This window comes from Trachymyrmex cornetzi, unplaced genomic scaffold (genome assembly GCF_001594075.2).
Source record: "Trachymyrmex cornetzi isolate Tcor2-1 unplaced genomic scaffold, Tcor1.1 scaffold75, whole genome shotgun sequence".
Lineage (NCBI taxonomy): Eukaryota > Metazoa > Arthropoda > Insecta > Hymenoptera > Formicidae > Trachymyrmex > Trachymyrmex cornetzi.
The window spans coordinates 669,009-741,097 of record NW_017300081.1 but is presented as its reverse complement, the minus strand read 5'-3'; the positions used below and the strand labels follow the sequence as shown (position 1 = coordinate 741,097).

The following is a 72,089-nucleotide window of genomic DNA, read 5'->3' as shown; positions in this document are numbered from 1 at the left end:
CCAAAATTGATTTGTTTCAAAGGGAAATACTTTAATCAAAGTATTATTAATAAAGTATTATTAATTAGTAATAAAGTAGAAAATGGAGGAAATTACTTTGATTAAGGTATTCATTCATCTTCCCTTCGAAACAAATCAATTTTGGAGACGAAAAACGGCTGGAATTAAGTTTAACACCTAATAATATTGCAATAAAATAATGTATCAGAATTTAAATTTGTTTGGTCCACTTTCTTTCCATCTCTCAATACGTATGCAATAAAATGTGTACGAGATGCACGCGAAATGTACTTACCTTGAAGTAACCAGCGCAGCAGCTAGAAATAATTCATGTCCCTCGGGCCATCTTTGCTAAAATTACCACGCTAGCCAAAGTATTAAAGTTGTTAAGATATTTAGGGCTCTACGGAGATTCGTTCTGACTTATGGTAGCGAAAACACGCAAGTAGTTATACGTATAAAACTTTAAGGTATCATATGAAATTAGTAGATATTATGATATACATTGTCATTATAATAAAACGTGCTAGCTAAAGAAATGGCAGTTGATATTGAAAGCTTTTACGTATACTTGAAGTAAATTGTTACATATTTTGTTAATTATACTACAACCATGGCTGATTTTCTTACTAATATTTTTTATATTATTATTTTAATATTATTATTTATGTGGAAACGATTTTAAATTACTAAGTAACTGATATCTGACTGAATTTTTGCTAAAAGAAGTTCAGCTTTTTACACTAGTCGTAAAATTGGTAGATAAATTATGATAACGGCAAATGTGGGATTTTTTTGCATAGTAGAACAATTTAACTTCCAAGAGATAATTTTTCCCGACATTTTGGGTCACTATCGATCTATCCAATAAATTATACCTTCAACTCTTTTGTTTCTTCAAAGTAATAGAACCATTAAAATTCCATCAGTTAATTTAGACCATTAAATATCTCTTGCGTCTATTTTCTCTTTTCTGAATAATTGTAGTATCTTACTTGTAACGTTTTCCCAAGTTACTCAGCTGAATAACATTAAGAAATAGCATCGGTAAAATAACGCGAACCTGAGTTGCAAAGAGACTCTTGGGTAGGCAAGGAATTTCGACAAAAGCGCAAAAGAAAAGAACATTCATCCCCCGATTTAACGATTTCGCCCCTTTAAGGGGAGAATGCATCATCCACGCATGGTGTGCACTAGCACTCGACGAACCGGAAACATTTTTCAGACGCATTCCATAGGCGCCGTTATCACCTTGTCGCTATCCACTGCATGCACACGTGGTGTGCACGTCTGACGAATGGGGCACCTCCGGCTGGTGCAGTCGCGCGCGTACATCCGCTCGCATTTTAATCAATTCTGCTCGTAACGACATATTCGCGAACTTAAATCTTGTATGCACGCGATGGAGAACCGTTCGTTTCCCACCGCCGGGGATTCCAGCGATATTCGGGGCGATATTTTCTGGCTATCGGGAGGGCACGAATGCACCTCGTGGTTCTCCCACGAGTTTTTGTCATGACCTCACCTTAGATATCGTCGCTGTTCTAACGAGTGGGTCGATTAATTGAATTTATCGGATATTGACACACCGTCAGCAGAAAAAAAATCGGTATTCATCTGCAATTCATTTTGATTCGTTTATTCGGCTGCTGATTCTTGGCGTGAGACGTCGAATTCTCCCTACTATATATCAATCTATTGTAAGCTTTTATTGCTCGTGGCTATTATATATGAGATATAAATTTTGCAAGCAAAGTATAAATCTGGTGCTACACGTATTTTACGAAATTAAGAAACGATTAAACCACTTGAGCGTGATTTCGAATACAATATAACAATATATGTACACAGTAAAAAATCGTGCGTCCATATATGTAGAATTTTTCTTGTGTTACCACATTTTGATTATTACTTCAGTGTGTAAAATAAACATATAACTGATATGTTATTATTTTTGTAACATTTTGATGTGTTAGATTCATGTCACCTTTCTAACTTAACAATTGCGTATGTCAATTGAAAATGGAATATTATTTTGTGTTTTTAACACAATTGTTTCAATTAATCTATATATCTCAAAGTTAATTTAACATCTAAGAATTTTTTCATTCACATTATATATACGAACAAAAATGTTTTATTAACATTTTCTTACGAGTTACCGCAACTACTCTTCTATGTACTCTACTTATTTTATATATTAGTCTTAAATCACCCTTAAAGTCAAAATAACAAATATAAATGTAAAGTATTGTGTCAATTATTTAACAGTACTAGTTTGTTAACACAAGATGAATGAGTTACTTTAACTTAAAATTTAGAGTGGATCTCCTGGGACATGTAAAAAATGTTAAAATTAACATTTTCTTTTTTACTGTATATGTATTGAAATATAAACACAGATAAGTTTTCTTAATTATTTAAATATGGTTTGGGAAATTTGATAAATAATGATACTTGATTTCTATATTTTTATATTTTATTAAGACACAATATTTTACTGAGTTCACGTAGTTTCTATACAATCAATAATCTATAACATACGCACTTAAATCTAAATTCACATTAGGCTTGATTATTGTATATTTTTGTATAAGAATTTTGAAATACAAATAAAGTAACATTTGCACTTGGTTTATTTGAAAATTACAACTAAGTTTTGACTCGAGAACTATTATTACCGTCGACTCACCGCCATTCAGGGCGATTCGTCGAGATCCGCGTTTCTTATGCGAAGATTTATTAGCCCAACCGTGTGACGACAAATGCAGCAAACAGAGAAAGTCAGTTAAGCTGCCAAAATATTATTCCGCGGTATCTCCGGCACCGGTTCTCGAGTTTACGACGTCTATGTTTAAGCGGCCTCACTTATCTAAAACCTCAACTAGACTACGGCGTATAAAAGCGGTGTGTTTTTGCTATTCACATTCATTTTTACTGTCATTTCCATAATATAAACTATATCAACATGAAGTATCGGTATGAAAAGTAGGTACGGAAGAATTTTACTCCATTTTTCTTAATCGGTCATCCCGCGCTTTATTCTGTAACGCGCCAAATCACTTTTTCACAATAACTGATGATGAAATATCGTGACAGAGAATTACATTTCGGTTGAATACCAGAACATTCTCCAGTAATCTTACTTAGATTCTTACAAAAATAAGATTAATTGCGACATTTGACACATTGAAGAATTGCGTGAGTCGGACATTGAAGCTTCAGCTCTGAGCACGCAAAAGAAGCGATCCATCAAGTCAAACATAGCCTCGACTCTGACGCCGCACGAATTAAGCACCGCCCTTCATGCCTTAAGACCAACTAATTTAACCATCGCCAAGTTTTTTGGCATATCTATTTGCTTCTCTGACTCAACGAAATCAACTTGATCTGTATTAAGTCTTGTAATTTACCAAGTTGCTCTTCACCATCGCAATTGTTCATCGTGATAAATTCAGCCTCTTAGTTCATTATCCTTCCGTGGTGGTGAAAACCGAGATCGACTAAATTGAAGTTTGTTTAATCCCCCGGATTGAGATTATTAACGGCATCTTCAGCACTTTCCCTTTCTCTGTCTACCGAAAGATGGAAAGCGATATTCATGACTAATTTTGCTTGATATAATTACGATTTAAGTATCTTCTCTTTTTCTCTCTCTCTCTCTCTCTCAGTAAAGACCTTCGTATACATAGGTTCGGTAGACTTCACAGACAAGTTAAAGTACAGGATCAAAGTGAGTCCTGTCTGCATGGCTCTCTCGCCGCTCCTCGTGATCGTGTCGCCGGAAAACACGGCGGATGTAACCGAGGCGACGGACGGTTCCGGCATTGGGCGCGAAGGTTAATCAATTCCAGTCGCGACGGTGTTTCCGCAGACTTAATTCGTGCCTCGGGTGCAGCGGGGCGCGAGACCGTTCTTCCTCTTTCTCTTCTCTTCTTTCTCTCTCTCTCTCTCTCTCTCTAGGCTGACTTTCCCATTATTATCCGGCATATACGGAGGGTAGACGCGTACCACAGGGGAGTCTGGTGCCGCGAGGAATCTTCCAAGGATGAGACGGTAGCCCCCGTCCGCCGAGCGTCTCCTTCCTCATTCTCTTCTCCTCCCTCACCTCCTCGTCATTCCCGCCGTCTCTACCGCACACCCCCGCGGTTCCTCCGTCCTTCCGTCACGGCCCTCGTCGTAGCAACTTTGTTCTCCGGAGAAATTCCCCGAAGCGCTATCTACATATTTGATGTCGCCTCGTCCACTCCGCTAATGCTTCTCGTTAGAAACTTACCGCTTACCTGCGTCCCGCGCTGCTCATTCGCCCTTCGCTTTCCTCCTCCCTCTTACATCCCTTTCGCCATCCGGTGGCAGCTCCTTTGCTCCTTCTCTCGCAACGTGACTGCGCCACACGTTTGGAGAACAGCGTGATACCGCTCGATCTAGTTAACCACCGAAATATCGCGACTTCGAGACTGTTAGTCGGAAACGCGCAGGTGCAGCGAATAAATATGCGAGATATTAGGTAGAAACAAAGATCGGAAATATTATGTCGCGAGTTATTGCTTATGAAAAAGTAAACGCGAATCTTTTTATTTGGAGGAGTTTGCTTCCTTTGTAATATTTGATACTAGATAAATATGTTCTAATAAGTATATTAAATTACGATTTTGGCTAAAAGTATAAAACATTCCCACAAATTGACGTAAACATCTAATAAATTTGAAAAATAAATTTAAAAACTATTTATTTTTATAACAATTTTAATATTTTGTTAATTTTTCTTTGGATTTTATTACTGTTTTTGTTAAGTATACATTGAAAGTACTTTATACTCTCTTTCTTATAGCTAAGGCTGTATTTTTCTTCATATTGACATATTCAGCAAAAAATTATCATATCAAGTTCCGCAAAAGCGCATTTTGAAGAGAAGACTTCAAACTTTCATGCGCTTTTTATGCCATTGAACTACGTCAACTACTTTACTCCATGCAACTCCAGAAACTGGACTTCCTATTTATTAATTTTGCAAGTCTTCACTCTATCATCCGCCATTGGAAAATTCATCCTACTTAATCAGCATTAAAAGTTTCTCAAAATACTTCAAGCTTTATTTATATTTTTTAAGTTTTAAGTCGTAACTATTTATCGCGTTATAAACATTTAGAATTTCTTAAGAAAATACAATAAAATTGAGTTGCTTGTTTATATTTATGGTCAAAGCTATAATTTAATATTTATAAATTTGCTTTTATAATAGCTTTAATATAATATTTGTTCATGACTTGACCCATTTAGACAAACCTCTAGATACGTCTCTTAAAAAACGTTGAAATGATTTCCTCTTTACGATGAAACGCAACAATATTTTTAAGTCTTTGACATTTCTCTAATGTTAGGTTCAACACATACCTTGTTACTAAGTTTGTTAATTAGATACATTCGTCAATTAAAAAAGTAAATGAGCGAGGAAAACGGTTCTCTGGAAAAGGAATGTTTTGCCGGGAATGTTTTAATCCTGCTTCAACCGCAATGGCTCTTCGCTAGTTAGTAACGTAGATTACCGATACATTCCGACACCCTTTACAATCAGTCTCGAACCGCGCGCCGCGCACATCGCATTACGCGGTATTACTAACCGGGGAATGGTCTAATTCAAACTTCCTACCGAATGGTGGAATTAGTTAATATGTAAAGCAGCCACAGCCGCGAATCCCAGGAATTCTCTGTCGTCGCGAGATCTACGTTTACATCTTACTTATACTTCAAACTTTCCCGAGACCCCCTACCGTGCTCTGACATAACTCTTGCATATTACTTACGTCTACTAAAGAATAATAAATATACTTTCCTGACAAGTTATTCCGGAACGGAGATTGCGCTTTAATCCTTTTACCACCTAGTCTCTATTATGACGAATGTACTTTCTTCTCATTTTGTGCAAATATCTGGATGTGAAATCATTCATTCTTATAAGGAGTATACCATGAAAGTATATTAGATAATAAATACACTGAAAGCGTATTAATTTTTAATAAGTATTTGTTTAATAGTACTAGCTGAAGATTTACTATATGTAAACATATTTATATTTTTGATACGAGAACTATTAATTGGATCAATTATCATTTCTTTATTTAGTAAGTATTTATATACTATAAAGTAAATGTTAAGTTAGTACTATTCAAATAAATATTTATTAAAATTTAGTACATTTTTTTAGTGTATTTATGTCAAAAATTACATAACGTTAAATATTACGCATTTCTAGCAAAATAATACAAAAATTTTAATTAATGCCATTACTTGGTTTGATGGCAATAATTGATGTGCTTTCATCAATTTATTTCCTGCAATATTCATTATAATCCATAAATTAAAAAGTTTATATATAGATCATAAAGTAATCCATTTGATAAATAAATAGCGCAAACGAAAATGTCGAAATAATTTAATAAATAAAATAGTATGATGCGCAGGCAAACATTGGAAATTGTTTATAACCAAACAGAAACAATTTGTAAAAATAAATATCTTTCGGTAAATAACAATTCTGCAGGATTGAAAACACGTAAATAATATGTTTAATTTTTCTCTCTAATGTTTCAATCCAGATTTTGTATATTTTTCACTGACACATCAATTAAAAGCTGAATATACAATTATTTCTCACTTAAATCACAATTATAGGAAATGATTATTATTAATAAATTGGAAAAAGGTATAATTACATTAATTGAAATTTTCTGATTGAAAATGGACAAATCAGAATTTTCTGATTGAATCTATTGTAATCTATTATAATTCCAATAATATCAGAATTCTGAATGATATGATCAGAATCTTTTTTTTAGTTTATTCACTTTTTTTTAATATACAAAATTAACAGCTATCGAAATCGATTGACATCACGAGAAAATGTCACGCGAGAAAAAGAGTGTACTTTGAGACTGTTGAAATTAGACGATCGATGAAACTGAGCCACACACCGAGAGTGTCACCTTGGTAACGCGCAGGTCAAAATTAGTGAAAATTCGTACCAGCAAACGCAAAAAGTATTCTCCGTGAGGGAGAGAGAGGGGGAGGGATTGTAAAATAAAAGCGACGAGAATATAGAGCTGGCTGACTGGTACCACGTGCTGAATCAAACTAAGCGTAACGTATTGGGGTGAACATTGAGGGGGCGAAGTGTAACGAGAGTAAAGACTGTGGAGCACTGAGGGAAAGGAGAGAAACGATAGAACGATGGGTGTAAGGTGAAAGGGACGAAAAGGGATAGAATGGCAGATAGCGGGAGAGGTAGGGTGGATGATCGGAATCGGTGAAGTATGGGAGCCAGAAAAGGGATGCTCCTCTCAGTAGCTTCCCCCGTAAGACGGAGTTTGTGGAGAAGGAAAGGGCGTAAAGGGGTTACGCGGGTAAGCGAAGTATGTAAGGAGAAAGAGAGAAGGGGGGAGGAAGAGAGAGAGAGAGCAAGAGGCAACGAGAGAGACGTAGCCGGATTGTCGTCGAGCGATGGAGAACTTCGGTATACCTCACCACGTCGTCAGCTCCTCCTTGCCGAATGGAACGCGTCTGCGGAACGAGCTAGCGAAACCCGACACGTCAGACGCGCCTCCACTTAACGGAATGGAATTTGTCAACGCTTGCCTCAACGTCAAATAAAATTCAAATAAGACAAGGGTCAACCGGCGACCCGCTCGCCGCTGTGCTTTTACTCAACCAATTTAAGTCGCACGGCGTTAAGCATCTTCGCATTTTAGATTCGTCTCTTTTACGAAAAGAAAGACGGGTATCAATTGGCTGAAATGTCGAATCAATCTTGAATAAGGCCAGCGTGTAATAAGGTATCGAAAACGAAATTGCTATGTATTCTGCATCATAAGGAGGAGCTGCTTTACTGTAAAATAATGCGACATTGTTTGATAAACAATATAACCAGCGTGTCGGATATAGTTTGTATAAGCTTTCATGGGACTATGAATACACGCTATTTCAAGCAATTAAACGGTGCATCGTGATGATTAGCCGTCTACCGTAGAGCCTTTTCTCTTTGTAGGATAATCACTTTGGGGTGCGGAGCGTCCTGTTATTTGTCGGCGGCTTCTAACCCGCTTCCAGGAGCAGAAATTTTAATTAGCAAGTAGACATCTTAACATCGAAACAGGCGGGCAGACTATTAATTTCCTCTTCGTCGTCTATAGATGTTTAACTTTCTCTGCTCGACAAACAACGACGTTTTCTTAAGGATTTCCGTCGTTTTATTCTACCGCATTTGAGCTCTTTAACTAAACTAAATGAAAATGACCGTTTAGCTGTAAATTATTTGTTTGTAAATACTGAAATTAGAACAGCGTAATTATACCGAAACGAAATTTATTTGCCAAATAATTAAGATTAAATTAGATAGAATTAGATATAATTAAATATAAAAGTAATATATAAACTTAATTGATGAAAGAGGGAATAAAGTAAAATATTTATAACATGTGTGTCATTATACTATATGACATATATAATTATTATCCATTTTATATTAAAACGTACTCTCTTTTTCGTATTCGCATTCTTTACATAATTGCTCCAGGGAAATTACATTACTTCATCATGTCTCGCTTGAGATATAAAAGCCTTACCTTTAAACGAGAGGGACGGTTGACCCGAGTGCGTTTATGTTTAATATTCGGCGATTTCGTCCACTTCAGAGAAAATTTCAGCCCTCCTTACGAGAAGATTAAAAAGGAGATAAAAGGAGCACGCGGTGGTCCTTTATATCTAAAAAATTCCACCCTGTTACAGAGATACCGTAATCATTAACTTAAATATTCTCTGCACGCTGTTAATAAAGAAACCAATATGCCCGGCGAGATTCATTAAAAATCCATCGGGAGGAATTAAGGAACTTGGTCGTGGGATGATGGCGCGCAAGTAATATTTTTCAAGACGGTTTTGCGTTCTTTGTCCGCCGTTTGCGCGTTCCCCCGTGAAGAAGATACTAGATCGCAATATTCCGCAGTATCGCCCTGAGCCTGTGGACGGTAAACGGCTCCCTTTTTGCGACGTTGAAAGAAGAAACGGGAGTAGAGCCGCGAGACGGGAGTTCCGTTGAGGAGGGTTGCATTCAGACCCTCTCGGAGTATATATCCCGCGGCTTTGGCATCAGGAGAACTAACGAGAGGGCATTCCGAGGCCCAGTTTATTTTCTTAATGCCATCCGCGACATCAGTCTTCCGGTCCGCGAAATCACGAATTCTGTATTCAGAGACTTCATTAGGGCAACCGCATTCGGATTTATTATTTGAGTTTCGTGTAATGCACAATCTTATTCTCCACTTTCAAAACCTGAAAATGAAACTTCCAAGATCCCGAAATACGTACTTTTGTAACGGTTTTTTAAATAAAAAATTCATTTTAGTAATTTATTTTAGTAATTTTCTCATTCCTTTCAGTTACGTAATCTGACTTATAATTTGCTTATGTCAATCAAATGTCAGAGAGAAATAAATATTTAGGATGGACTTAATTCTCCATCAGCCAATTTTGCTTTTTCTATTAACAACCTGGATCTTTAAACTTTAGTGCAGATTTTTATATTGTTTCGGACTATATAAAAATCTGAAAACGTTCTTGCATACTTGTGAAAGCTTTAACAATGAGATTACCATAGAAGTCGAATTGTGTGTGTATATTTTACTTATTTTTTGCATATTTAAATTTATCTACCTAACTTTACAATCAAAATATGTACTTTTAAAATCCAATTTGACTAATGGAGAGATATTAATAAAGGAGAGATTAACAAATAATGTGTGCAGTAAGCTTGAGATTTTTCTTTTATAGTAATTTGATAATATTACGTGAAAATTCTGGAAAAGAATAAATGTTAAATCACGGAAAATAAATCTTTATTCAAGAAAATAAAATAACGTTCATTAACGATGTTCCGCATGATCGCTGTTGAAAATGAGGTATTTGAAAAGAAGTGAAACCACAGAAATGAAGTAAAAATTGAATGAAAGGTGGCGAGGAGAAAAAGAAATCGTCGAAAGAAAACACACGTACAATGCCTGAATCTTAAAATATAATACACTCGTTTATTTTATATATTCTTTTACATATATAAAGCAGACCAAAATTACGTTAAATTGTTCGGATAATTATTATCTCGTTGTTGTAAACTCATTGTTGTGATCTTTGTTAATTCGCAGCTTAACGTTAATGCGAATCCCAAATGCATATACGACTATGCACGCCAATAATAAAGACAAATAGAACCAGCTTAGGCCGTTAACCTCCTCATTTGCAGAGCTTTGATCTACCCTTACTTTCCGGATAGACAGCAGCAGCAACAGCCGATGGTTGTTCCCCTCGGTGTTGGCTCATCATCTCCCGACGATCCAATCGATTTCGAAACACCCCTTCATTTGATGCTAACTAATGTCCCCGCCTCTCTCCCTCTATACCCCGCAATGAGATACAAAACGGATCCGACGATAACCGGATTGGTTTGCATAAATAATTGCGTACATATTACCAAGGACGCGCGCGCGCTAATCAGTACGCGCAAGGCGTAAACGCACGTATAGCACGTAAACCGTAACCCGGTGATTACATGGCGGCTCTATAAAATTGTTTTTAGAGCACAAATTCAGCTTGTGGCATATTTAAATCTCCATAAATTCATCGTGGCAAATATTTGAAATTCCTTCGTCGTCACATCCATCAACTTTTATATTAGATAAATACATTTTCATACGAGAACACAAGCTCCTATATAATACACGTATATAAATATATCTATGACGAAGATGATGAATTCTTAGACTAATTTGGAATTAATCTTTTTAATTATTAATTACTGAAAATGATGAGTTTCTCTTTTGAACTAAGCTTTTTTAAGATAATTAAATGAAAGAACCTTATATTGTTCACTTTAATTTGTGTTTATCTTATTTTCTCAGAATTTTAATTTAAAATAATATAAGTATCGCGATGTTAATATACTAGATATATTAAAAAGTTAGCTAGAAATAATTGCTTCTTTCGAGAGTTTTGCCTAAATGAAGTTGATCGCAAATTAAAATATGTGTATATTGTATTGAAATATTTTATATTATTAACGATTATACGTGTAGTAAATAATGTGAAGAAAGAATGTGTCTCTCGACAAAAATAAAACTGTTAGAAAGAAAGTTTATGCATTGAAAAATTTGACATGATTATTATCTCACGATTTTCAATATTTATACAAGATAGAAAATTAATTCGCGCGAGCATAAAGTATATAAAACAAACGCCACGCGGCTGCGAGCAATTAACATTAATGCAGAAATAACCATTTAAAAAGTACATAGTAAAGTAAAGTAACGTCGAGCGCTCGTGAGTGGCAGCGCCATTATTTTCCTGTTTTTAAAAGGCACTCTTTATATAATGCGAATAAAATGATAAAATTATTCAAATTTACATCCTACAATTAGTATAGTTATTACTATAGTTCCTTACATAGTTTTCGTTAAGGCGCTTTTTGAAATATTCGACAAGAAGGAAGGACAAGTCTCACAGAAATAACAAGCATAGGATACGTCGGGGTAAGATGCCATTTGTTAATATTTTCCATATTTATCCTTAGATAGGATTAGTGGCGCGCTCGGTTTGTTTATTTGTAAGCCAGCGACAATATAACACTCGCTGTTCGTGTTTATTTTCAAAGATTGTTAATTTAAAAAAAATAATTCTTTATTTTTGGAATAACTAGTCTCTATTGTTGAGAAGAATAGTTATTGAGATAAAAATTTTTATTTTGTAAGCCAGCGACAATATAACACTCGCTGTTCGTGTTTATTTTCAAAGATTGTTAATTTAAAAACAAATAATCCTTTATTTTTGGAATAACTAGTCTCTATTGTTGAGATAAAAATTTTTATTCTTACAGATCATATATTGTGTTTTATTTAGTTGCGATGTTAGGGCATCTCACCCCAGGTCTTGCGGCATGATATAACCAATAGGTTGCTACTTTATAAGGTTTTTATTTTTTTACTGCGACGTAAAAGTCTTATGAGATACATGTATGTAACTAAACCATAATAAATAAAACTAATCAAACTTTTCATTGGTTCTATATTCTTTTATGTATCGATTACGGTTAAAAATATATCGCGATCCAAAGTTAACTATGGCATCTTCACCCGACTTACCCTACATCTCGTGCCTATATCTTTGATACCTATTGTTATAGAAACAGCTTTAGCATTTTGATTAAAAAAACAAGAGAAATTGATTAAACGTCGAAGACCGTGATAATTCAGCTAAAATGAAATCGCAGAACAGCGACAAGCGTAGTGAGATAAAAGATACGACATTCGCATCCGGGAAACGCATTCGAGAAAAAAGGCGGAAAGAAAAAAGGAAAGAGAGAGAGAGAGAGAGAGAGAGAGAGAGAGAGAGAGAGAGACTCATTTATCGCTCGAACAACCGGCCGAATGCGTCGACCACTGACAATGCCGCGACTACTGACAATGCGAGCTCGAATGCGAGGAGCACCGAATCCACCCGGGCGGAATTGCGCGAGAGCGCGCGACGATTCGTTTTAACGATCGTTAACGCGAGGAATGGAGAACGCGATGTTACACTTGACGATCGTTAGAACTTAACGAAATCTCGCCGCCCCTTTCGCGAGGACGTATGGGGGCAGTATGTTACACGGCGGGCGAGCTTCCCCCCGCGTATACACGCCTCCGGATCAGCACCGGGCCCCAGATCGACGAGGGGTAGAGACGCGACGGTAATTGCGTTCTCACTTAACGCAACTGCCGCGCAGCTGCCGGACGAATTGAGTCCTCCCCCTGTTTTCCAATTTTCGCACGAGCTATAACGTAGCAAGCCTGACTAGCCATGTCAATCATGGGAAAGGTTCGCGGGGAGCCTCGAAATCGTCAGCGTGACCCCGAGAATGTATTTCGCATTCATACGGAAATTTCTGGTATTGTGTTTGAGTTTCCGAGGGCAATTTCGATAACTTCGACTGTCACGAGAGTGCCTTCCTAAAAAGAGTGTTTCCTATTCGTTGAACGTTGAAAATAAGATTAAAGTCGCAGTTAATATGTTTCGCATCACCGTCAAATGCGGCAGGCAAATAATGAAATTATCTTGGTATTATTATCTTTATTATTATCAATTATCTAATTTTATAATTTTTGTTGTTAATGTATAGCTTGTTTACTTGAACAAATAATTTATTACATGCATATGATTCAAAGGAGTAGAGAATTTGTTATTTGGTGTTCGTTTCTCTAATTTCTCTTTGTTGAGCTTTTAATTAATTGAAATTTAAACTAAAAATTTAATCAAGATTTAAGGCTTTAATGTGACGTTGTGTTTGATAATCATAATAAAAAATTTTTTATTTAAATGTTTTCTTTACCATTATTATTATAAGTATTTAGTTGATAATTTTAGAAATATATCTCTAGGTATATTTTGAAGCTCGATGAAGATCATTTAAAATTTTATCTAAAACTATATTTCATTAACGAAACCAATTATTTCTATAATGAGATTTTGTTTTTTTTTATAGCGTTTTCTCACTTCCTGATAGTCTAGGAAGTTTTTCATTATTTGAATTGAAATATCAAAACTCTAGAAATTTAATAGGAATTTAAATTTTTCGTTATCTTTTTTCTCCAAAATAAAACAGTTAAAATAATTGTTAAATCGTGACTTCGAAGTTGTTCGAATCGTACCGAGTACCGCAACACGTGACAGTGTGAATTTTACGAAGTACGTTTTACAAGATATTGGACGTATAATTTTTGTCATTTTAACGCGTGACGTGTGTGTGAGACATTCGTGTAAGTACATTAGAAACGCATTCGCGTTCGCGATGGAATAGAAATTCGAGAATAGAAGGTAACCGAAGTATGGGAAAGAATCTACCGAGATGAAAAGCATCAAAGCGGTAATACCGCAAAATCTGCTTGTCAGAAATTGACAAAGCGTATTCGAAGCAAAGCAGACGAATCGATATCTACCGTCGAGAAAATTAATATACGCTTGTTGTAACGGTGTAGTAACGGCAGTAATGATCGTGGCCGAACGTACAATAGGCTCTCGATAGCTATCGTAAATTAGTTCACCTAAAGTGCCATGCATAATTAAGCGACTGGCATAAATGACTAACGCGTTCCGATCGGATAAATTAACCGCGTATAACAAAGTCATGCGTGAATCATTATGAAATTCGCATCTTGATGGTCGCGATTGTATTTTGATTCCTCAAACAGATAATTTTCTAATTGAAGCACTATTTTACAGATTTTACGAAATCGAATGCATTTTGTATGTTCAAATGGTTAGCGTAAAAATACATGCTAAAATGTTCGAAATCTTTTAATACTTTATTTTCACATCTTATTACATTTAAACATTTTTATCTCCTTCAATAGAAATTAAATATTTGAAATGAAAATTTTTATGTTAATGTATGTTTTCTAAAAATTAACTCTTTATTTTTATAATAGAAATTAAGCTTTTAAAATGAAAATTTTAGGTTTCTATGTGACTTCTAAATTTACTCTTAAGCTAATAAATTATATTCCTCGTATGTCATCGTACCCTGCTAGGGAAAATGCATCCCCCCAGTTTCAGGCCAATGACCTAAACCAGAGGCGGGTCTAGGGTCAATCAGGGTAATTGTGACTTGAGGACAAAAGTGTCACAAGAATATCTTTCAGTGACAAAGCTAATAATAATTATTAAATTGATGGCTTATTTAATAAAACAGGCGACATTAAATTGCAATAACATTCAACTGAATTATTCTAAAGAACGACGTCGCGCTTTTTTCCAACATTAAAATTATTCTGATAGATTCTTGTATCAAAACTAATAAAATTACAGTCCGCCAACTGGCGAGAAACCCGCAGAATAAATTCGTCCACAAATAATATCTATCGATCTTTAGGAGAGTATAAAAGGGGAACAACCCTCTTTTTAATATTTTCTTATATTTAATCATAGTATTACGTTCTCTCCTGCTGAAAAATTCCTAAAAATTATTAGTTTTTTGCTCCAGTATACTATTACTTTTGATTTAAATATTTATAATAATACTTTATTATTATTCTATAATTTTTCTTTCTTTCGCGATACGAGTCAAAGAAATATAAATAATAGATTTTTACAAATTGTAATAAAAAATATATAAATTACTACTTAAATGAGTATTTATAAATTACATGATTTCTATTTTATATAATAATTCAACGATTACTTTATTTTAACTTAACATCGCTGTGCACCACTGAATAATTAAATAGTAAATAGAATCACACTGTATAAAATTATACTGCATTAAAAAGTTGTGTCGCAACAGAAAAGCTAAAGGTAGATCGTTTTCATCTAACAGACAGAGGTCGGAACGAAGAGTGAAAAGAACCGTGTACGCTTCTCTCGAAAGCTTGAAATGCGAGCGCGCGAATTCAGAGTAAAACAATTTTTTTCTCTTTTTTTCTGTCGTGCTTGTCCGACGTGGTCCTTCAACATTGCGTGCGCAAAATTATTAACAGCCAGGCGAGCGAAACGTAAAAAGCGACGTTAAGACTGCCATTTAATTATCCCCGACAGAGCGGGCACGCACATTTGCGAGCTCGCGTAAAACCCGGAACCATCCACGCACCGTGTATTTACGCTCTATTTGCGGGCGGAGTGAGAGAAAAGGATTCTGACGGAAACGATGCGGCACATCAAACCGCCGCCGACGCCACTGCCGTCCACCAGTGAGAGATTCATTCCATTTGAAGGTCCGTTACTGAGCAAAGAGATACGTAGGGACGACCCGCGATAAATCCCGTAATCCACCGTGTCGCGTTAGGAATACGAATCTCTCGTAGCGGCGATGGCGACGGTGATGCTGTGTGCTACGGTGCGAGGGAGAACGGTGACGGGGCGCCGGGCGCCGGGCGTAACGTAACGCTGGAGGAGAAAGATTGCACTTTTTTATTAGGACGCTGGCGGGAAAGACGTAGAGGAGGGTAAGGCACCCGGCGGAGGGACGGTCTCGATCTTCCACGCAACGTAACGCGAACAAATTACACGTCCCGCGTACTCCCCGGGCGCGCGTACACACGCGACCTCGCATACGATGTGCTCGTAAGTATGTGTGTATATAAACGTGCACCCTCAAAAGCGACGGCAAACTTACGCACACTTCGGCGTAAGTCTCTCCCTTTCCACACACGGTAAGGCTCTTCTCCGTCACGTGTATAGTAATACACTTTTACGTCGTGCTTGCGAAGGGACCGCGACCCCTATCCCGCCTCGTCAACCCCCGGCCGTTCCGTTCCGTCCCGCCGGACGATCCCGCCGATTCGATACGCCCCGACCTTCGAAATCGTCGAATCGCTCCTTCGAAACCAGCGGGTTGTCCTCTCCCTTCGTCCCCTCGCTCGATCCACACGATCGACGGCTTCCTCACGAGGATTCCTTTTCACAGTTAGGTTTGCAAAACCCAACGCGACTGAAGAATTTACGACTGATTCAGGATCGCTTTACCCCTGCGACCCTCGGTACACGAATACTCGGTCGGGTGAATAAATCGCCAATCTTTTAAATACAAAACGATCCCTTTTTGAAAGTTCCGTTGTACAACTTATTCTGGTGAGATGTAATCTTATCGTAACAATGTGGGGTACTTGATAACGGACTGTGCCGAAGGGATTTCTTAACAAAAAGCGAGAAAAAGGATTTTTTTTATTAAAATCTCGTTTGACAAATCTCATTTTTATAAAATTATAGGTTTTCTTATAATTATAACATTGAACGTAACAAATTTAAGAATTAGTTGTCAAGTAAACATGAAGTTTATGATGGAACTCACTTAAATGAAGAAAATTAATTATCTAATGTATTTCGTACAATATTAATTTGTCTGCCGTTCGTGATGTCTTCTAAATTAAAAATTTCTGGAATGGCGTGGATGCAATAATGGTTAAGTAAAAATTACTCTGGAAGTTATACTTACTCTTACACGCAGGATGAGATTGTTTTACATTTATAACATTTGATAAAATGTCGTATAAAATGGGTTTCTCTTCTATGGTAAATTCTGTGTATTCGTATTCATACCAGATCTCGACGCGATCACATTTAGCTCCCCATGTAGATCGCCGGATGGTAGAAAATCAGAGATACCGCTGTTCATTTATGCAAACCGCTCATTACTCGATTAGTAAAATTATCATAGCCGATACGATGGATAATGATACAATTGGGAAAAACAAAATAACACGGGTGTACAGACAATTTATACGCTCTTATTTAATATACAGTAGCAAATGGCAATGTGGAATCATTTCGCTCTTTATCGAATTTGATCCTTCAGAATAATACGGGAAAGTTGGAAATTGTATATTGCGCAAAGTAGTGGTTTAATCGTTTGAGTAATTCCGAGAGATCGTGAACTAGATATTTTCCCTTATTCTCAGTGATCATCGAACGAATCTAGAAGAAAATTGGAAATCGAAATTAATGAAATGTTAATATCAACGTAACTTTATTTTGTACATTCATGTTATAGAAAACTTGTGAATCTAATAGGGTTTGTTTGTGAGATACTGCAGTGAAAAAAATATTAAATTTTACTAAATATTTATTTGAATAATGCTAATTATTTACAGAGTAAATAAATATTTACTCAATTTAATTAAATTAATGTGTAAATAAACATATCTTTATATTTAGTAAATATATTTACTATTTAAACAAATAATTTATTAAAGTTCAGAGTATTGTTTTACGATACATAAATTGATCTGCTCGCAGGTTTAACTGTTACAGATTAGAATCAACAACATTCAAATTATCGCGGAGTATTCACAGTCCAACAAAAATTCGAGGCGTAAGCGAGATTGTTCACTACTAATTCATATGTGTTGTTTCATACATGTATGTGATTTAGTTTTCCATAAAAAAGTAATAGTATATTACATATTTAACTCTTCGGTGCCATTTTTGATATAGCATACCAGATTTTCTTTTTCTAATGCTTTTCTAATTCTTTTTTCATTGTTTATAACTTTTCTAATTTATTTAATTACTAAATTATTATTTAATTATTAAGTTAATATTTAATTGTACTAAATTAATAAAGATACATTTGCTTGATATCATTATGTTCCTTTATCTTGCATTTCGATTAAACAAAATTTTCATTTTTACAAAAGTTATAAACAATTGAATTGGATTGAGTATACAATACCTATAATAGCGAATTCGATTGATCGCACTCAATTTACTGGTGCATATTAAAGCCGTACACAAATTGCAGTAAAGATGTATGTTTAATAGAAATGTAGAAACCATGAAGTATATTTTATTATACAAAGTAAAATATGTATTTTATAATTCGAAATATTTGCATTTCACTTTCACACTTGGATTAAATCAGTATGTAACGGCTTTAATGTGCATCAGTGTGTACCAGTACATTCAACCGAATTCGCTGTAAATGTATCGTTCGCATAATGTGACACCAAAGAGTAAAATATGTAAATTTATTTTTTCTATGCGGTACAGTACATTATTTTATCACGGAAATCGTACATGTATATATATGCGAAGGTATGTACTTTGCATTTGGATTTGCAGTATTGACATCTACTAGCGTAGGTAGAACTTGTGATTTTAATGTACAGTGATACGACGTTACCATTGCAATGACCCAATTACGACACTTGTAACAGTCTAACAGCGGAAGACGTGAACCACATGAAAGCCGAAGGGTAACTCGGAAACTTTGTCCCCGTCGTCCTTCAACGTGTTAAGAGGGGCTTGTCTACCTACAGGTAATTAGCTTGAGCCCTTCTAATGCACTGATATCTGAATTATATATATCGACGAAATAATCGAATTAGAACGGATATATACACAGATACGTGTACACAGTACACACGACTGTTGTATCGTTCACTGAGGCGAACGTAACGAGCTGTGACTTCTGACGGTACGTACTTATTCGGGGAAGCGACATGTTCTTTGGCAGTTATTAGTCACGCCGTGTCAATGGCGCAATTTCTATCGTTATCAAAGCACTTATGTGCTACCAAGGTAAATGCATCCATTACGTCGGGGCCGTCTTTGGCCGTGTAGAGAGAAATGTCTCCGTTATGCTCGTGTGCAACGATGAGGTGCGCGGCTTTCATAAGCACTATTACATTCTCTTACAATTTTCAAAAAAAGATTATAGAGCTGCGTGTAAGTAAAAGATAAACGTTTTCGAAAAGGTCATGGGTTATACATGAGCGACTTGATAGGTCGCGACAGCAATCAAAACGCATCTCGTTTTGGCCAGAATAATTTTCAACGTCACTGTATTAATTAGGCAGCAAGTATGCCCGGGGATTCCCGACCGGATCCGCGTTTCACAAAAGTGGAATTGCAATTGAATTAGTAATATCGATATCACGTTGAATAATGCATGAGGTGATATTCCCCGCTATATACGGTGGCTTGCGCGCGCACAATGTACATCGCTACATACGGCTTTAGCGGAGTGCCGACCGTCGGTTTTAAATAAAACACGTCCCTTTTTATGTTCCCCCTGTCCCCCGCGTATGCTCCATGTACCACACATCCACCGACCGACGTTGCACCCTCCAGCTCTCTCTTTCTCTTCCTCTCTCTCTTTCTGTGGCTTCTATAATCAAATTCGAGTCGACGTATCACCGCGAATATGGGGGTGAATGCGTTCGCGCGAGCCTCCACGCATCGTCCTGGATTACTTTCAGGGATTTATGTCCTTCGTCTAATGTGGGCGGTCGGTAGTGACGATAAATGTGCTCTAGAGCGTCTGTACGCAACCCGCTGCACTACCACAGAACGTAGCCAGACTTTGTAAACAGGCTTACGCACCCGAGCTTTTTATTACATTCGTTCATTCGTTCGAACACCCCTTGAACGCAGCTAACCGCTAAGCTTGATAAACGACATCCCGAGACTACCGCGTTATTGGGTTTCATGTCCCGTAAGAAGGGTAGTTTTCTTAATATTAACATAGTTTCTGCAGACTCTCGATTAGACTGTGTACCTGTTATCGTTTCACAATTAAAACAAATCACTGAGATAATAAAAAAAGATTGTGTTACGTAATACATTGTATTATAACATAATACAACGCTATGTTATCTTATCATATTAGCATTTGTTACTTCTTGTGATTCTTATACTCGATAATATTTATAAATGTCTGAGGTTATTTCTCATTTAACAATTTCACCTTATATTACGGTGAAAAATCTGAAATATTATATGAAAACGTTAATCACATTATCATATTATGATAGGAAATATTGCCTTTTTAAACAAGTTTATAAATTTAATAACGTAATTGTATAGAAAAAAAATTTCCTCAGAGCTATACCTTTTGACAAAATTAGCATACAGAAATATCATTAAACTTTTACTAGTGCCAAATATTTTATTGTATTTTCTTTAAATTTACATTTAAATTTACATTTAATCCTGTAGCTTTATGAAATATGCCGTACATTTTAATAACTTACATTGTTACTATGAGATATCTTGTGGATGGTTGCTAAATATAGATATAAAATATGACGTATTTTTGCAAAATGAAAACTGAAAAAAAAGAAACGTTGAATTAGATAAGATTAGACTTAAATGTGATTCCAAAATACGAACCAAGTCAATATATGCGTTTGTTAACCTGAATAATAGGTAATCATGTTATTAACAGAATTATCCAATTATACTGTCACATTGTGATTTTCATATAATCGTGGAGATCCGGTTATATCATTAATACAATTATTACATACATATCAAAGTTCCTTATATAAGAGCTAATACTAGTCTTGTTTAATTGAAATTATCTATTTTGATAATAATTATATATTCCTCTCTCAAATATATCACCTAAGCTTGAGTTATGAAGAAAAGAAAATTTTTATGTATACAATATTCGGGAAAAAATAATTATAAGTAGATATTTTACAAATAATTTGTAAAATTTGTAAAATTACAAAGTCTAATTTTAATTAAGCTATTTTAATCAATGTTAAACATTCAAATCTCATATTTGTATGTATATTTAATTGAAAATTTCATTGGCATGGATTGACAAAAAATATAAATTTTATTTCAAGATATAAAAGCTCAAGATTGATCTTAATATTTAATCAGAACTTGCATTTGATTAAAAGAGAATTAAATGTAGTAGCTCATATTAAAACGATTACTTTTTGAATCACAATTACCGTAAAATTCTATCGCGGTGTAAATTTAATTGCTAATTGGATCGAGTTGGATTCGAGAGGGACGGCAAAGCATACCTGCGTCACGAAATCACGAAATTCATTTTCGTCACGATTACGATACTTTGTCGTTTATTATAAACGAAGTAATGCTAAGCCGCTGGAAGTAATGCGTATCGCGTAATGTGTGTGAAAAATTGCAATGCTTTTTTACCGCCACGGCAACAGAGTTGCGTAATTAAGCACCCCTACCGTTGCCTTATCCAATTTATCGATCCGCTGATGCGGTAAAGCACCGTTCCGATGTCTGCGCTAATTGCAGCGGAACAAGCTACTAAATTATTTAGCTTACACGTGCTGCAATGGAGAACGGCGAGTGTATCTAGTAACATCCGAGAGAGCGTACTGGCGCGAAGTGAAAATAGATACTGATTGCACGCGAAAAGTCAAATATAATCGCGCGCGACCTTGTCGCCTGCGAGTACGCGCGATAAACGATGAGATTTACGAGATCTACTTGCACAGCTAACACGGAAAAACAATCCAAGAAAGTTAGACATTTATAATATGATGGATGTGTTTCTTCGATTCTTTTTGTAGACTTTCGCATATATTTGGAAGCGGATAGTAAAAGATTAGTGCAATTCTCTTACTCTCTAAATTCGTTGGGGTGAAATGTCACTGTAAAGAGTGAAATCTTATTCTTAAAAAAGGATTGAAAATTCTATTACTCTTTTTCAAGACTGACAGAATTTTCTCTCTTTAGAGTGAAATTCCTCTCCAGAAAATTTAGAGATTATTCGAGATAATTGCATATGTTTAATATATTGCTACATAATAATGCATGCGGGAGGCGGAGCCGACTCGAAAATCGGCCGAAATGTGCATTTCGTGCCGAGCCCTGGTTTAATATATTGCTACATAATAATGTATTACACTAGAAATAATAATACTTATCATTTAATTTTTCCTAACAGCATTAAAATTATAGAATTTTGCACTAAAATTAGGAGTAAAACCTTTATAAATATATTATAAATGATAAATGAAGTAATAAGCGATGCATAAAATAATTATTACTTCGTTACTCAGTTTCTTTTTCCTTTTTTCTCTCTTCTGTATCTCGAGCAGCAGATTCAGTCAGAATCAGTCGGAAGGCAAATAAATCGATTAACGGAGAAGAGAAGACGGCTTTTATACGCAAGCAACAAGAAAATGATTCATTCATAATGAATTATTAAACATGTTCGCACGTTATATTTATGTTCATACGTTTGTTATCGAGTCCATTTTATGCAGTTGCGCCAAACGCAACACGCTGCTACGTCAAGACCAACTGCGCTCTTATTTATGGTTGTAATTTTCCTTGTTGAATCACATATAGATTTTCGTAAAGATAACGTTTATATCATACGAAGTTTACATATAAATCGACGTTTCGTTTACAATGTCCATTAGTCCAAAAATTCAACATTTGTTCCTGTTGCCCGTTCGTAAACATAATCGTATTCGCAATCCACTGACAAACTTGACTCGAAAAAGCACTTACGTGCGGACAACGATATGCATTCTAGCATTGAGAGAAAAACTTTGGTATTTTATAATGGGGACAACCATATTAATATCTCAAGCGTATATATCTCATATTAATATGATTGTCCCTTCCAAAATGACTATATAATTATAGTTATTTTCGGTTGCCAACTACATACATATATTGATTGATAAAACTATACATATAGTTATTTTTACTAATACTACAGTAGTCATAATCATAATTATAGTAATATATGGTTATAGTTACAAATACTAAACAGTTTTTCTCTCACAGAGGAGGCACGGAAAACACGGAGGAGACCGCGTTTTCTGCGGTACCAGCTTGAGACTCGAAATTAGCTTCTTTCAGCTTGGCTTCCCTCCCAGACAAATAGCGACAGCGAGGAGGTCGGACAAGCGTCCCAGTACTATACTACTCCGTTCTCTCCTCGTCGAGAAGCTTGTCTAATGGAAACCGAGGACGCCTTAAATCCCCGCTTTGACTAATTTATTTGTTGGCTCGTACCGTTCGGCAAATCGGTAACGACGTCGGTGCGAGCAGTCAAGACGCCGCCACGCCGTCGCTTGCTTGGAAAAGCGTAATTTCAGAGACGAGGCCGCGAAGCCACCCCCGTCGGGACCGTTTATCCCGGAGGTCACGGAAAAATCGATGATCCATTACCGCGGTTACGATTGGTCCCCCGCGGGCCGGTACGCCAATCATTTCGCCCGGCACCGTCATATCCATTCCACATCCATCCTGACAGTAGCTGATTTACTCGGGTGTACCCCAGAGAGCAACGTCGAGAGCGCCGTGCTCCCTTAGTGCGCCCGCTCGACCGGAATTTTTCCTTTCTGTGTGCGGATTGCAACTGCGCGATATAATCACGCAACCGGCGACCGACCGGGATCCGCCGGGAGATCATGTCGCGGCAACGTGATCGAATGCCGCCAATGATAAATTACCGTTGCAGCATAATTATCGGTCACATGCAAAAAATTCTCGATCGTTACGTCAGTACGGAGAATCGCAGCCTCATGCAACCTCGCAACATCGCAATATTTCTTTTATTATTTGCAGTAACGCTTTCAATTTCCTTGAAATTTTTAGTCTGAAAAAGTCAATCTCTCTCTCTCTCTCTCTCTCTCTCTCTCTCTCCCTCCTTTTTTCTTCAATATGCAATTCTTGCATCAGTCTCGCGTTTTTATTCGGAAAGCCAATTATCTCCTCTAACGTCTCATCCTTTTTTATTCGGATTTTTTTTTATTTACAACTTTGGCCTTATGAGATTCAGTCGAGCATGTTAATAACATTATATAAGAGAGCAGATGCAAAGAGTTATTAATAGATTAATCTTTCAATAGATTCTACCTTTGATTACGTGATATAGGAAAAGAGATTAATTGTGTTGCTTGCACCATTTCATTCAGGGAACGATAATCAATATGCATACAGCGACAGGATTACTGTCGATTTTGAATAAAAATGCATCGATAGCTTTGTATGGTACGTGTGTGCAGTGACAGCTTCGATTTCAACCCGACAGTTCTAATCCACTCCGCAAGCCCCGGCGATTCGGTCGATATGTAGGTAGATGCATTCGATCGGGATTCTTTTACGGCCCAGTTTGTATTTCACAATCTATTCCGAATGAAGCATCGGCTACGAAGGCATTTTTATCAAAGTGTCGTTCGGACAACGCGCGGCTGTCATCTATATGCATTACCAGTCGGAGGAAAGCTGCCGTATTGTTTTGTCTATGTAGCATTTAATACAACATGCTGTTCATATTATCAAGCATCTCTTTCATTTATAGCTCGCTCAAACCTTTTTATGACATCTCGTAACGTTTTGAAATGTGAGTAATAATCCAAAGCTTTCTCTGAGATCAGTCTTCTGTTAAATTATTAAATCCATTTATGCAAAAGATACGTATATGTACCATTATATTATTTATTTTTATAAAATTTTTCTGTAAAAGAAGAAAGACAATTTTAACACATCTCTCTCAAATTTGTATCAGCGCCTGTAAAAAATGTCGCGAACAGCTATATGTGTTTTGACAATTTATATATTAAATCGATTAATATTACTTACGTAAATTTATTATTAATACGAGTATTAAAAAGTGAAACAGAAGTAGTTTATTAACTGTGCACGTACAAAGTTATGTATAGAATTACAATCATGTTTGTGACTATAATCTTTTAAAAAATATACAAATATACAGTATCGAAAAATACATTGCACGTACCTGAAGTATTATAATCTTAGCATATATAAAGAGAATATTATCTTTGTTACATTAAATTATACAAAATTGAATTAATTACTTTAATTAAATTTAATTTAATATTAATTATATTTTATAAAATGTTAAATATATATTAAATATGATATTATATTAGACATTTATTTATGTACACATTAAATATATGAAAAATTGACGCGATATACATTGTTGCATTAAAGTCTTGGTAAAGTTAATGGAACAATATACCGTGCGGCAATTTCCTTTTTGTTAATGCGTATAACTCTTACGTAATATCGGTTCAATCGTTCACACTCGCAGTGCGTAGCATGTGTTTGACAGGTGACGGCGCAATTGTTTGTCGTTAAAGGTTCGGTGAAAAAAATTTGATGCCGTTTCCATTAAACGCGGCTACCCACTGAACAAAAATTGCGCTTTTCCGCCAGCTGGTCGCCTGATATTAACAACGTAACAATGCGCACTCGTGAGATCTCTCTCGGAAAAAAGTGGATCGCGTTAGATGCGAGCTACAAAATTGTTTCTATTCCGATTGTGCGTGTTAACGCGTACTTACCCTTTGCTCTTTACCAGCGCCATAGATTATTTGCTATAAAAAAAAATAAAAGTAACAAGACGAATGTAAAATGCTTTCTGTCTCGCGCAAATATCTATTCTTGGAAGAAAACATATCAGGAGAAGAGATTCTCAATTACTGCCTTCAAAACAGGCATTAATTACACATGATTTTCACTCATAAATTAAGAACGGCGCGATTATGTCGGTCAAATGCAAATGCTTAACGATGAAAATGCATGAAGATGCAAAGAGGAGTTTGCAACGGAAGTTTGCTAATAACGTCGTCAACCGACAGGGATTTTGCTCTTGTCGATTTACGTAAAATATCACCGACTGCAAAAAGCGTCCAATTATCGATATGTTTCTTTCTTTTTATTTTTTTATACCATTGCAGTGTTATTTGATCGTGACATCTCTATAGTGTATAACGGCACCTTTTTCGCGTAGCGAAATAGGAAGTGCGCTCGGTAAAGCACGTACCTACATGCATGGGACGGATCGAAACCGGACTGAGCATGGTGTAGTTAATCTAGGATAAAGGTTTGTACATAAGTGCACATGCATGATACGGGTGGCGCTAAAGATCCATCCGACACACAGACGCGTATCCCTGGATCTATAGAGTAGCTGAATCGAGGAGCTCGGCTCTGTGGGTCGGCAAATCATAAACATGACCGATTTCTCAAACCAGTGGAATGCAAAATGAACCGATCGGATCTGGTGTGATCTCCGGTAATTGTGATGGAATAAGCAAACGTAGCCATTAATGTTGTTGCTTGGATAGAACGTAATATGTATTCGTAATATGAGAATTGCGTTATTACATACATACCCGATAATTACAGATAATTGCATATTTAAAAAAAAAATCGTGAATTTTTGACATACAGAAAAATTATCATTAATACTTCAGATATCTAATTATCAAATAAATCTGTGAGATAATTTTGTCAAGACAGTTTTACATATGTAACATGTAAAAAAGGAAAGGAAAGAAAAAAGGGACTTCTGTACTTATTCGATTATATGCTCTTTGGAAAAGATTTAAAATAGTATCAAGCCCGAAAATCTGTCTATTTAAAAATGTTACCAGACATATAAAGAAAATTTATGTAGATTCGATTTCAAATTGTGTGTGTGTATCCCTATAGATTAAAATAGTCAAAACGTAAGGTCTACTTTAAACTACATAAGGGAATAAAAGTACTACATTTTCGCATAAAGAATAATCTATTTATATCTTTGACATTTATGCGCACATCACATCATTCAGTAAAATGGTTCGGTAATTCATTCGGTGAATGTTCATTCATTTTTTCTAATAACGTTTTACACAAGTTTTATGCAATAAGATACAATACATTATTTTTCACGCTCATATTACACATAATGCAATACCAACATCCTTTTAAAATCCGTAATACTTATTGATGTATAATACTTTGATACTGCTTATTCTCTTTTTGTTAGTAAAAAAGAAACAAAAGTTTTATTTATTAAGAAACTTGCTCTGATTTGTAATACTTTACATTTTCATTGCATATGCCAGAGATGTGCAATCTTTCTTAAAAGGATTATTTTCAAGTATAAACAAAATTTTACGGGTCGCATAATATCTATTTTGGTAGCGTATCTGTATATCGTAATTAATTTATCATAATATCAATAAGGAAATTACAAATGTATGTATCTATAATTTATTTATTGACATTAAGATAAAATCTTTTATCTATTTAGTCTAGTTATTTATTTTAATGATCGTTTTATTTTACACGACCGTACATTTTGTGTATATAATAATAAAGATTGTTTATAAAAATTAAATACTTTACAAACATGCCATTTATTTATGAAATATAAGCTACACTTTCAAATATAAATTCTCAAAGATTTTTTTTAATGTATTTTAAATGGAACTGTTTAACTATTACGCGTAACAATTATTATTTTTGATAATTTACATAAAATATAAAATGTACATTGAAAAAATTTTACTACATCTTAATACATATTTCTTTAAATTTCTAAATTAGCATTTACTAACAGCATGTAAATATTTATTCAATAAAAAAATAATAGTTAAATCAAATTAATGATTTTTGTATTAAATAGATATATGTATATTTACATTTAGTAAATTTACTTAGAACAATTTAAACAAATATTTATTAAGTTTTTGTTTAGTATTGTGGATTATCTGAACGAATGATGTTCAAGTCTACTATAAGGAGATCTGACTCGAAGCTTTGGTCGGCCGGAGCGTTTTGTCCCGATCCTATAAAACTAGACTTCATCAATAAGGCGATGTAGTGAGGATCTGCCTGCCTTAGACACCTGAAGTGATTTTGGGTTGATGTCTTATTTAAAGTAAATTCGTGTGACTGTTAGTGCTCACGAGAATCTGAGCGAGTCCCGTTGAACCTCTGGTGGTGAGTCGCCATTTTTTTCAGTGTAATTATCTATTTTGGCTATGAGGTACCGGTGGACCGCACAAAATCAATTTGGCTGATTGCACATCACTGACATATGCTATTGTTTTCATATATATGTACGCGCGTATAAGAAATCGCAGTAATACTGAAACAACTAAAACAGACATTAGATACGTTTAACACGCACACTCACCTCGTCAGAATAATTAAAACTAAATTACCACAATGAACCAGCAATGGATATATAATTTACATCATGTCAGTGAATTACAGGATAAAAATATCAAGTTCAGAGTAAAAATAAAGCTTGTGTCATATACTGAACGGTCAAACTACGCTATATAAAATACACGGTAGACATTTGGTGTTTCGCGAATGTTTTACGTTGACAGGTGTGCGATGACGGTCCACGTGCGAGCAAATCGTCCGCGCATCTCTACGCGAAGCAAATCCCGACGTAAAACATACGGAACGATGAAATTTGCATTTCTCTTCACATATCTTTATCATATTCGTTCTACGTGCTGCAATCTTTCTACAATTGGATGAAATGCGCCGCGATCCATTTTTAACCCGAAAATAGTTTTTATTTTTTTCACGTAAATGATCATCTGAGGTGTCTTTACACTTAAATTAAAAATTGATATTATTAACAACGCGTATTGTGTATTATCGAATGTTTTTTTACTTTTTAGGGGGAAAGGTAATGTGAGCTCACATTTTGTTTTTTTTTATTGTCAGAGTTTTTATTAGTTATTCAAATCAATGATATAAACGATTTAATTAATTAATTTAAATTTAATATAAAATACACTTGATTAAAATAGTTTTTAAAATGAAAAAAATTATTTAAATGAAAACAACTATGATATGACTATTTGAATGTGATGGTAAAATGTCCCTTTCTTATATTTCATAGAGAATTTGGTTTTTTCAGGTCTATTGGGATCCATAAAGATAAACTAAATAACTTGAATTCATATACATAGAAAATTCTAAATGTATCGAGATATTATCAGATTCGAAGTTTCTTTTCATGAATACATTCTCCTGGAACTACTCTTGCGTTGATCCTGTTCTCGTGAATGTTTATCGAACATTTCTTCTCATCAGCTTTGTAGATAACTCTAGGGACTTCTTAAAATATAATTTTAAATTTCTATTTACAATATTCTACAATATTTTTTATTAAAGATCACGGCGTCTATATTTACTCATTAATGTTAATGTAGAAAAATTGGTAAAATTTGCATTTAATTATGTCCCAGCGAAAATATAATATTCAAGCTTATTTATCTTCTCGAAATAAAAAAAACAGTATCTTAAAAATTAATTTAAGATACTGTCTCGTTTACTTACGAACATTAAATCATGTTAAATTTAACATTACCCTTAAGAAAAAGAACTGATTAGTTCTAATAAACTGTTTAATTATACAATAACTGATATCAGTTACTGATACAGTATCATCAATTATATTGATAAAGGTAATCAGTTTATTGGAACACTAATCAGTTCTTTATCCTAAGGAAACGCTGGGGTATAAAAACACTCCAGGACTGTTCCCGAATTAAGAATGGTATTTCAATTATTAATGCAGTGCGAGTATTGTAATTCGCGAAGCGAAAAGTAATGCGTAACGAAGATATACAAATATATCACATGAATGCGACGAACGAGGCAGAGATCTGATCTATTTCCACTTAACACCTCGCGAATTGCATGCTCATGCACGTCGGGGGAGATTTCGGAAGATTTCGAGATACCGTGGGAGCACTGAGACTTCACCGGAAGATATTATAATCCTTCTCTTCCGCGCGCGCGCGCGCGCGCGAGCGGATAAACGCGAGGGAGTAAGACAAATGACGACGGGTGCGGCGGCGGTGGCGGCGGCGGAGGGTAAACAGTTACGGGGTGGAATATGCCGTGCTTATTCAAATCACCGACAGATAAAATCTGCGAGCGTGCATTGCGCTCGTTATTGTTGCGGCGAGCACGATGAGATCTCACTGCGTTTCTCACCCCACATCAATTGTGCGCCCTACGTATTTTAGATGTCGAGTCTCGTGAAGACCACCCCCTTATCTCTATCTGGCGGGACCGTTGCTGTCGGTAAACTTTTAAAAGCTATCACCGTTCTCTCGGTATAGAGACAGAAAGAGAGAGTGAGAGAGAGAGACTTAACGCGTCTTAGCATCCTGTGCTGCTTCTTTGGCGTAGCGTGCTATCCGGAATTTCGCGAATCTCGTTTGACTTGCCGATCCTCTCTGCCTCCCACACAGTATCCGGAAGTTTCGTCCCTAAAGTTTCCGGGAAAATCAGAGACAGGACGCCCGCGATCATGCCCATGGACCCGAACAGGATGAGCGGCAGTGACGGCATTATTTGCGCCTGAACGTAAAGGATACGTAATTAATGAAACATTTGAGACAAGTGTAGTTTGTACGATGAATTTCTCAACGGTGATTGAGAACTTTATGTAAGAAAAATTGCAAGTATATCGTTGCAGAATATTTTTTTGTTGGAAGTAAAATATATTTAATAATACTTTTAAAGCTTCCTAAGTGTTTTCTTCATCGAAGAAGTTACGCGGTTTGTAAGTTATTCTCCGTATCTTGATACATCGTTAAATGCCAACGTCTTGTGAACATTGCCGTTCACTTCATCAGAACGAGGAGCAATCTGATACTGTATCAGGTTATTTCTCGTCTGATGAAGTAAACTGCAATGTCCACGGTAAACATTGGCATTTAACGATGTATCAAGACACGGAAATAACCCATAAACTGTATAGCTCTTCCGTGAAATATAAAATACTATTAACATCATTTATATAAAAATCATATGTACATTTATCATATTTAAAAATAGGAAGATACATAAGTAATATTTTTAAATAAAGTATTAAATTTTTAAATAAAAAAATTATATATTATCTGTAAGAGAAATCTGAAAGTTTTCTAAAATGTTAGATCTGAAATTACAGAAGAATGTTGATCGATTCGCAGATCTGAAAAATGTTTGCGACAGCATGGTGTTATCAAAGAGCAATTCGGGAAACACGTGTTGAGAAAACATCTGTTTATTGCAATGGGTGTCTATTGACTCACCAAAAGAGGCGTTTGCGGCGATAAGATTGATCCGACACGGCCCGTCATACTGCAAATTCCGAGCAAGGAGTGCCTAAGCGTCGTCGGGAACAGCTCCGCCGTGAAGACGTAGACGGTAGCGAACGCCATGGTGATACACAGCTTACCAGCCATGTATAAAAGTAAAGGCCCGTAACTCCAGGATCCTGGAACAGAGCAGTGATAAATCACCGGGATCGCACGCCGTGGCATAGCGGCCATTATAACCGACATAATTACATGAACAACACGGTCGCGACTAAGCCGAACGACGACGGCACGTAGCGTCGTCTCAACGCGCTTTTTGCCCTCGGATGTGGATTACACACGTAATATGCAACGCGGCGTATCACACATTTACAGCTTATATTTTCGCGCGATTATAGCTCCTCGCCGTGCGCTCGTACGCGCTCTTGCGATTAAACTTTGTGATTCCAGCAAGGACACGTGCGAGTACGGAGAAGAGGAAAAAAATAGAGCGAAAAAGATCTCGCAGTTTTTTTAAATAACAGCTTCAAATTCGCGCCTTTCCTTCCTCCTGTCGATAAAACGTAATCGTAGAAACAAGAAAGGGGAATAAAAATGTGATAAAAGTGTCAACGAAGTTCTTTGAAACGTGACACTAAGATCAGTATTCATAGTCTATTCTTATTTCAAGGCAGTCTTAAGTAACATCTTAAAACGCTAATTCTGTAATTGGTCTGATATCTCAAGACTGTGCTTAAGCGATCTTGAATATAAGAACTGACTAGGAATACCGGTCTATTTACGTATTCATTTATGTATTCATTCATGGTATAATACGAGAATGTATAGCATTAACGAACATGAAAGAAATAGTGAATAGTTTCGAAAGGACTTTTTCCTCATTTTCGTGTTACATCTATTTTCTTGCGTTAAAAAATGAATGGGATAAACACTTAAATAGCTCGACGATGAAAGGAATATGTGGCACAGAGAGGTGCACATCGTTGACATTAATGTTTCAAAAAATATTTCCGAAATTCTTTTCTCGCAAAAATTTCTCTGACGTAAACGCGATTCAACGGCTTTTCATAACGCGACCCACGAAACGAGGATCCATCCTTGTCTGAGGAACTCTATTTTTTTATCTCTTTACCTGCCGGTATGAACTGGATTGCAAGGCAGAACGCTCCGCTCAGCAGGAATGAGCCGGAGAGCGTTGGTTTACGGCCAATGTGATCGGTCAGCACCCAAGCGAGGCAATACGCCGGTATCTCGACCGCCGCGACGAGCACGAAATTGATGTACTTATCTCCAGCGAACGCCACGGAATTCAACGACAATCCGTAATAAACGAACGTGTTCGTGAGCCAGCAGAACGAGCAAATCAGCAGTCGAATGAGTATCACTGAACTATGTAGAACTTGCACGATCGGTTTCCTTTCGTTCGATATCACCAGCTTGCTTTTCTGAAAGATCGTATCAATCACAAGATGACCATGAAGCCATAAGGATCATACGCCAGTCATCGTTTTACGTTGATGTTTACGGAATAATACAAAAGTTACTGACTGTACTGAAAATTACGCACGATAGCTGTATGTTAGAAAATAGTAGACTTGCAGATAAAACTTTTTCAGTGCTATAATTAAACGTGTGTTTTTGAAAGGCGAAAAAAAGAGATAAGTGACATACCGTTTCCTCCTTATCTACATTTATTTCTTTAAACATATTGATGGCCTCGTCCGTTACTGGCAGACCGTTCATCCGGGCCATTTTACGGTATATTTTTTCCACTTTCTTATGTTTATCCTTTGTCAGCAGCCACCTTAAAAATGGCGTTATATAGGGTTGATAAAAAACATATTTCAAACGTGTTTTAAATAGTTTAAAATATGCTTAATTGATGTTTTTAATATGTTTTAAATATTTTTTTATAGTACTGTTTAAAGCATTAAAAACATATTTAAGAAGAAGCACGATGTGTTTTATTCTTAAAAAAAAAAAAACATTAATCTTTATCAATCTTGGCATTATGTACATATACTTCGCAGATAAAACAATTTAAAAAATTTTACCGTCTTTAAAGATTCCTTAATAAATTCCATTTTTTAATTTGTTTACTATAAAAAGTTGCAGATAAAATAATAGTTAAGATAATAAATTATTCTAGCTATAAATCTTTCAATCTTTTATTCATTTTAATACAATGAATTATGTCATTTTTAATTAAATTCCCGACATCCATGAAGGAGAATCAATCATGCACGTACTTCAGTAAATTGTAGATATACAATGTTCGACGATTTCAAATTTTGCTAATCGATTGAAAAAGTCTCACCGATATACGAGTGTTGACTAAGATTAAAAAGAATTACCTAATTGATTCTGGAATGAGCAGAGGCAGGAAGACGGCTAACAGTCCCGGCGCGTATATTACCCTAAGAAGCGTTCGCCAAGATCTTAGCCAACTTGCGATCAATCCTAGCAAAATCTCACCCATGGCGAACATGCAGCAGATTATAGTACTTCCAAAGACTCTGTTTTTCTTTCCCGCCGTCTCCAACCCTGAGAGCGAACAAGTGTATAAATTATTAGCGAACGTAGTCACGCGTTAGTTATGTTGAAAGGACATTATTGTGTAAAGAGAAACGTGGAATTAATTATACATATCTTATAATACGTGATTCTTATATAATATGCAATTTATCGGTAATAACTAATATGACAGTGGACGTAGAAAAATATATTCGTGCGATCGACACAAGTGCGTCGGTGATTTAAAAATTCTGCGATATTCAAGATTTTAAAAAATTCTGAATTTCTTGATATAATCTACAATCGATAAATTTAATCGATGATTTAATAAAAAATCTCATAAATAGCGATAAATATTATCGAAATATTAATCGCTGATTTGAAGAAAAAACGTAGGTATTTTCAAGTCGTTCAGCACATACATTAAGAAAAATGCAATATTTTTTTCTATCTTTTCATTTTCCGCAAGTATAACCTCGAACAATTTTTGAGTGAAAACTCATTATCTTTCATATGACTTGTTAGTATTATATTTCCCGAGAATGTTTTGTCACAGAATATATTTTCATAGGAATCTAAATGCATGTCGCATAAAACTACAACTACAATTTTAATAAACGACTAAATAAACACGTGGTAAATCCAGAATAAATAACTCGAAAATATCTACGTTATGCGTGTCGCGTATTTGCATTCCAAACGCGAGTAAAGAGCATTGCATCGAGAATTTGCTTCGCCGCCCGCGAACACTCGTTATAGGGCAGGAACGACATAACGCTTACAGGTGTCGCATATATTTTTTGCTCTCCCCGAGCATATTTATTGTCCCGTTAATAACGCACCTAAAATAAATCCCGCGCTGTAAATTCCAGCCGCCATGCTGGCATCGAGGAATTCGAATGCGAGAAACATCCAATAATTCACGGAGAAGGAATGTATCAAGCCACTGACTCCAGACAGAGACGTCGCCACCGTCAAAAAGGTTCGTCTCCCATACCTGGAAATAAAAGAATGAACGTGGATGTGCACATTGTCCCAGCAAAGCGCATTTCTGCCATGCCGCAATGCGAAATTCCTCGCGATACGCCATGCTTTCTTATCCAGAATCTGTGAAATCGAAGAATTATAGAAACATTGTTACAGACTATTTGTACTACCTTACATTATGTAAAATTAAACATATCCTTTTAACTATAAGAATTTAATCTCGCAATCAATCATGATTGATTGCTGGCTATGCAAAAAAACGCATAACAAAAGAAGTTTACAATACAGCTGATTATCTGTATGAACGATTATATCTAACTCACAAGGAAAAATGTAGAAAAATAATGTATTTTTAGACCTTCTAGAATTAGAGGAAAAATAGCGCGACTTGAATTTATCATGTATAATGTTATGCATATATATGTCGTTCTTTACAAGTTACAACGTCATACGAATAGCTAATTTAATATGCATAAAATCCTAAATATTATTACGTAATAGCTAATTAAATTAGCCGTCATATGATATAATGAAATTTAGAGAATTATGTTTTTAATGTAATTATATAATATTTTTTTTCTTGGCAACATGAAGATATAAATAAAATGAAAACGACCTCGCCGACGTCCACGATGAATGTTGCGCAATATTTTGTACGTAGTTAATTAATTAAAGCCCGGAGGATATTGCGCTGATCCCTCACCTGTCAGATATGTATCCAGCGAACATCAAGCCGACGAATTGACCGATATTCTGCATTGTGCCCACCATTGTGAGTTTCCATCGATTAGTGTCGCAGGTAAAGCCCCACTGCGTCAAAATAAGCGAAGGAAAAGGAAAAAGGAAATTAATCTGTCGGATCTAAATCTCGACGAGCGAAAAATACGCGCTGATTACTGAGGGCCACATTACCTCGTTCAGTATCGTATGCTCATCCGGATCGTAAATCCAAGAATCGCAATCGCGACTGACGTTGGTGAATGATGTTTCCGTGCATATTCCCGGATCATCTCGCACCGCGTAACGTGCGCAACCGGAAATGACCCCGTCAATTTTCGGTGCTGAAGCATTGACCCACGGCGGTTCAAACGTCGTGTTTCCTGAATGCTCGCATTCCGGCACTAAACACCTGCATTTAAACAATTGCTTTTCTTTAATTGCTTTTCCTTAATTTTCCCACACAATTTAAAGTCCAACATTGTGTTTTAACAAATTTAAAACGGTACATTTGTATGTTTTAAATTTGTTAAAATCCGACATCGTGTTTTGCAAATACGTTTATTTATGTATATTTGAACTGCATATACATACGTGAAAGTTTAAATAATTAGCAAAGATATACATACCTGTATTTAACCTCGCCCGCAGTAAATACGTAAGAAAGCGTAAATCCTGCCGATAGTATCAACGGTATACTGAGAAATGTGAACATCACTATCTGATAAAATCCAAATTTTTCTATATCGTTCCCCGTTAATGGATTTTTCGTATCTCCTATAAAAATGAATAAAAACTCGGTTGTATGATCTGTGCTTCTTGATTAAGATATTAAGAAGAAAAGTCACATGTCATTAAATGACATTATTTCGAAATATTCAACTAACAAAAAAATATATTTATCATACGAGGCTTATTGAAAACAAATAAGTAAAGATTTTCGATCGCATAATCTGCCCTTTTTGATTAAGGGATCATAATAGGAAGAATCATGTTATATTATTATGTTAACTCATTTAGATCACTATTTTAAACTTTAAAGTATTAATAAATCAACTAAAAAACATATTTATATATCATAAAAGGCTTGAAAAGACGCGAAAAACAGATTTTTTAATTATACCTTCCATTATACCCTCCTTACTATACACATAACATAAATAAATAATTACACGCCATACTTAAGCATTTAATCAGTTATGTAATATTGAATAATCGTATATCTAGAGTCGATGCACAATTATAGCGTAATCTCCAACATCTATTTAACAAGCTAGCGTCTATTATTATACATGTATACTTAGTAATTTAATACTACTGTTAAGCAGTGACACTTAAACAACGCTAACTGGAAGAATAATCCTGGAAATATAAGCCCATCTTAATCGTCTCTTCAAACGACTGGCTGTGTGCATAAGACTTCATACAATTTGCCTGTGTTATGTAAGATAAAACCAGGCAACATTTATCACTAATTCGTGCAAATTCCTTTGACATTTAACAATAAAAAGTAAGATTGTTGCATTAAGTCAAAATTCACGAGAAAATGTTAGTTAATTCTATATAAATTAATACACTTTATTTGAATCATTCCGTTATATTGAAAGAAGTAATTTTGAAAATAAAATACTGTATAAACTACAACTACAATTATGTACATTTATAATTAGAAATGTCTTAAATACATACCTTCGAATGTATATAATAGTTTAAAAAAATAAAACTTTCACGATATTTTATATACATATGTATGAATTAATATTATATTGCTTGGTATACTATTGTAAGCATATAAACTAAGCTCGCTTTCGTTTTGTTTTTTTGTTAACTATTATAAATTGAAAAATATATTTAAGACATTTCTAATATTTTTGTATTTCTTGTACACGTCTTATTGTAGCGCATTTTTATTACATGGAATTTTTCTGAGTTTACATTTAAGATTATTCTTCCGACGCAGAGATCGTGTTGCATTTCCATTTTACGATTACGTCAACGTGCGGGTATCGTTCGTACCATTTTCCAGTCCCGACTGCAACGAGTCATCCTTGTCCTTCCTTGAGCAGCACAGCTGCATGCTTTCGTCTTTTACGTTTCGTAAGCTGCAATCATATTCGGAATTTATACTACTTGCCGGGAATCGCCGCCGCGGCGGCCGATCGAAAGTTCAACCTGGCGCTTTATGTTTCAAGTTTCCTGGGAACATCGCGAATGAAAAATGATGCCAGTCGCGCGCGTCGGACTTGGGCGGGTATTACATAAAGAAACGAGATCAGTTCGCCGTGCGAAGGCGGCTACAGAAAGCTTTTTCCCATAAAAAGTTGAGAGAGAGAGAGAGAGAGAGAGAGAGAGAGAGAGAGAGAGAGAAGGGGGAGGAAAGGAGAGAATGAAAGAGAGAGAGAGAGAGAGAGGGGAACTGCCCTCGGAAACGACTTCTCCACCGAGTAGCCGGAGCTATCCCGACGGTATATAAACAACGCATGCATATAACGACGATGTTGCAGGTGCTGGAAGTTAGCGGCCCAGCGGCAAATAACGCAAAAAGTATGACGTATTAGAAACAGGATTATCAGAGCGTAATAATTATTGAGGAACCGAAAAAGGAAGTGTAAAGCTGTGCGCAATGTGAAGTATTACGCGTACAACACTGGATGATAAAGCACGGATTGGATAATCGCTTATGTATGGAGTCTCGTCAATCCGTTCTTGACTTTTTGATTTACAGCGTTAAATCGTTGCGTGTATGCAAACGATTACGATTATAACGTGAACCTGCATGAGGATGTTATCATAAAAAAAAAAGTATTTTTGCAAACACCGTGTGTATATTGAACACACGCATAATAAATCTCTGTTTTACAGAGATTTCTGTCATCAGGTAATTTAACCATATGTTTTAATATGGAAATTCACAGAGGAACAACTAACGAGTCTCGCGTTTTCGGCTATATATTTTCGCAAAGCCGCATTTTTTTACAAAAAATATGCGAAATATCGTGTTTAATAAACAGATAATTGTAAAATGTTTGAAAAATACCAGGAGAAATTCCAGTGCTTCCCCGAAGGCTGCGTGCTGACCTCTCGCAAGCACGCGGTTAACTTCTATGTTTGGCACGTGGCTATTGATTTCCCAACGGTACCGGAAACCGGAAAACTGCCGCGCTCGAAAGAGAGAAACCGAAAAGAAAATCGGAACGCCGAACAAGATAAAGTAATCTTCCAATTGTGCCAGATAGCTGAAACAATTGTGCAGTTTATCCCATTGCGTCACGAGATACTGTTTTAACCATGTCGAGCGGTGAAATGCGCAAAGGGAGTAACTACCGGCATGTATTCGGTTTTACGATACCATTCTGATGTTGCATTAAACGCACGCCGCTCGCGAAAGTCTTCAGTGAAGTTTATCCATTCTCGCGATTTACACGAGACAGGCATTGTTTCCGTGAAAACGAGGTTTACGAGAAACTAGACAATGTTAATAAATTAATGGAGCGTGTTTTGATATTCTGATCATTACTTGCGCGAGGTGACTCGAGAAAGTTACCGTGAACCAAATAGTCCAAGTTAATCTCGAGGACGTTGAGGAGATTTACGTACTTTACCTTTAGAATGCACGGCGCACGAATGAAACAACAGAATGAGCCATTAGTTCTACAATTCTTTTTCTCTTTATATTCTTTTAATTTGCGAACGGAGGATCTCCCACGTGATAGTCGAGCTGTCACGCGATTTCTCGCGAATTCTAAATACGATATCACAATGGAATATTAGGAGATGCGAATACTCTAATGATGGGACAATTCTGTATTTATACAAAGATATTGCATCTTATTAGCCAATAATATTAACAATTATGTAATATCGAAATTATTGCTTATAATTACACACACGCGCGCGCGCGCAGAGAGAGAGAGAGAGAGAGAGAGAATATCTCAAAATTTGATGATAATAAAATTTCAACACGAAAATTCGTGAAAAATAAAGTAATAAAAGTACATGCCGTGTTCTTTCTCATAAAATCGTGTTAAATATAAGATAAGTTAAATATAAGACAAATAATAAAATATTTAAGTTATTTAAAATATAATAAATAATAAAATATTAATATAATTAATCTAACATTAATTAAAAAATTATCTATTCGTGTGTTGTGGAATGGTATTAGAAATGATACGTCGAATCGATACATCGAACATTTCGCAATCACCGACACTAAACAAAACACTACTATACGCATATTATCGTACTATTATAGTGATATACATGACCTTTTAATTTTAAAATTGATTATATCTTAAATCTTTATACTTAAAAAACTACTTTGTAAATAAAAAAGGACAAGCATTTTTATGCAATAATTTTTTACCGAGTTATGATGATTTGAAAATTGTGCAATTTTGAGCGTTTTGAGTATTTTCTATTTTTTGTTGTGGAGCATGTATATCAGTCTTCAACATTTTAAAAATTAAATATATTATAAAGTTAGTTTTTTAAACGATACTCGAATATGCATAAGATAAAAATGAAACTTAATAATAATAGCTGCTATCAACTGACTTGTCTTTATCATTACACAGTAAAAAAGAAAATGTTAATTTTAACATGTCCCAGGAGATCCACTCTAAATTTTAAGTTAAAGTGACTCATTCGTCTTGTGTTATTTATTAGCGAACTAGTAATGTTAAATAATTGACACAATACTTTACATTTATATTTGTTATTTTGACTTTAAGGGTGATTTAAAACTAACATATAAAATAAGTAGAGTACAAAGAAGAGTAGTTGTAGTAACTCGTAAGAAAATGTTAATATGACATTTTGATTATTTTAAGATTTACTTTAATTGTTCTTAGATGTTAAATTAACTTAAAGTTGGTGACACTAATCTAACACATCGAAATGTTACAAAAATAATCAACATATCAGTTGTATGTTTATTTTACATTGAAGTAATAATCAAAATGTGGTAACACAAGAAAAATTCTAGATATGGATGCACGATTTTTTACTGTGTAATCTCATTACGTTTTTAAAAGTATTTGATACTTTATTTGTTGTGGAAGTATTAATAAGCATAACAATAATCATCGTGAACATTATCAAAATTATTAATAAGCATAACAATAATCATCGTGAAAATTATCAAAGGTCAGATAATATACTCAATCCCGTGTCTTGTACTTCTAGAGGTCAATTTTCTAACATGCGCATGTACAGTTATCACAATGTATTAGCATTTCGACATATTCATATGCAAAATACATATACTTTAGTGTATATCTAGCTGATAATCGATGACTATAGATTTACATATAATTGTTTTTTTCTTTTCTTCGCATATCGTGTGCACTCGCGTTTCGGGAAAGGATTTACAAAAGCGACGATTTTCGCTTTTATTACAGTCTTGGAGCGAGAAAACGTTTTCCACGCGCATATCCTTCTGGACGGTATTTACATATTCTATTACCTTAAATCGGAGCGCTCAAGCCCGACGTCTGTCACGAATACGAGCGTGCGGCCTTCTAAACGTCGTAAAACCCGATTTCGCGCGCGTGAACCACGAGCCGCATGCTACACTTTTTGCTCGTCCACACGGACGATCGCTGATAAGCGAATTAATGAATTGCCGCTGCCACCACCGCTGCCACCACCACCATCATCGCCGGACCTTACGTGCACCTGCTTGCTTCCAACTCGCAAAGGCAGCAAGTACTGTCTCTTTGAAGGTAATAGCATTTCGCGATGGTAGCCACATAATGTTTGCGCAAGTGGGGAACGGCTAAACAATCGGTGGGGGAATAATGTTTTATCTTAAACTTATGAAGAAACGAGCGTGGAAATTAATTATTAATGAATATGTCAAATGGACGATCTCTACGTTCGAGAACTACTCGGAGAGCATTTGCGAGGTGTGTGATTACACTAATCGATAAAAACAAAAATAAAACAAAACTAGTCAGTTTTTTTTACGCTGTATACAAAGCTGCCAAATGTAGTTCTGTCACGTCATAATTTTGAGAAATTTATGCTTAAACTTGCAAAAAGGGCAACTTTTGTATATTTTATCGTATTATTACATACTACGATGATTTTATCATATTATTACTATGAAGAGTTTTATTGCTATTAAAATTAAGCATGTTATTTTTAATCCTCAAAAAAATTTGATAATGTCGGCTTAATAAGATATTCAATGGTTTAGGGACGATTGCGAAAAAGTGAATTAGATTATTGACGATTTACCAAATAGTTTTTAATTATATTTAGTTAAATATATTATAAAGGTTTTTTTAGGCTCTTCTCTGTATAAGAATCTGATGTCAAAATTGATAAATTCCAAATTATGAAAGACATCTGACATTTTATAACAATCCGGATTTTTCAAATTTTGACATCCGCTATATTGAACTCACTATTTTGAATTTATTAATTTTGATATTGACTTATATACAACGGCCTAACAAACTTTTAAGTTTAAATAAATATAGTCAAAAGCTATCCCATTAAATTATCAATGACTTAATATTATATAGTTTCTTTATAATAAATATTTAACTATGAATCTTTTATTAGCCGACACTAAAAAATTCTCTTGGGGACCAAAAGTCGACATATTTAATAGCAATATACTTAATTTTGATTATATTATGATTTAATTTCTCCAATACGTCATACATCGTTATAACATGATAAAATACATAAAAATAACAGTTTGTAGATAATTAAATTGCAAATTTTTCAAAATCGCAGCATGATGGAGCAATATGGAAAACGCATTCTTATTTTTAGCATTTTCAAAAATTATAAAACATGACTAGTCTTATTCCAGTGTTCGAAAAAAATCTTTTTTCCGAACAGTGTTAGATCACCTAGTAGTAAAAAAACAGTCTGCGTGCACATTAATATTAATGTCTATCGTAAATATATTAATATTAATGTACGAGAAAATCGAGATCTACATCGGCTGAGAAATGTTAGAAGCAGCTCCAAGTACAGCAATTTCATTTTTTATAAAGCATTTTTTACATGCTGGAAGATGTTTAAGATTTCTAAATTGAGAAACGGCGAATACTCGCTTGGATGAATATTCAAAACCGTTACTTCAATGTACGATGCGTGTTTTTTTTTTCATTCATAGAATGACGTAAATTATAATATATTATCAACGTACGCATATTTTGTAAATTGGAAACAACCGTGACTCCATCGCAAGTTTAATCAGCAATACTGTTGCTCAATATGTTAGCAATTTAATATGTATTCCTATGATGCACGAAATACATTTCGTATTCAATAATTCGTACTGCAGTCAATTTTAATGGTATTTTGATACATACACTGTATGATACATACATATTTTCCGTGTTCAATACTCGTGCGTAATTAATGGAGAATAAAGATCCATTAATATAAAAAATCGCGGAAAGGATATTTTTGACGTTACCCTATATATTAAAAGACTCTGAAGAAATATCATACATATGTGTAACTGGTTTCAACTAGCCGGTTTTAGCTTGCATTGCTTCTCTCGTGTACGCTATATGAGCTACAGTTTTGTTATATCGTGTGAAAACAAGATATAAAAAGAAACAAGATGTAAAAAGAAATCAAAACTAGTTAACAAATATAATCTGTAGCCATCTATGGCTTTTCATGAATTTATTGTAACTAATTCCCGACTTATTTTTTTAATCATTATTTTGACAACCGAACAAGGTTGTGTACGTAAAATTCATAAATGTAATAAGTACAGAATCCGCATTTCCTATTCTTAGCATCTGTACTCCGTTAGAAAAAATTGAATTAGCATCTTTCTTCAATATTTTACGGAAAGAGAGACATCTTATTTGTTAAATCAAATTAAATTCATTCCTATAAAAATAACGACATCGAACACAAGATGAATAGGTTTACGTGTTAACGATATCTAATCGATATCCTACTTAGATAATATTTATCACAATCCCCATATTTGACAATTGTTTTTAATTTGTTCAATCCAGTTATGATGTTTGATATATATATATATAGATGGATTTTTACAAGAGATTTAGGATAAAGATATATAGATACGTTCAATAATAAGAGAGTGGCATTTATTGAGATATAATCGTAGATGTCACATTTCGAAAGAGAGACAAGTTTTCCTTAAATTACTCTTCCAATCTTTAATATATTATCATATATACATTTCCATTATAAATAAATAAGGTTAAAGTAATATGGTCGATTCTCGTGTTGATTAAAAGCAATTCATGATCATTAAAGTGATATCAATTATTTCAAATTATTTTAATTGTAAAAAAGATTTCAATTTATTAAAATATTGTGCAAATTTGCAAAAATTCCATTCTTAATTCGATTTAAATTTTTAGCAATATCAAAATGAAAACATTCTCTTAAATGAAATCAATATCTTATCACTGAAGAGAGAGAGAGAGAGAGAGAGAGAGAGAGAGAGAAATGAAGATATATAAATAGTTATAGTTAAAAGTATACCACTGCATTTAATGAGATCTCACTGGAAAGAATCAGTTATGCCTGTTTTCATCAATGTTGGTTAACTTTAACCTCAGTTCAATTGATTCATTTTCTAATTCTTAGAACTAGAGAAAGATGAAGCAATTATAAGATTAAAGTTAATCTATATTGATAGAAATAAGCGTAGTAAATTTTTCCAATCAGTGATATTAGATCGCCGAAAATAGTGATGTGAATAACAAATTTAGGAGCAAAAAAAGTGGAACATATGATTCTATGAATTTATATGAATACTAGTTGAACGCGAGTTTTATTTCGATAGATATGAGGGCTTCTACTAAGAAATAGCAATCAAAAATTTAGAAAGCTTTGAAGGTTACATTTTGCTGGTATGCATGCGGCTATTTAATATTTTTACAATAAAATCTTGGTTCTACTAATCACAATCAATAACAAGATACGATGCGGAAGAGTAAAGTGTGAATGTCCGAATTTAAAGTAAGTGAAATACTCTCTAATTATCAGTGAAATATTTAATCAGTAAAATTTTCATTAATTTTAAGAGAGTACATAGCCTCGTTATAAATTATGGGAAAAATGTAGGCATTCTTCATTCACCGCATTTATCACGCAGTAATATAACATTATTAATGATACTAATAATTGAAACTATGGAAATAAGATTTAATACCATACTGAAATGTTAAGCTTTAACAGAGTCAAATTACAACGCGATGATTATATTGATATGTATGTCATAATCTTATTATTAATCGATAATTTAATTATAATTTAGATAATTATCAATTAACAAAATTATCATTAATGATCAGTAATTAATTATCACTTACAATTAATTTAGTTACCATTTACATATTGATAAAAATCTTAATTACTTAATTAGTATTTAAGATTATAAAGATATTATTTCTTTCATCATATTGAAAAATAGTCATATCACTATTAATTATATTACATTTGTGTAAAGTTTATTCGTTCGACTTGAAATTAAAATAATATCTCAAAACTGGATTGCACTTAAAATTCGTGCCATTACTTATAAACAACTTTTATTTTTCTGTTTCTGTTTCATACATGTGCTTTTTTTATACTATTGTGCCAGAATTACACTTCTTTTTTTATATATTCTTTCCTTATCTCTTGAAAAATTTTTACCTATGACGACAAATTAGTCGTTTACACGTGAAACATTGTCCTCGAATCAAGATAAAATGAATCGTATTCAATTGCTTCATCATGATTATTTATAAAAATTTCCCTAATATTTACAGATTTATTTTAACATAACGAAAACAGTTACATGTGATATTGGGCAAAAGCGATCGGCTGATCAAATTCGACATGTGGATGTTATTATTCAATGACAAACAAGATACCGTTTTGCTGAAGGACTAATCTCATATTGTGCCGCACATTGCGCAAACGCTGCTATGAAACATCATCAGCACGCTGTGACACGTGCTTACAAACATATGCAAATGAGGAAGAATTATAAGAAAATTTATTATGTGAGAGATGATGTTTAAAGACGATTTAGAAGCAGTACTAAAAAAACTATTTCTTCATAGGACACACTGAAAAGATAATTTTTTTATACTTAGACTATCAATTTATTCTTTTTAAAGCAAAAATTCATTCTTATTGTAGACAAGTTTAAAGTTTTGCCGATTAACTCAATTGTGTATCAAACTGATACTAATTAAGTATCACTGATTAAATTGTTACTATGACTGAATTATATAAAAAAAATTAGTAGTAGTTTAGCGAATTTTTTGAGATAATAGAACCTAAAAAAATTAGATTACGTAAACTAATAAAATAACATAAAAGAATTAGATGTAAATTGCTTGTCACTTAAATAACATTTTCATAAACGTATTTTGTTTCGTATATAAAGGAATAATAGAATTCATTCGCAATTACGAATATCCTTTTGATGTAGAGTTGTGTGAACGTGAAAGAGCAATTGCAATACGCGCATTGGTAATAAAAATGATGAAAATCAAATGAAATAAAAGTTTAAGTATGATTTCTGCGACTCAGCGTTATTCATTGTGCAAGATTTGATGATTACCGAACTTTAATTGACATAGATGTATGTATCGTGGCAATGAACTGTAAGAGAAATATGCGTGATGTGTTTAATGAAAAGGCAAAATAAAATGCTGACTGGATACTGAAATACCACGTACTTTATTATGTTGAGTTATAATTAATGATTATCGCAATCAAACTGTACATTTTGTAATGAAATTCTTTTCTTCAACAACAGAAAGTCTCAGAAGATCATCATTCATCATAAATTTTCCATTATCAATATCCATCTAAAATTATTTGTCAAATATGCAAATTTAATGAAGTAAAGTCAACTTGAAATTAAGTAAAAAATAAATCTATAATTATCTGTTTGTAATTATTTATTTATTAAGCTTAATATAAAAAGTTTTTAGATGTTTTCAGATGTTTTCAAGAAAACAGAAATTCGTAAAATTTCTTATAATGTCCAAACTGTTCGGAAAATTTTATCAATAAAGTTTCACACGCCAATATAATTGTCGTCTCGTTATGTCATAATAACGCATTATCGAGCGTTAACAGGAGTGTTTTTCCCATGTTTGGCAAAATTGGTTTGATACTTTTAACTTTGTAAAATTATGCCGGGAAAATAACGCCAACATAATAATTGGCGCGCAACCGATCAATTTAATGATATGTTTATTCGTTTACGTTTCAGTGCATGCAGTTCAATACCCTCTTTGATATTTTTATGCAGTAATGCACTGTTCCGTATTTGTTTGTATGGTCGCATAAAGTTACAATCCCGTTAAATACGTTAAATTTAGAAATTGGCACTCCACTTTTCACATACACACTGTATTGAAAATATTCACGATATTTAAATTGAATTTAACATGTATAGACAAAAACATTACACATATATCAACACTTCGGTTATACAATGACCATGTTCAGCAGAACATTTATTTTGCTCCTGTTGGAAGTTTTTCTTGCTATTATAGGACTCTATTCCTCTAGATCCAAATATATAATTCAATCGACGCAAAGTGCTTACTAAAAATAAGTATCGACTTCTGTTGAATGTGCCTATAATGACTCATGAAATCGATTAAATATACCATACAACAGTTATTCGTACCTAATTTTAGGAAAGCAATCGATGAGAACGCCAAGAATTTCAATATCAACATATAAATCAATATCTGAAATCCTATATAGATATTTTCGATCACAAATTTTCGAAAGAAATTTGTAACAATGATATGATTTGATCAGTTCAGTGAATCACTTTATTTCATAAATTATTTTTCAAATATAAAGATATTAAAGCTGATATATTTTACATAAGCTTATTCGCTTTTACAAACTGACACATATTTAATTGCGATAACAACATTATGATATGATAGAATTATCGAAGAGAATGTTACGTTTATCTGAACTGACAGCAATTAACTTATCAAATAAAATGAAAGAACAAAGTAACAATCTCAGATTTAAAAAAACCGTAATTATAGATATAATAAATATCAATCATGTTCATCAAATATCTAGATTCTATATTATGTGTTGTAATATTAAAAAAATATTAAAATTTAATAAATATTTATTTGAATAGTTCTAAGTAAATATTTACTAAATGTAAACATATATTTATTTTATTAAAATTAAATATAATCTTCATTTGATTATATACGTATTATTTTACTTTAATATGCACAATATTTAAATATTTTATGGTGTAGAAGGCCTGATCAAAGGTCGACATATAATAAGGTTTTTGATATTTTTACTCATATAATTGGAGCGTTTCTCGAATAATTTCGTTCTAAGATTTATTATTAAGAATACATTGTATGTCTTGATTCACAGAAAATTTTAACAAAGTTGTTTTGACTCTTATATGTCTTTTTCTCTCGTATCTATATTTATTTTATATAAAAACCATTAATTTAATTTTTAACTCATTATTTTTTATCGAGTAAATATTTAGTTAATGTAAGTAAATGATTTAGTGTTGTTCAGAGAAATATATATTAAAATTTAGTAAATTTTTTATTTCAGAGTAATTTTATTTTATAAATTCTTTATTTTAATACATGTTTGAAAAAAGGAAATGATATCCAAAGTCCAAACGAGCGATCAGATGAAATTCTTTAATGAAAACTTCTCAAAGACCCAAAAGAACGAACGATCTCACTCACCTTTCCAAGCCCATGATGGCACTATACTGCGACGTAAACACTGGATTGCAATCTCCCACTAATCCGCGTGAAAACCAGAGAAATTTGCGAGAGGAAAAACTCTACGAAAGAGAAGGAAAAAAGAAAATTGCCTCGTCGCGAAGTCACGACTTTGTTCTACATCCGCGTGTCACAGACGCTCAAACACTCGGAAACTTCTCGTCAATCGTGCTTAATCACACGACACGCAGAAGAGTCTATGCCGTAGGGGGTGAGCTGAAGTAGGAGGCGACGAATGATGTAGGCGATGGACGATGACGATGATGACGAAAGAGGCGTCAAAGCCATCTTCAGCAGTAGGACGTTTTTCTCGCCATCTCCCTTATCTGCCTTACTATCTGAAAGCTGGGTCAACAAACCGTTCATGCAGGATGCAGCCATGCTGTCTGCATCAGATTGATCACAAATAGGCCGCATTACGCACTCTTTGGTACATACACGTGTCCATAGTTGCCATCTCTCCGGTTTTCGACCAGAGATTCCAGTTTTTTGAAAAATTTCCAACTAACCGCTCAAAATTTTAATGACCTTTTTGTTAAATGCACGCGTCGATTTTTCTCCGGTTTAAAAAAAAATCTTTTTAGAAAAATCGGTTTTTAGATAACCATTTTTTTTTAAACATATTAGAAAACAATACAAATTTTGATATTGACAATCAAATTTTGATCTCTGGCAAAATAGTAAAAACTCCGTCGATTCTCCAATGGAACACTAATCGAAAGGTGGCAACTGTGGTCGTGTCTCTCGTATAAGTATGAATGCTGATCGCCCATCTTTTTTAGCGAAGGTCACATGACTTAATTGTCATCAGTGAATTATCGCGCGACCTATTTATCGTTTAAAAACCAATGACGAGCGACACATGGAAAGATACCTTTAACTCAATATATATTTATATAATTTTTTATTTTTCTCACCTGTAAATTGACGCAAGACCGTTTGAAATTCGCTGTCCACTTTTACGTCATTCACTGCACATGTGACGAATAAATTATCAGAAAATGACACGAACTTCACTTAACGGCCAACTGACAAAGTTCTGAGTCACAACATGCTTTCTCATTCTAAAGCCACGAGGTGAATCGAACAAAGCGATCCAGTCTAACACGTGATTCGCACGACACGGCGAATGATTACGTGATTATATCTATCCGATTTAATCGATCTTCAAATGTGTTATCGAACTTAAAATAAAAATTCGTGCTTTGTTGATTGGTTAGAAGGGGAAATCGAAATAGAATTTTAGATTTTATACTTTTGATGAGTCGAGCACACGTTATATTGCAAACTACAATATTATTTGCAATTCATTAACTCGCTACAGTTGTTTGCACAGCGAGAAGCCAATTTCGCAAAGCAATCATAGATGCGTAAAAATAATGATCTTTTTTTTTTGCAACCGAAATTAAACGTTTACATTTTTGATTTACATTTATACAACGTCCGCCATCCGAGCCCCTGCATCTCGTCTTGAATTTTAACGTAACGCCTATATCTATTTTAATTAACAATAAGATACAAAAAATTTATTCTGTGAAATGTAATTTTTAATCAATCTTTTATTTAATAAATCGTTCCGCATTTTTTCAGAAATATATGTTTTTTTATATACTATATATGTGTGCGTTGCAAGCATTTGCTTCTCGCTATTTCAAAAATGTAGATAATAAAACGAGAGCGACATCGTCGATAGTTAGTACTGTACATTTTTCAGTAATTAATATTATATACATTTATTCATGTAGCACATTGTTTCCGCATATTTGCCCACGCCATTATGACTTATTCACGTTCAAATAGTTTAACCCCAATTCACTCAACCAATTAAGTTAATTTACCCAGTATATATGGTACTAATCCATCTACAGTTAAATAAGATCAATAAATTTAATGTGAAAGTATGTATATAAATGTTCTTGAGGACAAACATGTGAATATTTGTGTTATATCGTTTAATTTTTAAGGCAATCCTAAAGATGATTAGTCGTAATGTAAGTAGGACTTACACACATACACGATTTACGTGTTATTGACACATCACTACGTACTAACTATTACTATTACAATATCTCACGCATATATACACATAAATTTTCGTACAAATAATAACATTCTAATTAAACGTTTAAGCCCAATTCTAAGTCGTTTCTTCGTACAAACTACTAATCTGTAGACTAATATTTCGTATAAATTGCACAATTTTTATATGAAGCAAATGTCACGATGTGGCAGCTTTAACGCCATAATGGACTAAGAAATGATAAAGATCTCAATTCCGAATTTTTTTGTCTTTCTCAGCATAAACTTCATCTCACAGACACGTATTAATGCGTATACTTTTATCCTAGAAAAGGATTTTCGAATTTGTAGAAAAGGAAAAAGTAATTATTATACAAAAATTAAACGTTTAATCGGTAAAACAGACGTCTTTAGAATCCCTTTACCTACAATGTATGTGTGTATGTGTTTCGATCTGTATTGTATTACGAATTATATTCTTTCTTCTACTTGTTATAGAATTTGATAAATGTTATTTATAAGCACTTATCATTATCTTATCATTATCAAATCAAGATGTCGAGTTAAACAACAGTAAATGTAGATCATCGTCAGAAAATGAGATATGTCACGTATTGAAACATCACAATTATTCGAAGTTAATCTCTTAATTGATACATGTCTTATTAAAAAAGCAAATATTTTTATTAAAATTTCTTTTTTTTCTATAACTTACAGCACCAATTATGTTAGTAAAAATTTTTCATTTTTGAACAAAATAAAATTCCACATTTTTCATAATTTTTTAATTTGTCTGGATTGATTTAAAAAATCTTAAATTCCACAGCATTTATTGCTCGTTAAAACAATATAGAAAAAACGAATAAAATAAAAATATATGTGCATTAAAATTAGTGAATCGAATATTTTTAGCAATATTTCGCAGGGCGCTACTATTAAATATCACAGAAAATAAAAAAAATTCATAAACAAAACAACAAACATACTTGATTTGTATACTATATACTATATATAGTATACTATATATAACAAATTATATAAATATGTTTAACCCTTTAAAGCCCAAACACTTTGTGAAGGCACTTGTGTTTTAATCTTCATAACTGATTCTGAATCAACAACAAAAAATCATTATAGAGATGCGGATCTATCATAGTTTTTCATGCTGAATCCAAATCCGTTCACCTTTTTTCCATTATCCTCCGTTTTCGAGTTTCTTAATATAATACTTAACAAATCGCAAGTTTTCATTTTTACGAAAGCTGTCCATTTATTTTGTATTCAAATCAATCATATATGTACTTCTAATTCAGTCCGTTATTGCGGTTTCTCGCTCTACGGCAAATATATAAATTATATACATACGTTTCACAAATCTTTAATTTCTCAACACTAATTATAAACACGTATCTGAAAATAATCTCTCGTTAAGACGAATTTTCTTTTTTAATGAAGAAGCTGTTCGTCTACTTTATAGGTATTCGTTGGTTACGTATTTTTAATTTAATCCTTATCGCGATTTCTCGTTTCGCAGCGAACATTTAAATTATATACGCGCTTCAAATCTCTTATCTCTCCACATTAATTATAAACACGTATCTGAATGTAATCTCTCGTTGAGACAAATTTTCTTTTTTAACGAAAAAGCTGTTTATTTATTTATGTTCTAAATTACATACGCTTAAAATCTCTTATTTCTCAATGTTAATTAAACACGTATCTCTGAAAATAATCTCTTATTAATTTCATATCACACGTTCTTATTTTTAATAAAAGCTGTTCATCCATCTTGTATTTTTTTCGGTCACAAGTTTTCAATTTAAGGGCAGGAGCACAAAGTTGCGTATCGTATAATATATACTGCATAAAAAAATAAATCAATCAAAATCCTTCACTTCCTTCCTTCTCATGAAATAAAAGACTAATTTTTTTATTCTTTATGTATTTATATGTCATGCAAAGGTCTTTGCTTCGGCCTTAAGGCCGCAGCACAAACTTTTACATAACGTATAAGAAAATCAACCAATTAAAGTTCTTTTCCGTGAAATGGAAGAAAAGAAAGGATTCTGATTAGTTGATTCTCTTATACACTTTATGCAAAGTCTTTGCTCTGACCTTAGGATATATCCACATCAAAATTATTCAATAGGAACAATAAAAGACATAAAATACGATTGTATAATTTTCTTTATACATATATTTATGTAACTATACAAGTTATGTGGATATACTCTTTAATCTTCATCGCACTCCATTTAAGACGACCCCTTGCGCCGGAATTACAAACTATTTCTCCCTCTCTAAACCCCTTCTCAATGACGTCATGGGCGCAAGAAGAAAATAATTCCTGTTAATGATCCCCGTAATTCACGCAACTACGAGAAAGCGAGGGTAAATAAACATACGTGAAGGTATTCATCAGTCGTCATTGACTGGCCCGCACCGCTGTGCATCAGTATTCAGTATTCACGTTTTGTCACCGCAGGCAATATTGACAATGCGTGTGGATACATATACACGTACGTAACCCGTGCAGTTACCCCGGACATTGTTACGCGAGATTATGGGCAGAATAACGCGGAGCTCGACCGACCAAGAGAAGCCGCAGCGGAAACGACGGAAGAAGGACCTCAATCGGATACACTCGAAGATCCTGCAGGCCAAGCAGAAGTTGGTAGGTCGCGTTTTCGATTCCGTCCTCGATCCTTCGGATGATCGCGACCTCGTCGCACTGAATCCCAAGGACGACAAAGTTAAACTTAAACCCCTTTTCACAATACATAAGATTTGTTCGCGTCGCATGCTCCAACATACTCCTACGATAGCTTCTACTCACTCTATCAAGCGCGTTGGAGTGAGTAGGAGCTATGGTAGGAGCATATTGGAACGTATTGGAGCATGCGACGCGAACAAACCCATAGTTACCTAAAGATTACAGGTTACCAAGAAATTCATGAATGTATATCATTGCTGAAATCTTAACCTTTAATCTGTAGGTAATCATAAATTTAGGTATGTTTTCTGTAGCTGAACTAATATACACTTATAAAACTTAGAGTGAAATAAATCTAATTAAATAAGAGAAATCCTAAAATGAAATAGATACATGTTTGACATTTGATGAAAACGAGAAAGTTTGCAGTGATCGGAATAAAAAACAGACCTCTCTCTCTATATTGTGAAAACGGCAAGTTGCGAATATCTCGATACTCCATTTCTTATGTTAGATCCGTTGAATGTGGTAGTTGCGCGTATTACGTAAGCACGATCGTTTCGCTACAATGTTTTTTTACTTATAACCGATTAGATTTTTGCATGGAAAAAGCGACGTTATCGACGATTATCGGCAGTCGTTGTCGTTTCAAAAAAAAGCCGCGGTGTTTAGGTGGCATGGAGACGCAATAGCTTCCGTGAGTGTTAGGTTAGTATTAACGTCAGGTGTTTACTGGCACTGTTTACAGGCCCTTGTGAACGGTAATCCCTTCGTTTGCGTAGCTCGATCGAGACTATTAACACGCGTTATGCTCTCAGTGAAGTTTAGCTAAGACCGTGATCGAGTAATAATCTCGTAGAACTCTTGTAATCTGCAAAACTGCTTTTCAGAGAGAGAAAATTGTGGCTTAGAGATCAGAGAACTTCTACGTGCTTTTAGATAAGTTACTGTTGGAAGAAATGTAATTTGCACTAATTTTGATGATATTATTCTAGTGATTGATATAATAGCTTGAAATTTATTACAGGATAAGATTGGAAAGGGTGATAACAAAGAACAGAAAAAGCAAGGCCGAGCAAAAATCTGTAATAGACTTTTGCCAGAACCCGTAAGTAATTTTATCTAATATTTATAAACCTATTTCTATTATCTTAATGATATTCCCATTATTCGTTAAATATCTGAATACTACTATTATTTCAGGTTGCTGGCATATACAGAAATGGCGCAAAGGGTAAAGACATTCAGAAAGGTAATATTCATTTTGAAACTTATTTGTTGTAACGATGAGCACAATGAAATGGTACAATTGCTTGAATCCTTGTAATGTCTTACAGCAGAGACATTGGAAAATACATACCATAATGCCCGGCTAAAGGCAGATGTGTTGGAACTTCTCAATGGTGACACTCATAAATCTGAGTAAGTAAATTACTGATAAAGTTTGATATAATGTATCACGAATGGATACATAATGATTTCTATATGTTATTTTATAGACGTATAGTGGAGATACCAATACAGAATAAAACTATTAAACAATCAGCAAAAAAAGATTGCATACAAAACAATTTTGAATTGAACGAACTGTGTATTCAAGAATTAAGTCCTGTTCTAGGAAATAGACAAAGGTACGTTTATTGTTTTAAATAGGATGATATGTAAACTTTTTTATATAAATATAAGAAAGATTTTATGTAAATGTTGCACACACACACACACACACACACACACACACACACACACACATTAATATTGCAGTCAAAATCAGAAGCCATGTCTTGCTAAAAAGAAAGGTGGAGAAAACATCTTTGAAGACATAAATTTCAACAAAACTAAAAAACAAAATATCAATGACAAATCAAGACATGTTCAAAAAGAAGACATATGTAAACGAAGACTGTTCCAAAATGATAAAGAGCCATCAGAAACTATTATTACTAATTTAACAGAGTAAGTAACATAATTATTAAGTCTAATAAAAAAATATATTATATCAAATAAAATATTTTAGAATATTTGATGATACTAATCTTACAAAAGAAAATAAAACTAGTGACAAAGAAACAGAATTGATAGATTCCAAAAACAACAAAGATTTATTGTGTGACCCAAAAAGTCGCTATATGGAATTCTGCAAAATCTCTGCCAAAAATTTTGAAGCAGATATTCTACAAAATTATTCCTCAGGTATATTATATGTATATAGAGTAATTGTAACCTGTGACATTTTTCTCATCATCCAGTAATTTATTAATCATTAACCATTATTTGTATTAGATCCTGTTACATCAACAATTAAAAAATTAAAACGTGTTTATACTGATTCTTTTCGTCAACAACTTTTGCGCAAAAAGAAGAAACAAGAATTAGAAAATACAAGCCCTACACATTCTGTGGAACATCAAGCTTGTGTATCTTCGGACACTTCGCAATTATCACCTGTTGAATTCGAAGTTCCTAAGTGTAGTAAAAACCATGCTATCGCAGCTCATTTCCAAGAAGGTGTATCTCACAAAGATAACAAATTCCATTTAGTACAAAATACTAAAAAATGTGATGGCACAATGGATTATAATTTTACATCTTACTTATTACGAAATACTGTTACATCTAACAGTAACTCAAATAGCCTCGTTGTCGAAAATTGCGAAAACGGCGATAATCAGTATTCAAAACAATCTAAAGACATCTTTCAACTTGCGAAATCAACAAATCTTTTTATCGTAAACAAAAAAGATTCAGTCCAAATGGATTCTCAGAAAAATCCTAACTACATTAATCATCTTTTAAAAAATAATCGGCATGATAAAGTTAATTTTTCTTTTGACATTCCTAATCATAAAAATTCACGACATGTTGATAATAATTCAAAATTCTTAAGAAAGTCAATATGTTTAAGTGATCCTGTACTATCAAAGAGACATTTTTCGAATGATTATTGCCGTGAAAAATTGCCTATTACTGTTTCCGACAATTGTGCATCAAATATATCTAAAAAATATAATAACAAAATAACAAATAATTGTGAAGTGAAGAATGTTAAACGAGTACCTGCTATCCTACGTCGATGTGTCGACATCCCCGTTAATAAGCCTAATCATTCTGTAAAGATTAATGGTGATGTGGAAGGCTTACATAAGAAATATGACACTAACCTATTCAATAGAAGTGACGGTATCAAAAAGGAATTATGTGAAACTGCATTCCCAAATTCATACACAAGTTTTCCTACTCCTAGCATAGTAAACGCGACATTTGATCAAACGAAAATATTAGAGCCTCAAATTGGATCGATGAAAATAAAAGATTCGCAAGAATCTCAAATCGAACAAATTAATGTAAATATGCATCCAAAGGAATATAACGAAAGAAATGAATTTCATCGATACGGTAACTTTTTGTATCCGCGACCTTTTGAAGTTTCATGTAATACAAATACTGAAAAATTGCTTCAACAAGAACAAATCTCACCAGATATAAGAAAATCTTTTTATCGTTCAAATAATTATCACCCGATTAATCACCTTCAAAGCGCAAGTTTATCTAATTCCAATGTAGAGCCAACAAAACAGTTTCCTCAACAAACTAAACATGTGTGTGAAGCCAACAAGCAAGAGCTTTATAGAAAAAATATTCGTGATCAAAATCAAAATATCCTTTTTAATAATGTTAATGACAGAGCAATACCGCCAATATTAAACATCACCCAAAATGTTCAAGCCGAAAAAAGATCTGCGGAATCATATCAAGAAAATCGATTTGGTAAAACAGACGTAAAGTGTACCAAGAACCAAATTAATGAAAATACGTGTCATTGCAACGAACAATATATTTATTTCGATTCTGCCAATTGTTCACGTAAATATAAGGAACAAGCGCATCGTTGTCATAAAGAAATTGCTCAGCCTGAAAATTTATGCGACACAAGAGGCTATAATAACAGCTTAGATAATTGCATTAATTTGTCTAGTTCTACGCAAAATGTACCGTTGTTAACACTGAGGCAAAACGATGATCTATATATGTATCCGAAAGCGATCGACGATCAGCATCGTGCAGTGTTATTGCAAAATGTTACTCAACCTGTAAAATACTTAGCTGTCGAAAATGGTTCGAATATCCAAAAAATTCCTGTGTATATAAATGACAGAAGTGTTAGGGTTGCGGAAAATGCCCCGTTGAAAGTAATAGCTGTAATGGATCCAAGTATCCAAACAAAAACATTTCCGCAAGAAATTGCGACGAAGGTAGTATCATTACAAACAGATAATTTGCACTTTAATAATTTTGCAACACATAAGATAAGCGATCAATCTTACGTAAAGCATTTAAATTCTGTGAACGCGATATTGTTAAATCCAGATTCGCAATCTAATGTGTGGTACGCTCCAAATTTGTAATGTATACGTGATTACAAGTACACCGTAGTATACACCAACATAGTTGATCGTAGCGACACGGCACATCGATCATATTTCTTACGAGCAATATTGTAATTGCAAGAAATGCGTGTGCTTTCCCTTCCCATACATATAAACATTTGTTATTAAGATAAAAGTTATAAGTCTGCCTTGAAAGGCAAAATTATGTCTATTTATTTTATAGACTAAATATTTTGTGGAAAGATAGGAACCTCTTGGAAAGAGGTATGTTTCGCGAATAAGAGGTATATATATTTTCATAAATGCTTTATGATACTTGCTAATAATTGATACACACTACATAATATATATGTGTGTGCGCGCGCACGCGTGTGTGTGTGTGCATTTTTGCTTATTTATCTTTCTACAAATGTGAAAGATAATATACTTCTAGTACTAGGTATTTTCTTAATGAATAATTAATATTTGATTTGGTATGGAAAATGAAAGTACAAAACTGCCTGTGATAGTTGGAACATATATGTATTATTATGTTACCGTTAAGTCATAATTCTTGGACATCAAATGTTTAACATAGGAGAAATTCATTTTCGTCAATCTCACAGCAATATCGATACATATATTAGTGAATTTCTGAATAAGTGTGATAAAGGCTTGTAAATAAATGTCGCAGAACGCAAAGTGTATACGGCAGCAAGATGGCTTGCTAATAAATCCCTAATATTTCCTAACTCGTTAGTTCGGAGCGGGTTAATTGTGAAGCGCAATTAATTTTTTCACAAGAATCTTCTGCTGAAAGCACTCGCTTTGCTTTTTATTCTTTCCATTAAATTCGAAATAAATATTTAGAGATATCGATATGACAACATAGAGCGTGCACAAGGCGAGAAGGAGACGTCTCTTCGTGACGGTACGCGATACCAGAAGACCGGATCGACGTTGATTCCATTATTATTACGATTCGCTTTAACGCGTCAACGTCGTGCGGAGCGATTTGATTAAACGCGAGTACATTTTCTTTTACAATCACTTAGGAAGTACTCTAGGAGGAAGTCTCTAGGTACACGTGCCCGTTCCTTGCCAAACGATACGATCGTTCGTTCCTACCGGTTCGGCGCGCGACGGCAAAGCCGCGTGTTTACTCTGGGAATGAAGTAAATAGATCTCAGTCTTCAAAATTACTTTATTGTACCAAAATAAAGTCGTTAAAGAGTTAATTACGATCTCGCGGAAATCGCTCAATATGAAATCGTAATACATCATCTGTGTGTTGGTATATAGCTGGTAGATGCTTATAGAACTGAAATTATCCAAGTCGGGTATTTTCGTGCGCCATACACAGCGGCGTTAAAATGCCATAACTCTCTTACGAACTTTATTTATAACATCCTAAAAGTTCGGACACCTTAATTTGTACTTTATGTGAGGATATCTTGGTTACGATAGACCTTGCTAACCGATTTTTAGTGTAGTTAGAACCATGCCGTGTCCTCTCGGAGATTAAGTCGAGCGGCCGTATTCTCTTCTGGGAAAGAGAAGGAGCGAAAGAGGGAGGGAGAGAGGGGGAGAGAGAGAGAAAGAGAGAAGGAGGTTGATAGAAAAAGAGAGAAACAGAGTGGGAGAAAGAGAGGGGAGGAAGGAGACAGCGAGAAATAGAGAGAAAGGAGAGAATGAGAGAGACAGACAGAGAGAGAGAAAGAGAGAGAGACGGTTCTTAACGCGTTCCCCTGAGTTTGATTTCAATATGAACGTCTCTATGCGCCAAACATAGAGAGAAAACAGTTTCCGGAAAATAGATTAATGTAGGAGAAAAAGATATCGAGATGAATATATAAAGAAGTAGACGTATCAGACTTGTGGTTTTATGTACAGCTTGGAGATTCATCGTCAACAAAGAAAGGAATTAGCGTCCTCTCGCCCATCGTAGTATGGCATCCGCTAATACATCCAGATGCGCTTTCGTCTGAAACATATCAGAATACAATTGTATTATCTGTCGACTTAGCGTTTCGTGCGAAAAAAGAAAATGAAACTTGTATATATGCGTGAATTCCGTAATTCTCGTTTCGCGTTCCTTTCTATACGTTGTTCGTATAATGATTGAAATTAATAATTGAAGCATACTGAAAGAATGGTTTTGCTAAAATATCTAAAAATTTAGCTAAATACAGATCTGAAAATAATTTGGTTAGGCCAATAATTATGTAGAACGTTCATAAACTAGAATGTCAAAACATTTACAGTAATGCTCATTATCTTTGAACGGTCTATTTATAATAATTATTTTAATCTAACAAAATTATTTTCAGATCTGGCTAAATTTTTAGATACTTCAGCAAAATCGTTCTTTCCGTATATAAATCTTCATGTACTGTTTTCACGTTTGTACACTGTTAAATCTATGTTGTCGAATTTAACTTAATGTCAACACTGCTTTTACCCAATTATCTCGTTATTTTATATCGAAGCAATGGTTATATTTGATAGTATACAATATCAATTTAACACTATATAATGTCAAATTGTTACGATATGTATCAAATTTAAATATTGTTTTAGTATAAAATAACGATATATTTAATAGGAGCAGTGTCGACTTAAATTAAGTTAAATTTGACACTATAGATTTAACAGTATAGCTTATCATACTAGATCTGATATTCAAATATCAAGTCAGTATTTTTAATATACTATTAATATATTTGATACGTTTTTAGTATATACTTTTTTTACCATATAATGAATTTCTCAATCTTTTTATCTTTTTATTAATTTTGAACATTACCTTCTTATAAGGATAAAAGATAGTATTTTTTGAATCTGAAGTAATATCAATATATAGTATTAATTTATCAAGGGATCTCCACCTTTTTTTCTGTCGTGTTGATAGCATCCCCTTGATGTGGGAACGCTGAAAGGAAAATTGGGTAATTCGAATTTATCGACGCGCAGGCTATTTTCCACACGTACAAGCAGATGGTGTGTGAATTATCAAAAAGATTGTGTTCCCGTATTTTGCTCCAAAACTCCGCCAGAAAATTCTACCGGCGAGTCAGAAAACGAGCTTTTGATATTACACCCACGGTTAACGCAAACACACGCCTCCATTTTCTTTTGAACTTTATAACGAAAGTCACTTTAAAAGTTCAGCAGAGTTTTACATAGAATGCAAAATACATATAGTCAGATGTATCTTTTAGCCTTAACCAGATGATGAAAATTTAAATAAAATTCTTGCACTTTACAAAAACTTTCGTCGAAATTTATTTAGATTTCGTTAACGGGAAATATACGATATTTATTTCCAAATTTAAGATTTAAAAAATCATTCTGTATTTTGATTGGTTTTCTTCAAAGGATCAGATTCATCAAAATTCTTTCATCGAATTAATAATAAGAGATCCGAAGATATATATATATATGTATGTATGTGTGTATGTGTGTGAACATATATATATATAATATATATTATATATAATACATATACATATATGTATACATGTAAAATAAATAGAACTATCATATAATTCTACTCACGGTTTTGTAAAACATGCAGGCTTGCCTATCCTCATCTTCGCCTGTAGGACAGTCTATAAAGCCGTCGCACAAGACATGATCGTCGATGCAATGATATCTACCCATTCTATCCGCAGTTGGGCAAGCAAATCTTTCCATTCCATCTTCGGAGACTGGACATTCTGTAAATAAAATCACAAAAATTCTTTTTCAATTCGAAAGTGGCGCTATATACTTATTGTTAGATAGAGATTCAGGTATCACCCATATAAACATTAATATTATCCGATATCTCGGCCAAATCGGAAAAATCTCGCATGAAAAGTATTGCGGAATCGGAAAACGCAGGAGCGGAGCAAGTATCATATTTCCAACATAAAAACGTTCGGGTTCTCATGTAAAATTCATATTATTTCAGTTATTGCTTTCGTTACTTCGTCAATACTTTTTCTGTTGACTACGACCATTTTCGATATTTCTAATTTCTGCGGTTTATCAAAATAAATACTTCCATTAATATTTAAAACGTCAATTCATTAAATTAATTACAAGACAGTTACCACATAGAATTTTTCATCTATAATTGTGACAACTAATGTAAATTTAATTGTCGTTAATCGGCAGTTATATCAATGTTTAAATGTACATTTCAGTATACTTGGTATTCTCGCAGCATGTTCAGTATTAAATGTAGTTGACTGATTCTCCGTGTTATTTGCCCAGCATGACGGTGTATCTCAAAAGCCCGTGTACTCAGTGTACGCTAAATGTGGTTAGCATAGTTCTCCGTGCTACTTGCTTAATACGAAGATCTCATTCAAAACGCGTAGGATGAGTCTTAGTAAATGTAATGCCAAATATGTACGATGAGAGATATGGGTCGACGAATGTAAAGTTCGATGTTAAACTTGTTATCGCGATAATAATCGCGATAACAAGACGGATGTCCGTAGCATTTTATATTGTGACCTATCACTTTATATATCGTGACCCGAACAGATCAGCTCATGATAAAACAACGCTTGACCACCCTTCGTTTTACGTTTTTATAACGACTCTCTTTTCAAAGTAAGTCTGGTATTTTAAAGAAACTTTCAATGAAAAGAACCCCCGCATTCCACACATTCCTCACGTTTTAAATTTCTCAATATCGTCTACACGACCGAAGGATGTTTAGTGGCATACTCTATTCAGCTTATTTCACGCCATCGTCTTCTCGCGAATTCGCCCCGTCGGCGCTCTCTTCGATCAATAAATTTGGGAGGGACGGTGGGCACGCTCATGCGACAGCGTTTCGTCACTTTTTCTTTATTTGCAGAAGCGCTTTGTCTGTATTTCTCGCGCGCGACGCATTTTATTTGGATTTATAGACCTGTTCTATTCGTGTGTAACTCACACCATGTATATCTGTATTATAACGTACTCATTCGAGTCATATTTCAAAAAATTAGAACAACTTTCACATTTTCGTACAAATGCGGATTTTCAGGGAAATCGAGATTTACGAGGAATACACGTATCAATTCCAATGAGCTCTCTCTTCTTGAAATTTCTAAACTATCACTATTAAATTTACTTTTTGGTTAAATGAATACATTATTTAAAAATTCATTTTATCTAAATTACTGTTTTTTTTTAATCCTTCATCCACAAATTATGTAAAATATAGGTAACTTTAAAAAACTGATTTTATGAATTTGCAAATTTTTACAAGTAAAAAAATTTTTCTTCGCTATTCTTATCTTACAATTTTCGATTTTTATCTATTTTTTTTTCAGTAAAATTTTTCTTCGCTATTCTTATCTTACAATTTTCGATTTTTATCTATTCATTTTCATTTTTATTTATTCTCATTTTCACGAGAAGCAACAAAGATTTAAAGTAAATTAGTTTCTCAGAATTATAAAATATCCTTATGTTTTAATTCGTCTTTGTTCAACATTCGACCCAGCTCTTCATTTAACGTTCAGAATTACGTCAAGAAGTGATTGGAATATTAGGAATAAAAGAAACAAAAAAGTAATCAGATAGTTGGAAATCTCTTCTCTCGTTATATATAATTTATTATATATTATATTATTTATTACATATTATTTAGTTTCACAAAAATAAAACTTTTTAAATTCATTTTAATCCATACATTTTTCAAGGAAATGAAAAAAACGTGAGAGAGAGGATTATGTTTTATCAAAGTTGAAATACGTTTTTATATATGTATGAAAATTTTATATATGTATGTTCACCCATATCATTATCAGGAAATTTGACATATTGTTATCGGAACATTTAAAAAGGATTAACGTATCTCTGTAACTTATCATACGATAAATGTCTCGATATGTGTTAACATCAAATAGAAGTTTAATCAAATTGATTTTTACAGAAAAATGTTTCTTTGTCTACAACTCACAAAATTGATCAAATGTTTTAAAAACCTTACACCAATTTTTACTATTTATATAAACATTATAATATTTATAATAATATGTATAATAAAAGAAGGTAAAGAAGGAAAAATTAGGCAAGAGTAAAACAAATGTTAATATTATATGTTATCAGTAGGACAGAATATTCCTCTGAAATTTTTGGAATTTTTTAACCTTCCGAAATTGACGGTGAATCTATTAAACTTCCTCAATTATAAATCTTTTTATTAAAAATATCAAACAAATTCAATTTTCTTAGTTACGTCTGTATAAATTTGGATTTTTTAAAAATTAAATTTTTAACCCTCTCTCTCCAGAGTTGACAGTAGATCTATTTGACCACCTCAATTATAAATCTCTATCAAAAATGTCAAACAATTCAATTTTTTTTGTTACAGGATTGGATTATTCTTATCAAAATATACATAGTATTTATTCCTTTTTGTTACGTTATGTTATTTTGGTCCCTTGAAATTAATACCTTTTAATTCACATAAATTAAGTGGATCTTACGGATTTAGCGTCAGTAACTATTTATACAGAGTTTGGCATCAGCTCCGGAGGATTAAACACACATGAGTGAAAAACGCTATATTTAATCGATGCGGTTTTCGTTTTCAATATTTCGTGTGAATTTATATAATTTCCAGTTGAAGCTAACTGTGCGTTAATTATTTATCGGTCTTGAAATACAATCCTAAACCGAAACTGGAGTAGTAATATCACAAATTATCGACGAACAGTTTAATATTATTGCTGTAAAAAAGCATCGTGGAAGCTGTAAATAATTCATTGCAAAATTGCGAAAAATATCACCCCAGCCGAATTCGAACTCGGATCTTCTATAATCCGGAGGATTAAAGCACATGATAAATTTGGTTAATCAATGAAACATTTTCGCGGAGTACTCATAAATATCTACATACAAGGAGAGAATAGCACTTACCGATCTGCGGCACGTCGTATTGTATGCTTCCCCGGATTGATCTCAGCATAAGCTGTGAAGCGATGCTCGCGCCAGTGGACGACGTCGAGGACGCCGAGGACGCTTGAGCCTGGTGTCCCGGGGATTCTCCTTGCGCGTCGATCGAACGCCGCCCGACCGTTATCTGGTTCCGTTTACTTCCGGGTAGTTTGTTTCCGCTAGTCTCATAGGCGAAGACCTTAGGTACGAAGCCGCCATTCGTAGGTAAGTTAAGCGGGGTGCCGCCCTCGGCGCGCGCGAGATCAGTCTTCGTACTCGTCGCAGTGTTAAATCTCTGCTCCGCGTAGAGATCGTCGTGATTCGATTGTCTAGATTCCTGAAGGGTGGTAGCCTTCTTGCCAGCCTCGTCGCATACCAGTATCGGTAGACTGAGCGGACCTCTCAACGGATGCCGGCATCCGATGCGCCGCTTCTTCAGACGCTGATGGGCCTGCCGGCCGCCGAGCAGATGATTGCCATCGTCGTGAACGTAGGGCTCCGCGACGTGGGGTTGCGTTGCGGCGTGTGGCTGCGACGTTACGTACTCGGAATAGAGAACGTTCAGCACGGCGGGTGACAGGGCAAAGAACACGTTCTGGAGCTCCCGCGGCTCTTTCACAATGTCGTCGATCAGCATACCCGCGGGCGACCACGAGGATATACGCGGCTCGTCGTTGAAGACCAGCCAGTTCGACAGGTCGTCCCGGTAGGGACCATCGGAAGGATATATTTTTAGATGCAACAGGTTGTTACCTACCGAGCTCAGTTCGCTCTTCTTTCTAATGCTACTGCTTCCGTGACGATAGTCAAGTCCCTGTGTGCCTTGTACTTGTATAATCACGGGTCGATTGCCTACCGCCAAATCCAGCCCCTGTCCCACGTAGGTGAGAAGCCAGAACATGCAAACTGCCATTTTACAAATCATTAACGCTTTTTAAGTCCCTTTTTTTCTCTATTTCTTTATTCTCCTCTCTCTCTCTCTCTCTCTCTCTTTCTCTTCTACCCTTCTAACTTTTTCTATCTGTCTATATATATCTACGTATATATTTCTCTTTCTTCTTCTTCCTTCTCTACCACCACTTTTGACGCACCCGATTATACGGCTGGGCGTGGTGTTATAATTGACCTAAATGAACAGCAATGATGCTCTTTTCTCTTTTATTTTTTCTTGTTTGCTCTCTTTAGCTGCTTACTACTCACTGCCAGTCTAAAGGCACGTCTGTAGCAACTCTGGGTTAGGCCGACTTTTCGTTTGAACTCGCGGTAGGTACACTAGGAAGTTGAGGATGGAATGTCTGTATATTACAGGTATATGTGTGTACGTGTGTATGTGTATATATACGTATAAGTGTGTGTGCGTGTATGTGTGTGTGTGCGTGTGTGTGTGTGTGTGTGTGTGTGTGCAGGGTGGGCGGGAGATACGGGGCGGTCGATTGATATCGAGAGGGTGAGGAAGGGAAGGATAAACTTGATAAAAAATCACGAGCGGCGATATGTTACGACACAACGACGATTATTGCATAGAAAACGTAACGGTGCTACGCGTGCAACTGTATCAACTGCAATCTGCCTAGCATGCTCCAATTGGGACCACGGATTCTGGTCGCAAGAGATCTGAGAAGTACCGGGTCTTTCTCTTTTTTTCTCTCTTTTTCTCCTTTTCGATCTCTCTGTTTCTATCGAGGATAAATCGCCGACTCGAGCGCACGGTGTATTACGTTTGACATTTGATTGCGTTATGCTCGCTCTTCTAATCGATACGCTTCACTTTCGGTAGTCCATGATAGTAGCCGCGACCTTGGTTTTCCCTTCGTGATAAAGCGCACACGTCCTGTACCGACCGTCCTGAAATCAGGTCGTTAATAGAGAATAATGTGCGATATCTTATAACCGTGAGTGCCAGGAACACAAAAAGATTTGTGGTGGTTTTTTTTAAATTTTCTTTTATTTTTTTTAAAATCTATTACTTTTGGTTTTGTTTTTTTTTTTCTCAGGATATATTCAACAGAAGTGCTGCGACATGTGGAGGTGGTTATCGGAGGTGCTCATCGTGCGTGCTCATAGATGCGTATAAGGTGCTCGAGTGTGGACAACATTTAAATCAATCGATGGTGCCACTCATGTTAAACGCCCGCGATCGTTTTTTTTTCACGTTTTCGCCAATAAAGCTATCATCTCTCCGAGAGACGACCCTCTCCCTCGGTGTTGTTTCCTCATTCGCTTACCTTTCTTTTCTTGCCTTTCTCTCTATCTTTTTCTCTCTTTCCTTGTTCCTCTCTCTGCTCTTTCAATCGGCCCACCCTCTCTTTTTCGTTTCCTCTCTGCCGTACGTCCCTAGCTTCCCTTCCACCTCACCTATCGAACGAACATCCCGGATATCGTACGTTTCCACAAAGCGGAAATCAAGCTATGACGCCCCGGCGGCGATCGCGATTACGGATAATCCACGGATTAATAACCATCTACGTGTCCGCTAGTAAATAATCGCGCCTACCTAAATTTCGCTCCGAGAGCCGCAACCATAATGTTGGCGAGATAAGCCGCGTACGTGACTGCGGAGTCATTTTCACGGAGCGTGCCATTACTGAACGGAGAGACTATCGCAACGCGAAATTTACAGAAGGTTATCGCCGCGATTCCTTTCCAGCTCTTACGTTTCTGTAAATTCCAAATTTTGTACTTAAACGCTATGTCGAGCGCTAGAATCTCATTCACATACTCGAATTAATTTCGGACTCGGTGATAGATTCGAATATCAAAACTCACCTGGACCACTAAAATTACTCCAAAGCTACGTTCCGTTCCACGCATAATACGCATGAAGTATTTTATCCTTATCGTTCACAAAGAGTGTTAAAGAGGATAAAATGATACATCATGCGCATTATACCTGCAACGAAATGCCGTTCAAGTATATACTTTTACCCGGAATACCTGCTATAAAAATTTATGAATCGAACTTAAACGCCCCCAAGCGATTCTGTATTTTATTACGAAACGGAGATTTTGTATGACGATTCACGATATACTTTGCGCTGAATTTGATCGCGTCCCTCTTATGAAAAGAAATCTTTCACGATTGAAGACACAAACTTTTTCTCAAATTATTCATATACATATATACTTTGAGCGTCGTCATGCAATTTCGCAAAATATCAAGTAAGTAAAATGACAGAATCGCGATTGCGTTGAAACGAGTAACTTTAACCTAAATAGCTTTACGATATCGATTCAAGTCACGGGGAATTTTTCGAATCTTTCTAAAATCCGCGCCATCGCGCGAAAACGATATTCAGACCTGTTTTTACCAATGTAAATTGACTTTAACCTTGGTTTAATTTACTTTTTATCTTTTTCCACTTCTAAGAATTAAAAAAGGATAAAAAGTAAATAAAATCGAGATTAAAGTTAATGTGTACATCGGTAGAAATGGATATCAGCCGTGTCTAATACGCGCCGCGTCCGTCCGCGGCGACGTAACTCGCGCGAGCGGAATCGACACACAGGACGCGACGATTCTCGAGTATCGGATCCCGAGTAACGGATCCGATAATCTGGTGCCGTACGACATTATGAAAGGGTGACATAATATGGATAGCAGTGTGGTATGTAGGTCGGTCATATCAACAGGTGCCCCGAAAAACGTTCAAAAAGCAAAGGCTTGCCGTGGCAGAGAGCGGTGCGCGTTTGTCGGTGCGAGACGCGGGAGTAGGCGGTACACGAGCGTGTATTGCGACAGAGGTACACAGGATGTGTAGAACAAAGGCAGAGAAAAAAAGGTACACCGATATATATATATATATATATATATATATGTACATACACACACACACATATATATATATATATAGCGGAGGATGCCCGGGCGCGAGAGACGCCCGGAGAGTTACAGACAGAGATTACGGTTCATCGATAGGAGGTGCAGTGTTACGCGGGGCATTACGTGGGTAATACTTGCTTCTTGATATCTCGCCGCCGCGCGTCTGCCGTGCCAGCGTATTTCCTCCCGAGCTTTCGGATCTCCGATCTCCCGCCTCGGCCTCTTTTCTTCCCTCGACCCTCCGCGTCGCGTCGCGCCGTTCCGTGATGCCGCTTCTCGACCTAAACTCCCTTTCCTTTCTTGTCCTCTAACTCTTTTTTCCTCTTTCTTTCCTTCTTTCTTTTTTCCTTTCTCTCTTTCACTTCGCCCTCTCTTCGCCTCTATCTTTCCTCTTCTCTCTTCCTCTCGTTTCTTCTTCGCTCTTTATCTTCTTTCTCGCCCACAGCTTCACTTAATCTTCTGTGCGCGATCCTGTTGATATCGCGCGGTATGATATCTCTCTTTGCCTTCACCTCGCGGCCTTCTCCCGGGGGGAACGTCTGTGAATGAAAGGGGATGTCTTTCGATGCGTTCGGTCCTCTTTGCACATGCGAGCGAGCTTTTCTTCTTTTTACTGCTCCGCTTTCCTCAGCGGACACCCAGGTTTCTGACTGAAGCTACCGTTCCTCTGACTGAGGCGACGTTCGTCATGCATCACGCTACCTCTTCCTCTCCTGCTTGGATCGTCGCGCGCCACGGAAAGACCTATGTTCGCCTCGACAGCAGCACCCTAGTAGCACCCCGTGCGATCATACCACGTACGACGTCGTCCGGTTACCCACGGTAGGGCGCGATTCATTCACTGACATCTTCGTCGCTCACCACGATCCGCTTCCGTATGGTCGTTCATATATGGGCGTGTAATGTCGTGCGCGCGCGCGCGCGCGCGCTCTCGTCCGCTCGCTCGAGCTGAATGTACGTGCGTGCGTGCGTGCGTGAGAGTGCGTACGTGTACGTGTGGTGTCTAACGTTATGCTAAAGATATGGGTCGTAATCACCGCGATGTCACCGCGAAGTCACCGAGACAAATCTTCCAGGTTGTTCTAATGCTCGTTTCTAACTAACGCAGTTATGCGCCCCCTTCCGTCTCTCTTCCCACCCCTGCTTCTTTTTTCTCTCTTTCTCTCTTTCTCTCCCTCTCGCTCCTCTCCTCTCCTCTCTCTCTCTCTCTCTCTCTCTCTCTCTCTCTCTCTCGTCTTTCCTTTCTCTAGGCCTGTAATACCGGTCTTTTACGATGATGTCTGGTCTGCGACTATAATCGCGCGGCGTATTTCAAAGGTTAAAGGCTGTTTCCCGCGGTTGCCCGACTTCCCGTGCTGACGTCGCCGACGATCTCGACCGGCCGCGCCGGTGTTCCATTGAGCGACGAGAAACGTTCCCTCTCTCTTTCTCTTTCTCGACTCTCTCTCTCTTCCTTTGCTCTCTCTCTCTCTCTCTCTCTCTCTCTCTCTCGCTCGCTCTCTCACTTCGTCTCCCACGATGCGTAACTCTTTCCGCTCACCCGACCTCGGCACGTCGCGCGACAGCACCGCTTCTCGTTGATGCACACCCCCTCGCGAACGCCGTCGTTGACGCGCTTGCACTGGAGAAGATCCTCGCGAGGGTGTCGTGCGACGAGTGGCCGACTCGCCCCTTTTCTTTACGGCGCGGAAGTAGGTGCTCTCGACCGACGGGAAGAGACGACGGAATCGAATGGTGAGGAGGTTGCGGCCGTGGATGGTTGCTTTGTTGGTCGAAGGTCGAGGGATGTGGAGGATCGAAGGGTTGGGACGGTGGGTTACTTCGGTGAGTGAGCTGCCTGGCGCCCTCACCAGAACTAACTCCCACGCTGCGCGGCGAGGACCCGGCGCTTTAATACAACGCGCATTCTCCCGGCGCTACCCCTCTTCTCTGACACCGAGGTGAGCGACGACGGGGTGGCTTTCACCCCTTCTTGCCTCTCACCTGGCCTCGCCTCGCCTCGTCTCACCTCACCTCACCTCACCTCACCTCACCTCACCTCACCTCACCTCACCTCACCTCACCTCACCTCGCCACGTCTCGCCTCCACCCCGGCCGACGCGCCCATGAACGGATTAAAGCTGCCGCGAGCCCTAAGCACCCCCGGACCGTATACTCTACGACTTCATATGACGTTTCACAGCGATACGGTCAAAGGTGATGTGGCCATCACCAGTGGCCACCATCCAATCCACGATCCACTATTCGTATGACAATTTCGTACTCCTCACAAATATAGGACGTCGTATTGTCGCCGGCTAACACTGTTCGTGACTCGTTCAAGCATATCATTCAGTCCCTACATAGCTCGAAATGAAAGATGCATGCAAAGTAGAAAAATGTCAATTCTACTGACGGAGAGAAGGCGATATCTGGAAATATCTAAGGGGGAATGTCTATAGTTTCGGTGTTCCTCAGTCAGCAAACAGTCGTTCTGCTTCTTCCCGCTGTTAAAGCGGAGATCGCAAAATCAAAAGCTAGAATGAAGGATCCCGGTCCGACCTTCGCTATCCTGTAAAATCCACCCCTACCCGTTTTAGTCAGCCGGGCTGGGTGCCTCGCCGTGCGCACCTAATCGTAACCGCCCAGTTTCTATCTCTTCTCATGTAGCCATCACCTGACGCACGTTCTTTCGATCACTGTTTGGCTACGCATGTCGCAAGGTCCTGCCTACGTTCGCGGGAGATTGTCTCAGTCTCTTGATAATACATCAGTTGCAGCTTCGTGGGAGTGTTTGCGGATGACGTTAGTCGATCTGAAGTTCCCCCGAAAGACACATGTAATTGACTGCCGTTCGAATTACCTTGACTTTCATGATCCAGGGACAGTTTTCATTAATTAATCGTCCGGTTTTATATACTCGGTTCATATCTCTTCCATTTTGTTAGCTAATGGCTACACCTTCGCTGTTTACTGCCATAAATTAACGTGCGTGACGTAAAATACACAGCGTGACGACACATTCATTAGATTTGGAATTCTCGAAACTCATACAAACATTTGTAACACTAATTATTTTAGCATATTTACTGGTGCAATTTTAATCTCTATTTAAGGAAAGGCTTGAAAAATGTTAGCTTCTTTTACTAATTATTTTATTCAATTACGATTTAATTAAATATAATATGATTCAAGAGAAGAAAACGTGAGAAGTAAGAAATTTAATTAGTATAAAATTTAAATAAGGTTTGATTATATCTCTCTATACAGATTCCAAGAAAAAACGTCAGATAAAAGAGCAAACAAAGTATATTTAATTCTCAATAGTTTGTAACAAAAAGTTGTTGATGCATAAATAACTATCACTTTTTTTAGCATATATTGATATTTATAAGAAAAGCACAAGTATAATTCTGGGACACTCCATGTACGATAAATGAAGGAACGAAATTTTTAGCACCTACTGGACAACGTCGACCTCTTATTTACATGTTCTTTTTATTCCCGTCGCATCGATTCAAAGTTCATTTATTTATAACTAGTTTCGTAGAAAAGATAGAAAATTAACGACGGTTCATCGTACGTTCAAACAAATAACTATATTGATTTACGTTCATCGTTCGGAAATAGATTTATCTGGAAAAAACTAAACATATCATAATTCTTGCGGAGTACGCTAATTAATTTTTCCACAGTGTACAATTATTACAATGTTCTTTTTTCCTTAAGGAGAAACATGAAATATATATAAGAAATATCTTTCATTATAGACACGTGCAATAAATATGATATTATATGATACGTAAATATGATATTGTTATGCAGGTGATATAAATAAGAAAAAAAAACATTATCTCTGGAGTATATGTCATAACGAGTTTGACATATACATCACTAATAAGGTAAATTATATAGTTGTGCAACCTTTTAATTACATAGGCGTTATAGGCAAACTTATATGTTCTCGATAACTTTTAATGAGATACTCGCCTACTGAACCTCCAGAGACTCAGATGTTGCAAATAATAAGTTTTGGATTTAACTGTAATACTGCGCAGATGAGTTGTGTACGCAGTTTTTTTTATAACAAATATCTCTACGAATATTTATACGCTTTTTGCT

General features: G+C 35.3%; 4 protein-coding genes and 1 long non-coding RNA gene across 9 annotated transcripts; 2 read left to right on the top strand and 3 right to left on the bottom strand.

The window, feature by feature from the left end:
* Positions 1-29,587: 29,587 nt before the first annotated feature.
* LOC108768161 (solute carrier family 22 member 5) lies at positions 29,588-49,188 on the bottom strand. Of its 3 annotated transcripts, none has more exons than XM_018518490.1 (11): positions 49,063-49,188; positions 37,398-37,483; positions 36,011-36,158; positions 35,577-35,793; positions 35,368-35,474; positions 34,520-34,674; positions 33,518-33,707; positions 32,835-32,967; positions 32,296-32,608; positions 31,158-31,342; positions 29,588-30,438 (listed from the first exon to the last, which is right to left on the bottom strand). In XM_018518490.1, the coding sequence occupies exons 2-11, from the start codon at positions 37,456-37,458 to the stop codon at positions 30,238-30,240; spliced, it is 1,710 nt and encodes a 569-aa protein (XP_018373992.1). In that variant the 5' UTR covers positions 37,459-37,483; positions 49,063-49,188; the 3' UTR covers positions 29,588-30,237. The 3 variants fall into 3 exon arrangements, with proteins under 3 accessions (XP_018373992.1, XP_018373990.1, XP_018373991.1); XM_018518488.1 differs by lacking the exon at positions 49,063-49,188 and adding an exon at positions 48,107-48,166; XM_018518489.1 differs by lacking the exon at positions 49,063-49,188 and adding an exon at positions 40,849-41,172.
* LOC108768162 (uncharacterized) lies at positions 36,519-39,265 on the top strand. 2 transcript variants are annotated; one of them, XR_001940471.1, is made up of 4 exons: positions 36,519-36,891; positions 37,342-37,478; positions 37,574-38,259; positions 38,422-39,265. It is a non-coding gene; the product is annotated as an uncharacterized LOC108768162 (long non-coding RNA). The 2 variants fall into 2 exon arrangements; XR_001940472.1 differs by having other exon boundaries at positions 37,312-37,478.
* Positions 49,189-52,488: 3,300 nt separating the features above from the next.
* LOC108768164 (uncharacterized) lies at positions 52,489-58,868 on the top strand. Of its 2 annotated transcripts, none has more exons than XM_018518497.1 (9): positions 52,489-52,555; positions 52,650-52,838; positions 53,905-53,985; positions 54,081-54,129; positions 54,215-54,299; positions 54,377-54,508; positions 54,639-54,830; positions 54,892-55,067; positions 55,158-58,868. In XM_018518497.1, the coding sequence occupies exons 2-9, from the start codon at positions 52,728-52,730 to the stop codon at positions 57,278-57,280; spliced, it is 2,949 nt and encodes a 982-aa protein (XP_018373999.1). In that variant the 5' UTR covers positions 52,489-52,555; positions 52,650-52,727; the 3' UTR covers positions 57,281-58,868. The 2 variants fall into 2 exon arrangements, with proteins under 2 accessions (XP_018373999.1, XP_018373998.1); XM_018518496.1 differs by having other exon boundaries at positions 52,495-52,575.
* A 38-nt stretch (positions 58,869-58,906) lies between these two features.
* On the bottom strand, positions 58,907-65,116 carry jeb (low-density lipoprotein receptor domain-containing jelly belly protein). The gene is made up of 3 exons (XM_018518473.1): positions 64,151-65,116; positions 60,800-60,960; positions 58,907-59,225 (listed from the first exon to the last, which is right to left on the bottom strand). Exons 1-3 carry the CDS (start codon positions 65,091-65,093, stop codon positions 59,166-59,168), a joined length of 1,164 nt encoding a protein of 387 aa, XP_018373975.1. The 5' UTR covers positions 65,094-65,116; the 3' UTR covers positions 58,907-59,165.
* Positions 65,117-68,682, bottom strand: LOC108768108 (UPF0329 protein ECU05_1680/ECU11_0050-like). The gene is made up of 3 exons (XM_018518391.1): positions 68,603-68,682; positions 68,127-68,409; positions 65,117-66,013 (listed from the first exon to the last, which is right to left on the bottom strand). The coding sequence occupies exons 1-3, from the start codon at positions 68,680-68,682 to the stop codon at positions 65,933-65,935; spliced, it is 444 nt and encodes a 147-aa protein (XP_018373893.1). The 3' UTR covers positions 65,117-65,932.
* Between the last annotated feature and the right edge of the window lie 3,407 nt (positions 68,683-72,089).

Coding starts and splice junctions, on each gene's coding strand:
- LOC108768161 (XM_018518488.1), bottom strand. Junction 33,708..34,519: donor CAGCGCGGGATTTATTTTAG/GTGCGTTATTAA, acceptor GTTCGCTCTCAG/GGTTGGAGACGGCGGGAAAG. Junction 32,609..32,834: donor ATGTAGATAAGGAGGAAACG/GTATGTCACTTA, acceptor ACGATCTTTCAG/AAAAGCAAGCTGGTGATATC.
- LOC108768108 (XM_018518391.1), bottom strand. CDS start 68,682: ATGCATGACGAACGTCGCCTCAGTCAGAGGAACGGTAGCTTCAGTCAG. Junction 68,410..68,602: donor CCGCTGAGGAAAGCGGAGCA/GTAAAAAGAAGA, acceptor AAGAAGATAAAG/AGCGAAGAAGAAACGAGAGG. Junction 66,014..68,126: donor CGGCGGCGAGATATCAAGAA/GCAAGTATTACC, acceptor ACCTGATTTCAG/GACGGTCGGTACAGGACGTG.
- jeb (XM_018518473.1), bottom strand. CDS start 65,093: ATGATTTGTAAAATGGCAGTTTGCATGTTCTGGCTTCTCACCTACGTG. Junction 60,961..64,150: donor ATACGACGTGCCGCAGATCG/GTAAGTGCTATT, acceptor TTTTATTTACAG/AATGTCCAGTCTCCGAAGAT. Junction 59,226..60,799: donor CCTGCATGTTTTACAAAACC/GTGAGTAGAATT, acceptor GATATGTTTCAG/ACGAAAGCGCATCTGGATGT.
- LOC108768164 (XM_018518497.1), top strand. CDS start 52,728: ATGGGCAGAATAACGCGGAGCTCGACCGACCAAGAGAAGCCGCAGCGG. Junction 54,300..54,376: donor GGTGACACTCATAAATCTGA/GTAAGTAAATTA, acceptor GTTATTTTATAG/ACGTATAGTGGAGATACCAA. Junction 55,068..55,157: donor TCTACAAAATTATTCCTCAG/GTATATTATATG, acceptor TATTTGTATTAG/ATCCTGTTACATCAACAATT.